The sequence below is a fragment of the Acanthopagrus latus genome, chromosome 4, assembly GCF_904848185.1.
Source record: "Acanthopagrus latus isolate v.2019 chromosome 4, fAcaLat1.1, whole genome shotgun sequence".
Taxonomy (NCBI): domain Eukaryota; kingdom Metazoa; phylum Chordata; class Actinopteri; order Spariformes; family Sparidae; genus Acanthopagrus; species Acanthopagrus latus.
The window spans coordinates 16,985,506-17,057,594 of NC_051042.1; the positions used below are offsets into that span (position 1 = coordinate 16,985,506).

Here is a 72,089-nt window from a genome sequence, read left to right on the forward strand (position 1 = left end):
TTTTTTGTCCTTCTTCATCTCCTGAGCCTGTGGTGCAGCAGAGCCAGTGTGTCTATAACGAGTAAGCGACTTTTGAGAGGAGGTCAACTACCACATCAAGCAGCATTGTGGCAGACTGTGGGGGCTAAGGTGGTTTACATAGTTTAGAATGTCATAATGTACCACTGTGCACTTGTGGTTCAAACTTGGTTAGAGGATTTGTCACCTGTACTTGACCTCCAGCAATGCCCGCCTTATTTCTACTGCTGCTCTCACACTGTGTGTCACTCCAAGACTTGTCCATCTCTGTGGGGCTGCTGAGAAGAAGAGTGTACAGTTTCTGTACATCACCAAAGAAGACGATGGCATCTGTCAACGCTTCTGATCAAGCAGGTCAGGGCATCTTTCCAGTGCCTTCTTCTCAGCCTCTAAAAGTGTCCTTTCAGCTATGTCTGAAGTCTGAAGTCCAGATTCACTTCAAAATCTGTCCAGGCTGACATGTGGGTTGTGTGCTCTAGACTGCTTTTGTGACTTTTCTGAATCATACCTATGTTTTGGCCAGTTTGGTAGTCCCTCTGTCATTAATTTGTACTCCTTTGAGAACATCTTGCAGCAAAAGTGGTAAGGGCAACGTTTTTTTGAGGAGCTAAGCCAGGTCTGCTTCATCTTTTCCTCATTCACTAATGTTCTGTAGAAATAATGTTGATGAAAGCTTCCACCAACTTCTCTTCTGGGAAATGTAAAATCTGGGCTAACCTGAAATGGCCCTCTACCTACTAAGTTTGTCCTGAGTGAATTGGATTGAAGTTGTACAAATGTAGGGCAGTTGTGGTTATTAGCAATACAATATCACAAGCACTGACCATCACAACCAGCCGTCACCTCCAAGCATATGTATGAATAATCACAGAATACGGCTCCATACAATATAACAGAATTTATGGAGGTGAGCAAATTGATCAATAATCAATATTACTTCAATCAACAAACATCTGTCTTTCAACTACAGCAGCTAAACTCTGAAACTAAAACACTAAGACATACTCAAGCAACAAACAAACAAGTAGTGTGTGTGCGTGTGTGTGCATGTGCGTGCGTGCATGTGTGGGTGTGTGTTTCAAAAAGCCGAAGAGGGAGAGACAGGGAGAGAGCACCAAGATAGTCGAAGTGGAGAGACACAGAGCCAAAATGGCCATCACAATCTCTTGGAAAATGACGTCACAGAGTTTTCGAGAGCCGCGTCGCACCAAGGGCTGGTCAACGGAGTGGTCAGAACAGTGTCTGTCGACCTAACATGTGCCTTTAGTGTGACAGCGTGTTAGACAAAACTAGACACAGATGTTCCAAATGTTGTGGTGCTATCGCAACACACATGTCCGATGTTACAGTGAGGTCATGAACGGTTACTTTTCAACAAGCCACTCTGAGACTTTGTGTGCTTGTGTGTATGGGTGGGTTAGTAGAGGCAGAGAAGTGGAGCTACAGTGCAGCAATGAGGGGAAGACAACCATGGAGAGACACAATACTCACCTTTCTATCACTCAGTGGATGGTGAATGATCTCAGGCCGGAATCACCTTCGGTTGATCCTTGCAAGAAAAGTGGCTTATTGTACGCTTACAAGGTGGCAAAGCTAACAGCTCCATAACATGGAGAGGCTCAAATCAGCTAGTGATGGGCACAAAGGCAAGCAAGCACAGTCTTTCACAGACAGCAGGAAGGTCTCTGCGGTCCACCAAGCTTGAAAGCATAACATACACGTTAATTTGTAGTATCTGCCCAGACACTGAATAAGCCTCTCTTGTGACCGTACTGCTGGCGGTTAGCATGTGTCCGTATTTTTAACCTTGTTAAAAATGTTTATCTCATTATTCTACCTGGCAACTCTGAGGTAATCAGTTCCCTGACTTTTATAAAGTAAAGTCAGCTTTTAAAATTAACAGTGTAGGTTATAGTCATTTTTGTTTGAAGTGTGATTTATGTGTGTTTATTGTTAAGATTTCCAACTTTGTTGTGCTTTAGACCCTGAGTCAGGGTGTTATTTTGTTATTTTGAACAGATGCACTATGCTGTGCTGCTGTCTGACTCCTGGGCTTCAGTCCGCTTCCACCAAAAACAGACTGGATGTGTTTTCTCCGCAAAGCAGAGCGGAGAGCTACTTCGGGGACCCTGCTCGAACACGCCATGGCACAGCTGATGGTATGACCACTGTCTATCTAGAATGGCCGCGACCGCACCTGGTGACTTTGTCTGATTGTAATGTGATGCTGATGGGCCCAACAGAATCTGGGGGAAGACGGACAAAGTGAAACCACAGTGATTGACATGGGAACGGGGGGGTAATTAAATTCTACGTAGAAGTTTTAGGGACTCATGAAACTATAGAAAAGTGCAAAAGAACCCTGAATCGCTTTATTGGGTCTCCTTTGCAGGAACATGACATTTTGAGCCTGGTTTCAGCTCAGACACTTTTTGATTTAGCAAACCACGAATCCTACACTGCAGCAGCAAGATTAGAGCAGAATGTCATCTGCTGCTGAGTTCTTATGTGAATGCCAAATTTTAAAATATCTACAATGGGGTTCATCATTATAAGATTGCCTGACAGCTCTTTGTGGCACTGTGTCCTCTGAGATTCCGCCGCTGACATGCTGGAAATATGTTCATGAAAGACCTGTTTTAAGTGCAGTGCTGTTTTATATTGCTCTGTCTGTCTACAAACATCCCCTCCGTCTGCTGAATTACAGGTGCAGCATGTGTTAAAGCAAAATAATGAACACATTGAGCCTCCCGCGACCCAATAAAAACACATAATGCGTTGTAAGGTCAATTACTGCATTAGCAAATAGATATTACCCCAGCAGCCCGATAGTTTGATATGGGTGAAGGTAAGGTTATATGACAGCAAATAAAACAGTGATTTGCAAAAGTGATTGCTTGCTTCGTAAACACTTTCGATGGCCAAAGCATGCAGAGACAAGTTCCCTGATTGCTTATTGATCATGAATGAGTACCTCAGTGAGACGAGATCAGCTCAAGGTTACAGAGGTCAGTCGAACAGCCTGCCAGGCCTGCCACAAATCTGTTATTAATGCTTCTACGCTGTTCATCAGTAACACATGCGTTATTGATTGTAAGGCAATTTTTTTTACCCTTTTTTTTCACTTATTGCCGTTGTTACGTAGCCACACTATTGCACCTAATGACAAAAGGTCAAAGGGGTTGCTTGTAATGATGAACCCACAGTGAGTCGCTTTGGACAAAAGTGTCTGTTAAATGCCCTAAATGTAAATGTAAGTCGTTGTAATTTGGTGTAAAATATTACAAAATTTCCCTCGCCAGGGGGGAATCCCTAACAATTTATGTTCTCCCAAAATGGATGTCTGCAAGAAGACAGCGGTCAGGATTGTCTTGTGCTCTGATTTGCAGTGACGTATAAAGTTCCAGCATCAGGTATCTTCTTCTTCCCAGCTTCCTTCCCCCAGCCTCTATTTGTTCTCTCACCAGCTGTGGCTCATTAGATAGCTCCCTGACAAGACCACATATTTAGCCTGCTTGATATTTTTCAAGCCTCTGTGAGGCATAGGTGATCACTCAGCATCACATCGAAGTGCATCCTTGAACAGTTCACGTATTGTGATCAGATGCCAGATTGTTTTTTTGTCACTGAGCTAATGCTGTTTCGCCTCTAATCTCTGGGCCTTTTGTTGGCGATCTCCAAAAACATTATGGAGTGGGAAATCGGGACTACACTCCTGTAGTGTGAAGGTGCAAGTTATTTTGCTCTGGAGTTGGTTAATTGCAGACCAGAGCCTGGAGATTCAATATTAGACTCACTGTTGTTAGATGGATACAAACTCTGGATTTCTCTGCATCTGGTTTGACGTTTGTACGGTCAACACTTTTTCCACAGTGTTTAGTTAACTTGAGTTGAGCAAACCTCTTTGCCTTTTGAGTTTTTGGGAGAGTGGTTACTTTTATTGGGTTAAAGGTTTAATACTTTGAACTTTTTTCAATGTCTTAGTGGGCTGATAGGCTGTTACCTTGGTATCCCTTCATGTCCAGTTGGTTGAGTAAATTGGTCTAATATTTATGAACAGATTATTTTGTTCTTTGGTTAAATAATGGTGCATTCCATTTACGTTGGAATTTTGAAGTCAGACATGGGAATGACATCATACCAGAGTCGACTCTGTCCAGTCTGTCTAGTAAGTTCTAGCCAGGTTAGAGATTGGTCGCTATTCTACACAATACCAGTTGATTAGAAATGCATTACTGTATTTTGCACATATAAACACCAAAGCAGCATGTCCACATTTAGAAAGTGGACCGGAATGATTTAGTAAGACACAAATAAGACAGATGTACTAATATAACAGTAGATTCTACTGCTTTTACAGCTGTTGATTCATGAAGCATGCCACCTTGGATTTTGAGGTTTGGGGTTGACAAGGTGCTGGTTGGAAATTAAACTTCAGGGTGTTAAAACTTGAAAATGCTGACTGGAAGCTCTGCCGCGTCTCCTCATAGCTGCCCGCTGTGTTTCTCACAGTGGTCATGACAGATTTTCGTCATTCAGTTATAGATTCATTTGTCAGAAAAAAAACTCACGAGGGAGAGTAATGTATGGGTGGGAATGTCTTTGTAATCTTTATTTTAAAGCTAAAGCTGTGCATGGCTGAGCTACTGATTTAATTAGAGTGATACATGCACACAGAGAGAGACCATGAAAGAGACAGCATGTCTGCTGAGTTTGGGTTCAGATAGACAGTCATGTGCATGTTGTGTGGCTTTTCATGAGAATTAGGGGAGACGTTTGGCAGTCCTGTGTTATAATCTATAGGTTCTTAGTGGAAAGGGGGATCAGCAGAGGATTGTAAACCATATTTCAAAGGAACTGAGCAAGATAAAAACTCCTCAACATTCCTTTGCTCTCTTCTGTTCCCCAGCTGTGAGTATCAATCATTCTCTAATATTCCCAGCATGTCTTCAGGGGCTCTCCGCTCAGGCCCTAGAGCCCAGCTTATGGCATCCTTTAGATCTTTCTCTCTTTCATGTGAATGCACACTCTGACTTCAACATTTCCGCACAGCATTAAGATTTAGGGGTGTCTAAGACATGCCGAAAAAGGGGGGCAGAGGTTTCTTTTGTGCGTGACAAAAATGGTCCACAAATTTGAGAGGTCGTTAGCCAGGATGACCTGGAGAGCAGGTAGTACGCGCCTGACCTTGCAGTGAGGAGAATTTAACACGCGCAGCTCACTCTGTTCGCGGAGAATAGAGACCCAGCGCCACATTTCTCAGAAAGGTACAATGTGATGAAATATTATAAAAGCTTAAGTGCTTTTAAAATGTCTGTCACGTCCTGATGTTTACTTTGTCTGTTTGAAAAAAAAAAAAAAAAAACGTGTTTACCAGACTGAGCCAGCGCTGGATGTGTTTTCTCCAATCATGAAGAGGTCACAGCAGGGTAGATGTCTTCAAAGACACAGCCTCTCCTTTTGAGATGTACTGTATATGTTGTACAGAGCAGCCAGAGAACTTCATGCTTTTCTTAGCAGCTTTCTTTAAGTAGCCAACCACTTGATTTGATTCAGTGTTTCATTCTTTATGCATCTGCAGTATGGCCTTTTTATGTTTCTCAACTTCAGGTTTCTTTATGAAGCCTTTCAGAGCAGCAGTAGTTTATTTTGCAGGTCTTCTTCAGTGCACCTGTGCACAATGTCTTGGGTTTTTTTTTTTTCCATTTAAAGGTCTGGTGTGGCGTTGATGGTAATTTAAGTCATTCTTGTTTGATGGTGATCGAGCTCAGCCATAGAAAAGTGATTTTGATGGATGGTAGGTTGCTTCTGGTGGTCCCAGGAGGACCTCAGTTTGCCTGAAGTCAATCCAGCTTCATGCCTAGGCAACATGAGCATTTTGGCGAAGGTCTAAGAGATTCAGTCGTTACAATTAAATATTAATAAAGTAAACACTTCCTGCCCCGCACTTAAAATCAATGTTGACATTTTAAATATTTAACCAAGAGCATGATCTTCTCCTAACCTTGAACATGTGGTTTGAGTGCCCAAACATCAACCAACAAATGAGATGTTTTACCACTGAGCTTTGCAGATATGTAGTATCAACAGCTGTGTCATCGCCTTAGGGGTGTCACATCTTTTATATGACTTTCTTGTACAATACATAAAAAAGAAATGTGGAAAAGTAAAGAGCTTCGAAGCTTGAAGAGAAAGGGCAGAAAAGAGCAACAAGCAGCTTCTCTGCATAACGAAGTAATGGCTGACTTTTTCAAAAGATCAAAAATGTAGCACATCTTCAGAGGACAGAACAAAGTGATGTCTGCGGAAGAAAAAAAAGTGCCTCAGTGAACCATCAGCGTTGTGTTCTCTGAAGATGTGCCACATTTTCTGATCTTCTGACAAAGTCTGCCAGCGCTTCATTAAAACTGTGTATTCTGTACGGGATAGCAAAGAAGCTACATTGCTGGCATGCAGTGGCAATTACTGGGAAGATTTCAATGAGCTTGAATCAATCAGTATTCACACTTATTTTCCTATTGAGACTCTAATGTGTCATTACGGCTGATTATTTTTTATGGGCCACTCCATGCAAGGGGTAGCCTTTAGATGCTCAGTGTGTGTGGGCGAAGCATTGACAGTATAAAGTATTGGACAGAGTTGCGGGGACTGAAAAGTGAAGCCGATGAGGAGGATTCTTAAACCTGCATTCTTTCAGATTCACTGGTATCAAACATCAAAGTTTAACTGTTTATTAACTGCTGAGAAAATGACCCTATATCTCAGTTAATATCTTACCTAAGTAAACTGTTTCATAATAGTCTAGACTCTATGGTCGCAATTGCTAGTTTGAAGTTTTCTTCAACATGGCATGATACTCATTTTGCATAAAATAATAATAATGGTGCCACTCAGAGTAAAATAGATGATAAAGCAGGTTAGTGGTGGAAAGAGTACTAGAAATCTGTATTCAAGAGTACAGTTACATCACTGAAATGTTACTCAATTACAAGTAAAATTACTGGTGTAAAATAATGCTTAAGTAGAATTCTTCTTGACCGCCACTCAGTGTATTAATTACTTTTTAACCGTTGATGTTTAATGTATTATCAATAGCATTAAATCATGGGGCTCTTTGTTTCTCCAAAATCCTCAGTCTATATTACTCCAGACTCCTGCATTGTTCCGCTCAGTGGTCATGGTCACCTCCCCAAACCTGCGCCTGCTGCAGAGGTTGTGGTTTTTTTGTCCATACGTCTGGGTTTTCATTGGCCCGTTTGCGATCGAATACCCTTACTGGCTACAAATATCAAAAGTTTAGATATTTATTCGCGTTGTACTTGGAACTCAGTTTTAAGTTTGATGCGGACTGAGTAGATTACATTGTGTCATTTATACTTACTTAAGTGCATGTCAGATTACAGGTTTGGAAAAAGTGCAAGTACAAGTACCCAAGAAGAGTTACCTAATTAATCTGAGTAGTTGTATTGAGTTTCTTCCTGCTTCAGGGCACGATTGACAAGTCACCGTCGCCGTCACAGAGAGTCCTCAGGTTCTCACCCTCAGGCTTCGCTCTCTTGCTCAAACATGGTCACTTCTGGCTCCAAACAACGAGGCTTCAAAACAGTCCGGAACCATTGGTGACATCACTGTGGGTTTACACCTGGGGCTGAGTAATCAATTCAAACCTTTTAATTGTTTTACCTTTGTAAACATTTGATGGAACACAAGAACAAACTCTTTCTGAAATCAGTATATATAATAGCACAATTAATAAATATATTAAAGAGCGTGGTCTGTACCTGCTCCAACTGAAAAGTGTCATGAGATGGCTTTTGCTGTCAATTGGTGATACATCAATAAAATTGACTTGATGCAGCAACAATAGCATGAACAAAATACAGTATTACAATAAAACACCATTGTTCACGCCAAGACTCCAATGTGAAGAGCTTAACAGTCCGCTGTTTATAAGTAGTCTTAAATGAAGGGAACTCTGAACATGAGGACATAAATCACCAACACCACAGGCTGGCAAGCATAACAAAGCTGAACAATCTGAAGATGTGAGAGAGTCATCTGCTGCATCAGCCTTTATCTCCCTGTTTGTTTGTTTGTTTGTTTGTTTGTTTGTTTAAATTTCAACTACCTTGCTCACTTTCATGTTGTGTTCACGCCCCTCGCTTTGTTGGAGCTGCGGCGCCACCAGAGGAGGTGCGAGTTGACAAATGAGCGAGGAAGACACAGCGTGAGGTCATGGCGAGGTAGCGAGCTACCTCTCGCTGGGTAAATAAATAAGCCATGGTGCTGTCAGCGGTGCCGAATATTCATCACAATAATGGCCACCTTGGGGTTGGTTAAATGTTCCAAGGAAACATCAAGGTCAGTCCGTGTGCCCTAATAACATAACAAACTTCAGGAAAAGTATGATTTGCGTCTGCGCGCACACCGGCGGCTCGGTGCGTAAACATGTTGGGGAAAAAATTAGATCGTTTAAATAATTAATACCCTATATCAGCAGCTTCTCCTTGAACTTTTAATCCCTGCATTAAGCAAATGTGTGCTCATCTCTGCACCAGACTCCACACAGCAGGTCAAAGCAATGAATCCGCAGCAAATGTATCGTTAGAGTTATTGATCCTATCCATACGACACATTTCCCCATGTTGCATCTTACATAATAACAACAAAAGAAGGACTCTCAAGAGAATCTTAAGTCGCCGTTCTGTCAGACATTCATATTGCTCTTGTCACACAACCTGCTATGATTCAAAGAAGCTTGAAAGACCATGCAAAATGTCTCCCTTGTGCCATGTTTTCTGTGTCCTTGACTGCCCCATTCGCTGAATAGCCTGCAGGGACTCAGGCACGGAGGTGGAACATTGTATTCATTTAGATTACTTAAGTTAATATGCACCTGAAGCACAGTTATGCTCTACTAAAGGGTTGTTACTCACCTGAAGCACTGTCTTGATAATGCTGTGTAACAACATGCACAATGGGCTTTTATGTAGTGTATGTGAATACATCCCTCTGCAGCGTATGTAGGGATAGCATAGATTGTTTGCATGCTAAATCTGACTTTAACCCTGTGTAAATAATTCAGAATGGAAATTTGGTGGAATTTGAATCTGGAATCTGTTATTTTACTAAGATATTCAGCCACAGAAACACAAACCACATATATGTTGGATTTGCATATTGTATTTTGTGTTCAGAATACATGTATGTGGGATCCTTGGTGGCATGACAACTTCACGAGGCACTGCCAAGTGAGAAGCTGCTGTTTGAAATTACTCTGTCAGGGAGCTTTGCAGTGTCTGTGGCACCACAACATGATACTTTTTGGAGAAACTGGGGTATTTTGCCATCATCGTGTGGCAATAAAAATGGATATTGTTAACGAGACATCTGGGGATTTGAGACAAAACCATGTACTTTAAGGCAAAACATGGTCTTTTGTGTTATTACAAGCCAACAAGGCTGTCAAAATGATACTGGGATATTTTTTAGGACACCAGGGGAAATTACCAGCCATTTTTGTGGCAAAAAATGGTGTATTTTCAGGAAAACCTAGAGTTATTTCCAGAAGTTTTTGTGGGGACCAATACCAACCAAACAGGTAGTTTATGCTAAACCATGATTTTTTTCCTAACCACAAACAAGTCGTTTTTGGGCATAAACCAGGACAGAATATAACAAAAAAAAAACAAAAAAAAAAAACAATAACAATAGCAAAAAATAAATAATATTATTAAAAAAGGTAAGAAATAGAATAGACTTGGATTAATAAATGTAAAGTTGTTACATAAAGAAGAGTTATGTTTTCAGTTATCTGTGGATTTACAGAATGGTGCATGTACTCTATATGTATGTTGCAGATACATATAGTGTCAGTATTTATTTTGGGTTGGAACATTTCCTATACAGTAAGTGCTTAGTTAAAAAAAAGGCATTATGTTCAGTCGAGCCGCTCCCTCACCTGCAATCAAATCAACATTCAAGTACGAAATACCATAATTCCCATCGAGGTGGTTTGCCCAGGTGGAAAAACAACTCAAATCATTCATCAGCTTTTTAATAAGTTGAGTTTTAAAGATGGAAATGCAATGGAGGCCCAGAGTAAAAGCAGCAAGGGCAGTTATTAATACATCAAGTAATTAGCATGGTCCCGTAGTGTTATGAATGAAAGTAATTGCATTGGACCCATTTCCCACCTTGCCTCTCTCTTAAATTTTATAGAAATGGAAATTCCACCGCGACCTTTTAACCTTGTGCATTATTCAGGTGAGCAGTATACCCACTATTTCTCTCACATTGTAGCCCAGGGCCCAGGTTTTTAGCATGTGTTGAAACCTCTGCAAGGCTCCGGAGAGTCGAGCTGGGGATTTATTACCCTTCACACACCCTTTTGGCTTCTTGAAAAATACCTCCCTTTGGATTAAATGTTAAAGACTAAGGCGCTCACATTTTGTAAGGAAACTAAATTAACCTACGTACCCTAAAGCTCTCTTCTTCTACCTCACACTAAAAGCCAAAAAGTGCATAAAGCATAATGTTAATGTCAGTGATACAGGCAGAGAGCAGAGGCTTTGAAAATCACCCACGCAAACACACCAACTGCTCTTTTACATGAGGCTATATAATGTAACTGTATGCATACAGTGTGCATAATAAATGTACTGTACATTTTATAGTAATCACTTCTAAGATTAAAGCCATATAACTTAAATTAGGGCCCACTTGGCTACGTACTGTTTGTAGCTGTACAGCAGTATGGCGCCAGTGCCCTTCTCGGAGTTTTCTTTTATTGATGTTATTACAAGAGAGTGAGTATCCATAACACAATGTCATTGTGATCCTATTAACCTTTTGCATCTGTGCACATGGTGAAACTCACATTATGCGATTGTTCCTGCTGATTTTAAAAGCAGTGCTCTTCAGTAAAGTACCATAGTGCCGCTCATCAGGCTTAAATTATGAATTATTTTCTGATCCTTAAGCATAATGTCAAGGGGCTGCCGTTCACTTCACTGCTACCGAGCTCAGTTTCATGTAATGTGTTTCACCAGGTTTGATGTATGGCCCCCTGTCACCATAAGACTCAATTAATAAGGCGCCCTGTGGAGATTGCTTTAACATAAAACATTTTTTTAGTTAACATTTAATGTGTCCCATCAAAGCACTTCAAGTGTAAGTCTCAGGCCTGAAAAACATGTTGAATGCATTCTATTTCTTTACACGTGGCTGATAACCAAAAGTCTCATCAGTGGAATAAAGCAAAACCACCAGCAGGAATGTGATTGTGCGTCACCAACCAGGATGCTAGAATGAATGTTAGCTTTGTATTCAGTCATCCAGGTCATGGTAATACTAAGTGTTATAATGGAGGCAAGAATCTGAAACAAGACCAGTTGCCAGTGCTTAGCTAAGACCTTCTCTGCAAGACCACAGATAAGTTAGAGCTTTATGTTTCTTTGTTACAAATGCAAGTTTGTTTTGGGTCAGTTTTTTCTATTTGTCTCACAATGCTGTGCTTATCTTTTCATTAGGTTTAGGCACGAAAACCTCTTGGCTGTGGTTAGGAAAAATACCGGTTTTGGTTTGCACAAACACAGTGTGAAATGTCCTGAGGTCTCCTTATAAACACCTAATTTTGTCACCACAAACACAGCTGGAGATGGCCCAACTTCTTGTAAAAAAAAGTATCCCAAAATCTGTCCCCAGTTCTCCTTGAAAATATCCAATGGTGTCACGCTACACGTTACAAATGCCGAAACACTGTGTGTGTGTGTGTGTGTGTGTGTGTGTGTGTGTGTGTGTGTGTGTGTGTGTGTGTGTGTGTGTGTGTGTGTGATGCAAACAAAACAAACACATAAAATCAATATTCCAGTGCACACATGGATATGACTGACACAGTTTTATTAACAATTCACATAAAAACAAAACATTAACATTGACATGAAAAATGCATTGTTTCGGACGCTGCTTCATCTGATTTGTAAGTAGTTCTGCTGTGCGTGGGCTGATTTTAGGTTTTTGGGTTTTTTTGTTTTGTTTTTTCTTTTCAAAATGAGGAGCTGATTTAAAAACATTGCTCCATAGTTGCTCCTAGTGGTCTCTTAATCAATTCCCCTGTATATAAAGCTAATCTAAACACCTTCAGCACAGTGGTTTGGAATCTGCTGTTATTTTTTGGCTTCAGCGCTGGCTTTTTTAACAAAGACGAAACAGTATAATTCAGACCGATGGCACCATCCTTCTGGTTACCTGTGTGTTAAAGGTTTGAGCACCTTGATGTGGTTACACAAATAGGGCATGTTATTCTTACTTTAGTATAAAGTGTGCAAATTTACTCAGTTTGCAGAATAACAGCCACAGAAAGGCATAAGAGGAAGATGTCCCTGTTGATGCAATGTTGTGGAGTTTTGCCACACCAACAGGCCTGTTTGTTCCAGCTTGTTAAGAGCAGTATTTCAGACTCTTAACAGTAACAGGAAACTTGTTTTTCCTGCACGGATCCCAGTTTCTTTTACTAATGACTGGTGATTTCTTAGGTTCCTGTTTAACTGGAGCCTAGAGGTATCTTTGTCTCTTTCTGCCCTTTCAATTGTCAGTCTTGTTGAACAGCATTTTGTTCTCCATGGACAAAACATTACTTTTGCAAACCCTTCGTACAGAATAATATCCATTTGCAAAGAGGGCCTGCTGCAACCTTTAGGCATGAAACTCAATTCAAGAATATTAAGTAGTCCTCTCAGTTATCTGACTGTACTGAGTCAAGCTTTTGTGGCAGGCAGTTCCAAACTTTTGAACAGAGCCTTGATGTAAATATTGCACTGATCTGAATAGGTCAGTGTAGGTGTGCCCTCTCTGGCACACTGTGTTAAACAATCAATAAGACAGTCTGACTGTCAGACTCTCATTTTTCAGGAATTTTAAGACGGTTTTGTTTGTGAGATTCACCTCGACAGCTTGACAGCAAAATGCCAGGGTTTTATTTTATTAATTACCTTCTGCACAAACATCATAGTGATAATTAGCCTGCCAGGATGTACAGTATGTGCAATGCTATATTGGTATTCATATGCAAGCATAAAGTGTTTCTCATTCAGGAGACAAATGCTGTTAATGTGAAACATCAAAGCAGAAGCAGCATGCAGTTGCAGAAGTCGGGGTGAGAAACCCGGTGTAATGTTTGCAGCCACAGTAGGGTGTGATTTCAACAACGCTCTGTTCACGGCTAGCGAGGCTCACGCCTGCAGTTCTGCCAGGGGTGACTGACGGCTTTAAGAGAAAAATAGAACGAAAAATATATCATTCACAGCACAGACTCAACAAGAATAACTTGATGGGCAGATACAACATTTGTGCAGTCTAAGAGGCCACCGCGAAATGCAACTTGTTTAGATTCTGTTTCATATATTGTGTGTTTGTATCCATCTTTGATGCCGTCTCGATCCTACATTCCTGATGGCTTTAATGAATGAATAAAACATCTCACGGCATGTTTGCCCCTGTGTTTTATTGTGGTTTTCCCTCTTTGGTTACTCAAAAAAAGGCAGTTTGGGGAGCAGCTATGTTTACCATATCTCTCATGTTTTGAAGTTATTGGTACACAAGCCCAGGGATAAACACAAAGCAATCCCATTTTTCATTCAGACAAGAACTCTTTGCTTGGCCTTGGCTTTATGAAATCCCCTCAGTGCTCCATTGCATTGAACATCTTCAACGTCTTAGTTTACAGAAAGCAGGCTGAACCTAATAATTGACTCTGATAACAAGCTTGAAGACGTGTTTTCATTTATTGGTGTTGAATATTGATGCGGCAGAAATATATGCTGCCCTGACAGGAACCCACATGCCTGTAAAAATATCGAGCAGAGTGCACAAAGACAGCTCCTTCCCAGATTGATGCCACTTGGCCTGGATTGTTGAATTCACTTTTAACAGGCTTACTCCAGTTTTCTCTATGCATTAACAGTTAATTGTTAAAGTAAGGGTGAAAGTTATATAATTGAAAGGCCAAGTGTGTAAGAATAGTAGCTGAAAACAACACAAATTATCTACATAATGTAAATACGTAGCAGTTTTGACATTATGATTGTGTTGTAGACATATCTACTGAAGTCTCAGTGTTAGCCAGCTAGCCCCAGCCCCGTTCCAGAGCTCTTGTGGTAACGTTGTAAACACTGAAACTCGCCCTGGTGCAACCCACTAGCTGTAAGGCTTAATTGAGCTATTTCGCCAAGGGCAGCTACAGTTAGCAGCAATTAGCGGTTACTCCGGTGATGTGCTGCCCCTGTATTAATTAAATAACATTTTATGTAACGAGAATCCAGCTTAGCTAGCTAGCAAAACCAGTTCTCGTGAAACAAGGATCTCTTAAGATTACTTTGGCTAACAATGGCTATCATGGTCTTTGGCATTTGCAAATACAGCTATAGCAATATGGCTACTGCTAGCAGTCTGGCTACTGTCAAAAAAAAGGTAAGAATTCTGATTTGAATTTGAATTAATAGCCCAATGTAAGTGCTACAAAAACATCCAGCTGTATTAATAACCAAGAAGATTGTGTTACTTACTGAGCTTGTAGAAAAAATGCCTTTTTTAAACCATCTTCTAGCATAGATGGTTTCAAGTTCCAGTGGTAAGGGAAACACATAGCACCACCGGAGCGGTCTCCATCGAGTTAATGCTCATCTTAACACACATTTTACTTTGGCTTCCATCACACGCCGTCTTCATCTTCTTTGTCTCTGGGAACAGCGGTGCAGAGCTTCCAGAGTTATCTGAGCTTTGTCACCATTACCTGGGGATAGAGATCAGTGTAAAACAGTGCTTCTTCCTTATTTTTTGTTGCTGACAAAAGTAGCACTTCCCATGTGCCATAACGCGACCTTCAAAACCCAGCCAGATGCCAGATGGCAGACATAAGGCATAGTGAAGCCTAACTGAAGCAAACATATTGTTGTCAGTATACAATATGCAAACATGACTTATGAATATGACTAAAGTTTTTATTCACAATTATTATTGTTTTTTGTATATCTTGAAAAAAAAACAACAACACAAACATCATGAATATTTATTTTGATGAATGGCTGTGTTCACCCTTCAGCATAAGCATGTCCAGCTGTTGAGCAGCAGTACTTCGACAAGAACACACCACTTGATTTCACATCCCCCCAAGGAAGTGAAGAGGCGAGGGGGATTTCTGGAGGGTGGCAGCCTTGTCTTGACGTATTCCATTGAGTGCAGCCATTTTTTATTTTATTTTTTTTTTTACTTTGCAGAGCAGATGTTGTTATTAGCACCCGTTCTGTGTTGCTCAGGTGTTAAATGTCAAACAAAACATTGTTCCATTTGTCTCATTGAGCATTTTGGCAGTAAAAATAGCACAAAAAAATGCACATCTATTTCAACATTTGGACTTTAAATTCACGTATAAGAAGGCAACAACAACTTAATGACGCGTGCAATTCTGAATTGTTTTTCAATGAGTGAACAGGCTTTAAGTGGGATTTTTAAGTAGGATCACTTACATTGGCAAACGCAAGTGGGGGCACCATGGAGCGCACAGACAAACCCTCTTATATACGATATTTATTTACATATTTTCAGCTCACATTTAACCCATTAATTAGTTGTTGTTTGATGTTGATGGGTGCTCTGAAAGGGGATTTAATCATGTTGGTCCATCTCCTCCTTCAGTGCTGTTTTACAATACCATAAATCTGTGCAACACATTTAACAATACCTGAGAATTAATAAAAAGCTCTGTATTTTCAGTACTGTAATCTCACATGCATCTTAAGTATATCCTGTGATGAGTGGCAGCTGAGTTTGTGAGCCACAAAAAAGAGTCTGCATGTGTGTGACAAGGAAACGGGAAGAGCTGAGGAACACTGGTCTAAGCCGCCATAATCTCAGGCTTCATTGCATCTTGTCAATTTTAGCAATTCTGTAAATCCAATTTGAATTAAAAATGTTGTAATACAGCTAATGCCAGCTGGTTACCTGACTTCTGTCTCTCAGGAACATTAGAGTGAGAGGAGAGGTGTGGGGGCGGTGTTGGTGCACTGACAGAATTGGATGAATTTTGCATATTGTAAGCAGGTAAAATCTGATCACCAGAGCACAGAGTGTGCTTTTATCTAAATCCCATACTGTAAAGCTGTTCCTTTGTTGGATGTGTGTGAGGATGCTTAACTATTGGATCTGGATTACCATACGTGATGTCTGATGAGATGTTTCCATCACAAGTGTGGGAGGGCACTCCTGGCAGAGATATATATTACCATCGCAGACAGAAGAGCTGTGGGTGGATGGGCCAGAGATGCAGAGATAACAGGAAAAGAGAGATGTGAGGTTTCTGCTTACCTGTTGAAACTCAGTGCACGGCATCTGATGAGATGATTTGGTCTCAAGTGGGCACACAGCTGCAATTTTCAGCTTTGAGGAAAGACTCGCGGCTCTTTGCCTTGAATCTAACGAAACAGACAACTGAATAATTATCGTATTCACAGGAGGTAGCGCATTCAACGGGAAAGGCCAAAAATAACTGCTTTTTAAGTATAAAAGGAAATAAAAGTCTATAGCCAGAAAGACAGCTCAAAGAGCTTTGAATGCTTGTTTACTTAATCAAAACAGATTTTTTGCAGCCCAACATAAAATGTTCATATTTAACATTTAATATTGCAAACCATGGTCATATTGAAATATCTATGTGTCATGTAAGCTAGACTAACATTTCTCAAATATGTTTCATATCATGATTAAATAATGTTAATAAGGAATATGAGCTCAGGACAGCATTTTCAACATTTGCAAGCATGGAAAGACTGGACATTTTTAACAAAATATCATTTTCCAGATGTTCTGGTGGAAACAAAAATGTGTTTTAGGCAAGACACTGGGACATTTTCCAAACAAAATTAGCGTTTTTAATTAAATTTAGGGACATTTCCAGCGTTTGTGCCAACAACACAAGGTATTTCATGTCAAAACAAAATCTTTTTTACCAACCTTGATCAAGTGTTTTTAACCTCAGCCTCATCAGAAAGTATGCAAGTTGAAAATCTAAGGGCGCATCAAGTTGCGTCGGAATAAGTCAAAGGTTGTTTGTCTTTCTTTTTTATTTGTCACCTTCAGAAACAATCAGGGTACTAATGTTGACGATCTGATCAAAGCCCAACTGAGGCTAACAGGCAAGGTAACAACTGCATCCCCATTTTTAGCATGTAGGTGTTCTACGTTACAATTAAAGACCTCCTTCATGAATCGTAAACATTGTAGTTCCTGATTTATTCTGTGACTTAAACAGCAGGAGGATTGAAATAACATTACATGAGCAAGTTTATATATCCACACTTGAAAGTTAGCATTTTGATTTATTCAGTGAATAAAACATGGTGTACAGGAGGGAGGAATAGCATAACATTAGCAAGTCCATGCACCCACGCTTGAAAGTTAGCAATTCGATGTTTATCAGGTAACATTTAGCATGTCAGCACATTATATGCTTTACATATACAGAAGCAACAAAGGCCAGGTTTTGTTTGTTTTATTTCTAAAACTAAAATGAGGTATTGTTTGTGAACAACAGGCACTGTCGACCAATTAATAACCCAAATAAGCGTCCAACAATACATTTCAACAGACAGTCAAAGAAAAAGAGAAACATTTTTTGCTTGGACTGAGGCCATCCAGCTACAAAGACCTGAGCCAAAACTCAAATGAACATCTACATTGCCTTTTTAAGATGAAAAACCACCCCACAATGAGTGACAGCTCAGAAGAGATGCAGATGCTCTTAGCTACTGTTTCGCCAGTGAAATCTAGGCAAAAAAAATCATCTGGTTTCCATCAAGCCTGTGATTGATAGATTAAAGTGAGCTACCTGTTTATTGGGTACACCTGTTTTGCTTGATGCAGTACAACAGCCCTTAAATCTGTCCTTGTAAAGCTCGTAGTTTTTCAGTTCGTATTGACCACACGTCTCACCAAAGGACAATGACATTTCAAGTCTAAATAAAACTGACAGTGCTATAAAAGGCACTGTAATTTTGCTCCATTAATATAAACGCTAGATGAAAAAGACAGAACGAGGAGGGGTATACTTGGAATAAATTAACCTTCATGTAACATTACCAAACTGTACAGTTATACTGCTGTCTCTAGTTTAAGGGCCATGTGCCTTTCTTCTGCACGTGGCTTTTTCTGATTGGTTTCTTGAGTTTGAGATTATTTTGTCCTTTGTTAAATCCATGGTTTGAACTTCTTAAAGATTTGTGTGCAGGTGTGCACACCTACCAAAGACCATAACGATACAAAACCTCTAATGAAAGCATACACCACCAAAACAAATCAGAAGTAATCCTATTTGAATCTGCCAGCGTGCGGCCGTTTGTCCACTAACTGAGAGACCTTCCAAAACATCACACCCAACTAAATAAACAAATGAACTAACAAATGAATGACCACAGGTCTTATTGAGTGTTAAATTGAGCAGCAATAACATCTCAATTTGTACTTGTACTTGCTTGTTCATGACAGACTGTGAGGGCATGCAGGTTTCAGTCAACAACTTCAATCAGCCAGACAACCAATGCGAGGACGGAAGGCAGACGACGCTAATTGCACAACAAGGAGCGGAAGGAACAATGAGGTTGTTGTTTTGTTTGTTTTGTTTTGTTTTTTTCCTCTGCGTGTGTCTGTGCAGGAAATTCTCTGTGTGCAACCAGTTAGGGCAAAGTTGATCAGACAGGTGACAAACAGCTTCAGAGAACAAAAGTAACACCCAGGTGTTTGCAGGATTCGTGTCAATTCACCTAAATACATTTCACAATATATCCCTCGTGGTGCTTCGCCTCTGCTTTGTGCCTTTGGTAGAAAACAGTACCTAACAATAACAATATTGACAAGCAAGGTGTGTGTGTGTGTGTGTGTGTGTGTGTGTGTGTGTGTGTGTGTGTCTTTTTTTTCAGATCTACCAGGACATTGTTTCTGCAAAGGCACATCACTGTCAAGGTTTACAAATGTCATGTTTTGATGCCTTTACTATCACAGACAAAATGTCACTCGCCCTCTTTGTACTCAGCTAAAGTTGCAGTGGTGGTTAGATGAAAACATCAGCATAGAAAACCATCTGTGTTAAAAATGATTATTAGGATTATTTTCTAATTTGGGGTGAACTTTTAATGTGTGGGCAACCACATCAAGACAAGGTAATATGTGTGGTCTGGGTATGTAATTATTCTAAACGATCCTAAAAGATAATATTCATTTGGCTTATTTATTAGACATGGTCAGTAACCCTAAGTATTCAGATCCTCTCCTTAAGTAAAAATGTTAATACCACACTTTAAAATACTCTGTGTTCATTTTATTAGCAAAGAGTATTTAAAGTATATAAGTTAAAGTACTCATTTATGTAGAAAAAACATCCCTGGCAGTGTTTTACTACTATATATGATGTTTTTAAATTAATGTTACTGCTGCATTAATGTTATATTTTACTGCTGATAAGAATAAGGATATTAAGGCCAAATTACCTTTAAATACTTTGGCTGCAGTGTAATCCTTTGGGGCAGCTGGACCAATTCCAAAACCTCTGGTAAATATAAACCATGTACACACCAAAGCATGTAAATACACGGCCCGGGTTTTAAAATACACATTTGGAGATGCATGGTTTTCCGGAGGAAAAAAACTTTATGTGAAGTGCAAGTAGTAACTAAAGCTGTCAGATAAATGCAGTACAATATTTGTTTCTGAGATATAATGGAGAAGAAGTACTACTTCGTACCTTGAAATACTTAACGGCAGGACTCTAGCAAATGTACCTAGTTATCCACCAGTGACTGTGTTTACTGCTTCACAGACAAATGCAACTGTTTCAGAGAGGAACTCAATCTTAGAGCATAAGTGCTGATAACACACTGATGTTTGACAGGAAGGTTAGAGTTATGAGAACTCTCTTGGCAGGGTTTTATCTCTCCTACTTATTGATATTCAACAAGAGTGCAGTTGTTTTTAGTATTGTTGTTTTCGTCCTGATCCACAGTTGACAGCACTTTAACTACAAACAAAAAACATTACAAAACGTCTTGCATATTAAATGAATCCAGAGATGGCAGGAGGAAAACAGCCCATCTTGTAAAGCCATATCAAATATCCGTTATCAGAATTCAGAACAAAAACTATCATCTAACTAATTGTGCCACAGTTTAAGAATCAATTATCCACAACGATGACAATCACATAATTTTAGTGTTTAAGACACAACCAAAGGATAGCGTGTTTAAAAAAAAATTAGCATGTCTCTGTTGTGAGGCAGTTGGGGGGTGGCGGGGAGGGGACATAATTTAGGGAGTTAGGGAGTTGAGTTGATTCATTTTTGAAAGATGACTCTCGGCCCCTCAAGAGGAATGCAGCCAGGGTGTATAAGTGATATCTGCTCCATGGTTAATTCAGTACGATTTTCCAAGCACAAGGTCACTCATTGTCAGTATCTGACAGAGGCCCATTCAGAAGAATGAGATGAGCTCAGAGAGCTTTCTCATTCTGGGGCCGCAGCTCTCGACTCATAATTATCTGGATGGCGCAGGCCTGCGTGACATTGTCAAGGAATACAAAGCTGTAATCTCTGCCTAGTTCTTCTGTAATGAATTAACGCCAATGGCAGTGAAACTGCAATGCATCACAGCCACAGATAGATTTCATTTTAGAGAGTTATCAGCAGTTCTATCATGGGAATGGCTCCAGCAACATTGACTATTTAGAGTGGAATGACCTTTTCACCAGTAAGGTCTATGCGTCTGGTGAGTAGTCAACCTTTCATTCAAGCCCACAGGAGCACTGTCAAATTCTCAGACATGTTTAAAGGTTTTACATCCATGGAATAATAATGAGTTTACTGCAGACAGCACATGCAGAGACAGTGAGCAAATAAGGCTTTCACCTGCAGATTGTTTGTTCATCTGTCTGTCTTTTCATTCATTTATTCATTCATTCATTGTCAAGTTATGTAAAGTTTACATTTACTTGTGGAATGATGGTGAAGTTATTATAACTGTCTTTTATTGTAGGCTAATAAAAGAAAGGTATAACAACTTCACCATCATTCCACAAGTATTCAAAATTAAATGACCAAATGTAATGCATGTCCTCTAGATTCATGTCTAGATGTGCTTCTGATATGACAAAACAACAGTTGTCTGTTTCTTCCAAAACTGTTAGAAAATATTTGATTTATATCACGTAACTTGATTTTAAAATTAATTTCAAAAAATGTAGGAATCACTGTTAGAGCACTACAAAGCCAGGCCAGGTGATTGTGGTCTCCAGCCGGCAAACTCTGTTCAGATGGGAATTTAGGTATTTGTGGTGTTTTATGTTCATAACTTGTACATTTTATCTTGTGTGTGTTCTGTTTTGTATGTTTTCTCGTTTACTTGTAAATTTGACTTTCTTATCTCATCTGGTGTTTTGTCTCTGTTTGATTCAGCTTGATTTTATGTTTGACTGTGAAGCACTTTGTGAGTGGTGTCTGTAAAAAGGTGCCACAAATATAAAATTTGCCTTCTTGTTTTATAATTCTAAACTAATGATATGATAATTAATAATTGATGATGTTTTCCTGCAGAAGCTGTTGCTGTGGGTAGACTGTCTCATATCTTTGGTAACTCTGTTTCTGAGCCCCTAACATGGTTATGATCATACGGTCATAGTTAAATCCACACATTGTTAATTAGGTTGTTGTACATCAGTAGTGTGGACATAATAAAGTGGGTAGGGGCAAATATCAGAACGAGTAGCTCCCTCTGGATGGTTCAGAAAACAACAAAACTTTACTCTAATCCAGTCTTTCAAACATGAAAATTCAACAGTGTTATATCATGATATCCAAAGTCTCAGATGGTGTACCAGTCCCATATTACAAGAACAATATATATTATAAATATTGCCCAGCCCTAACAGAGAAACTTTGTTTGCATTTTTCCTTCAAGTCAAGTCATTTTATATATATAGGTCATCTCGAAAAAAAACTTTCCAATTGGAGCAGATCTACACTGTATTCCTTTGTTAATTTATTTAAGAGGCCCAACATTTCCTCTCCTGTCCTGCAGTATGATAAAAATATTGAACCACTAATATACAAGATCCCCTAAAGATCCTGTTTTTTTAGCTGTGAAACCCTGACAGCAGGAGATGCCAGTCTCTGCTATAACATGCATGTCATAACCACACACTGATGGGAACTCAAGGCTGCACTGAACATGTTCTGAGTGTATATAGCACACAAGGAGACATACTGTGTTGTTTACTGTGAGTAGCCTCAGCTCCTTTTGCCAGAGCTTTATGACAGAGCTTTCTGCAGGAGATTGACTGTGTTTAGTTGCCGTATGTTGAGCAGGGCCGAAGAACTGACCGGCATATGTTTTAAGTCTTTTCCTGCACTGTCTCTCTGAGTTAAGTCCAGTTATGCTGCACAACAACAGCTTAAACAGGCGAGATACAAGAGATGTGGACATAGATGGGCCAGAAACCAGACAGTGGCCATGATGAGAGGTGTTGTGTAGGAGTTTTTGAACAAAGCAATGGGTGAAAAATGGTCAATATTCTTGCAGACTGCAGCTGTAGTCAAATCTAATGGAACAATAGCTGAAGTGTGTGTGTGTGTGTGTGTGTGTGTGTGTGTGTGTGTGTGTGTGTGTGTGTGTGTGTGTGTGTGTGTGTGTGTGTGTGTGTGTGTGCGTGTGTGTGTGTGAAGGAGGATGACAGTGGGCATCTCCAGAGCTCATCAGGAACCCTTGTGATTACTGAATAAAACACACAACCTTTTAATTCTTCCCAGGGATTACTGTTTTAGGTTAATCAGGTTATTTAATTATTCACATACAAGCATGAGACCTTGGGTTTCAGACAGTGACAGTCCTCCGTGGATATCAAATGTATTGTCCTCTGTCCTCAGCTGTTTTATTGATGGCTGACTATGATTGGACTGACTGACTGACTGACTGACTGACTGTGACAGCTAACTCTCGTATTGCAGGGTTCTTGATTTTGAGAGTCGCAGTTGACTTTGCTCATTGTGAATTTATGACAACAGCAACATAAATTACTGCAGTTGCAATGAAAGTCACACGTGGATTATAGTGTACACCACAAAAGTTCTTCATAGTGCTGCACTCAACGATGGAAGTTAGTTTTGTGAAGAATGAAAAAAGGAATGAAAGAAGTTAAAACCCTTCATGTTTTTTTCACTTTTACACACCTGGCCAGTGTTGTGTGAACTGGGCTTCAAATACAGATACTGTGCAAATACTTTACCAAATTATCTGCCAAGAAAACATATTAACGTGTGAAGTATTAAATCATCCCATCCACTCCACACAACAGTGAGTTGAACTTAAATAATTGATAATATGTTAGTCGGCCCCCTTACAAATGCAAACTCAAACAAATGTTAAACAACAAATCACCACAGTAACTGCTAATTGTTGCCAACTGTGCTCTGGGTCTTGCTGGATAGCATGCTAACTTCAGTAGATATTACTGCAACATTATAGGGAGACATCATCATGTCAAAACTGCTATTTATTTACATTTGATTGTTAATTTTAGATATCTTTTTAACTTTTCAACTGCAGTTTTTTTACATATTGCCCCTTGTTAACGTTTTTTGAGGAGTTGAAGTTTTTCCCCTTTGTGCAAATTTATACTAAGTATGTAACTTGCATGTTTTGTAAATTGTAGTAATAAGTACCTTTCATCTTTGTTTACCAAGCAGTTATTTAAAATAAATATTTGCCCAGCACCCTCCTAAACTGATTATTTATTTATTTGCTGACACGGTAGGCGAATTGAGACATAGAGCCGTCACATCTTTACAAAACCCCCCTCCAGTGCCTCATTTGGAGCCACCTTCCTGATGTATAATTCATATGGGAAGATGTTCAGGGGACCCAACTCTGGTAATTAAGTTGTGTAAATGACAAGGTCATTAACAAAGTTTATATGGTAATGCCGTGCCCCAAAAGGAGATGGGCAGCAGGACCTGTCGTGTTGTGGATGCTGACCTCAGCAGACTGCCCAACGGGGGCTGACGAGGCTTCCAGTGTTGCATTAGTAAGGGAAATGTTAAACAGCGGTACAGAGGTATTTACATAGACAACACCTAGTTCTGAGGACGTAGACTGTGATCTCAAATTTATTTATTTAACTTATCTTGTCTGTGATTACACAGCGGGTTTAATTATATTTCTCCCCATGTATTTCCTGTTTTTTAAGATGTTTGATGTTTTACTATCACACGGCACCCTTATATTTTTCATCCTGTTTGCTTTCCATTAAGTTAAACACATTCAACTAGGTGGTCACACAACATAATCCTTTCATCAGAAAGATTACAGGAAAGATGCTGCAAGTGCCCACTAATAAGAGTTTTCTTTGAACATGTGCCTTTTCATGTACCTTTTGGTCGGAACCACATGAACGCGGCGAACAATGGCTAAATGTGCAGCTTGGGGCGAGGCGGTGCTCCTGGATATTGATGATTACACCTTTAATTCACAGGTCTCGTTCCCTCATCCCTTTCCCTCTCCCTGGCACTGATGGCCTTGCTTTGACAAATCTAAAGCAACAGAGGGGCGACAGAAGAGCAGATACTGCAGTTAAGTGGATGTAAGTCAACCTGCCAATGAAAGGCGTTCCTTAATTGCAGCACTTGTGCGACAAATCAACATAAATGGCCCTGGAAGTGTGGCCTTGAAAATCAAAGTGGCGTTGTTGAATCGTTCGTCTAAACACAGGATTAACAAATGAGGGTTTTGGCTGTACATTTAGCTAAATGTAATTGTGCAGAAACACTGAAACACACACTAAATTTCATTTGATGCTTAAATATGATGACGGGGGTTGGGATGGAGCTCACGTTCTGCAATTCTATAAATCACCTTGCTAGCTCTCCCCTTTAGGCATTTTTTAAAATACTTTTCATTATTGCTCATTTCAGACAAATTAGCTCTTTTAACAAGCTCAGACTATTTTTCCTTTCCATCTGAAAACATGAGCGCATTCAGCGAGTTTGAAAATGCATGTGGGGCCTGATGAGCCTGCTTAAATTGAGTTCTATCCATTCCTGCAATTGTTTTCAGTTAATGTAACAAAATGAGACAATAATGAAGACAAATGGCTTACCTCATTTGGTTAAATATGAAATTCATTTTGATTACTCTCCTGCTTTGCAAGGATTTTATAATCTCTCTAAATTAGCCATCGCCCGCAATGTCCCTAATAATGAAAGTATCAGTCAAAGTCCACACCTTTGTTACGTAAATTAGGTTAATCATGAATTATACTGCTTCTTTAAATTGTTTCACGTTGTGAAAACAAAATCAGATGTAATCAAAAGGCCTGCATTTGCCACTCATCTTATTTGTGGCATCTTACATGACATCCCTCTCTTTAGATGTACTGTCATACTGAACACTTGATGGAACATGAGCCCTTTTTAAACTATACAAACTGCAGAAAAATTAAGAAAAGAGCACATTTTATATGCTGGCTCTCAAGTACATTCACCTGCATACAAATTCTCTAGCACAGTCTGTGATCGTGTACATCTTTTCAATCCCTTGTAGTGAATGCTAATTACCTGTATTACCTTTGTCAGATTTGATGCTGAAGCCTGCCTAATCCCAGTTTCCCCTCTGACAAGCTCTACACAGTTTACAGAGAGGGTGATACAGAGAGATAGAGTGAGATGTATGTAGAGGCTCGACAGAAACAAGATATTAAGTGTGTCCATCACACCCACACATGCATACGAGCACTTCATACGAACACCCTCACTGACGCAATGCATTGCCTGGCATCCTACCCCTAACCATCATAACTAAATGTCTAACCCTCGGTCTAACTTTAAACTGACTCATCATGAACTGAGATTTTGTGATGTGCAGTCAAAACATTTTAAGACATCTTCTCACCCATTTTCAAACAGCTAAAATGCAGGTCAAACATGAAAGAGTCACAAATCAAAGTTGTGTAATCATGTGGCGGCACTGGCAGTAAAATGTGTTGTGCCCGCCTCAGTCAGGAGCACAAAAAACGAAGGGAGGTCCACACAGTGACCGCTTGCAGTCTGGAGTTTTGAAAAATAGTGGACCAGAACATTTGAATGATACAGTTCCCAGGTCCTTCCTTCTTCCTCGCTGCCTTCAAAGCCCCTCCCACAGAGGAGCCTGCCGTGCATGAGCTGGCCTGTAACCATGGTAACAGAGGACGCCAGATAACCAAGATATTCAAGATAACAACAACAACATAAGCCCTGAACCCGAGTAACAAACAGTACTCTTCACATCGCTGTAGACGAAGTTACCAGCTAATCATTACCCAGCGCAAATTTTTTTGTAGCCAAGCAATTCAATCACTTCAGAGTGTGCTGAACACAAACTAATGTTATTATAACTGCCCAGTCTCTTGAAAGACACTTTTGCTAACCAGTAGCCATAAACACAAGGCTAAACACCGGCGTTAGCATACAAGCTAACAAGCTAGATTTAGCAACAAGCTATATAGATCGACTGCAACATCATACGGCCATATGCGCTATTGCGAGTATTACTGTAACCACCGCCACCATAACCTTGTGGTTGAAACATAGTATTAAACATTTATAAAGAAGGGGTCCTTACTTGTCCAGGAGAAAATCCGCTAACTCTGCGTTATTCTTGAGTCCTTACAAATCCTGCAGCTTTGAAATGACACTCAGATATTTATCTTTGTTTTCTCTCTGGCACAGTCCAATGCACAAGCCTGGTCCTGATGCAGGTAGCCTAGTTGAAGGGTGATTGTTGCCAGTCACTCAACTGGATTATTGAAAGCACACAAACACACACACACACACACACACACACACACACACACACCCTTTTCCCTCAATAAGAACAAACAGGGCAACAGGGCAGCAAAGAAACCTCAGTGGGACCTAAACTGACCCAAGATGCTTTCACTCATGTGTTAAGAGCCAGTGTCCGCACCCTGTGCACAGGTGATCTGAATCTACTACAATCAATCCAGAGGGATTTTCAAAATACAGCCAAAGTAAATTAAAAAAAGATAGCAGGTGCTACACAATGGGACTGCCACAGTTGTTTTGATGATTTGTTCATTTGTAGGTTGAAAGGGAGACAAAATGTATTAATGTGAAGGCAACTCTCTGAAGTCACTGGTAGATGATATGTGGTCCAGGTGAAGATATAACTTCAACATTTAATGTTTCACATGAAATTTCATCTGTGTGCTACCAACAACAAGCTTCCAGGACATACCAATGGCAGCAGTTTTATACATGAATGTAAAATAAAACATTGCACTGCTGCTTTAAAGTGTATGTATACAACTACTTTACAGGGCATTACAGCTTTGACCACAGCGAATCATACTGTAACTTGTCAAGCAAACAAATATGAAGCAACATCCTTTGGACACATAGTGGACATTGTGGCTGACAGGTAAAATGGCTGGACATTAGTCAGAAGATTGTCAGTCCCATCCTTGACCTCCTAGCTATATTTGTTATTGATTTATATCCCAGTGAAATATGATATAAATGTGAAATGTCAGCTTCTTCAAATAGTCAGTGAAAAAAAAACGTTCCATTTTGAGCCAGTTTTAAATGTCTGTTCTGTCTGTTCGCACTGGGAGCTCTTTAAACCAAGTCCTGACCTTCAGATAGTTCTTCGATGTCATGAGGACCAGCCCAAAATGTCCTCACCTCCAAAAAATTGTCCTCACCCTAGTTAAAAACCTGTTGTAGTCCTCGCTTTGTAGCAAGTACACACAAACACTAAATCAACACTGCACATGTGGTGAGCAACATGCTGAATGGGTCATCAACCTTTTATATCTGGTGAGCTGTTCAGAAACTACAAATGACGCAAAAAACCTCAAGAATCTTGAGACATTGTTGTTTGAATATTCCAAGACATGATATAGTGATGCTCTCTGATCATGAGTCACAGATTTCATGTCATCCAAGATGCTGTAGGAATTAGGTCATATTTGGACTACGTACATGCCAAAAATAAGATGTATCTGAAATGTAACAGAACAAAAAATGTCTTCATGAACTATGTTAAGTCCATATTTGATCTATGGCACATATCAACAAAATTCAAATACATTAGAAATGTCCCATATTTTCCAGAGAATCTTGAAGAAATTCAATCATGACGTTCTGGCCCTTTACCCCACATGTGAAAACTACGACTGTCACATAATGAAATAAAAAATACATATTAACCAATCATTTTCATAAGCCTACACCTGTATGAAGCTGTATAATGTTACAACTATCAAGTTACAACTATTTTTTATCAATTTTTTTTTCTATCTCAGGTAAGAATTTTCACTTCGAAGTGAATTCGTAAATGCAAAAGAACATTTCTGTTATTTCTTGCAAACGTTGGTGCTGAAACGCGGGATTTGAAGGATGTGAAGGATGTGAAGGATGAAAAGTCCAATAGTTTGTGGGACAAACACAAACACAGAAAAGGAAAACATTGAAATTGACTGTCATAGAAGAAAAAGGGGATTCTCAGTCCGCTCCTGGTGAACATAGTAAATCACAGAGGGATACTGACGTTCTTGAAGAGTTGATGGGACAACTATTGATAAAAGAGGAATGTTTGGAGAAAATAGATGAGAAAGAAACTGCAGCAGCCCATATCAAAATGCTCCTGATTAGAAAAACTATGCATTCCATGCATCAAATGTGTGTCCTCTTGTGCCTGTTGTCCTTCAGAGGGACCTTATACGGATGCGAAAATTGCATGAATGATGTGATAATCTTCGATTCCACGTTGCTCAAGGTAGCACAGTATTTCCTCCCTCAAGCTTGCACACTGTCATGATGACATGATGATGTTATATCATGCTGATGTTTATATTGAAAATGTCCTGTGAGTGTCCAATTTATCTCTTTGCAGAGAGATGCCAATATAAACACTTGTAGTTGTCCACTCGTAGATTTTGGACATGTCTGGACTACATGGTAGTCACATTGATACGGACTGCCAAACCAAGCCGTATATGTTTGCAGCATGTGCATTTGCATGTTTCAGGTTTGAATGCATTAAATATAGACACAGTTGTCTATTGATATGGAAATGTATGCAATATGTTTATGATATTACCATTATTTACTATCCTGTCAGCTGTTTCTGAGTAAAAAAGGCTTGAATGGAGACAGATAATCCATTGATAATTATGTTACCATCAGAATAACTTAATTCATACTTCTGTTATGAGCCACGGACTCATCAAATCAAGTATGTTTGAAAAACATCAGCTTAATTAATAAAATCAGTCATTACAATGAAGTGAATCCATGTCACAGTTGGGCTAACAAGACCCAAATATAGACACCTGGAAACAGACTGAGGACGAGCATGCAGACAAACTGCTTTACTCGGAAATTACTGTCAGGAACTCAAAGCAACAGAATATCCAAAACAACCACAGTGACAGCTAAGACAGGGCTTTAAATACCCAGTGGATAATGAGACGGCAGGCAACAGGTGAGGCAGGAGAACATGAGGCATGATGAAGGAATTAGCAGCAGGCTCGCAGTGCTGAGCGACACACTGATGTGTGCAGAGGACAGATGAGGAAGGGCTTGAACTGCATTACACACAAAACAATCAAAACCATTATGAAAGAGTTCACTGATTTACTTCACTAAAAGACTGTTTTTTTTTGTTTGTTTGTTTGTTTTGTTTTTTTGTTGTTTTTAAGAGATGTCTGCACGTATCCACCAAATAAAATCCTGAGAAATCCTCAACAGTTGGTCTGAGCAGGCAAAATTACCGCACAATTTAATGCACAAACTAGTACAAAACTGCACGGCACCTTCTGATGCATAAACACACCTTCAGCTGCTGATGCAAATGGGTGCTGCCACATGTTAATTAAATTTAACTTCATTGTTAACTGATTCTGAGCTGTTTGTCACACACATCACATCTCCCACAACCACCTTGACGCCTCCCACACCGCCTCGAGTGTTTTCTTAACTGGCAATCCTTTAGGCAGACTGACATTTTTAGTGCCTTTTCTTTTACAAACGACTACTGCAAAAGTTATTAGAATGCTGCTTTTTGATGTGCCTCCACTGTGGTTTACACAACTCAACCCACTTGGTTAGTGTTCAAAAAAAACCACACATCAGGGTTGAAATGAACCAAAACTGACCAGTGGTACAGCATTCTTTGGTGTCATCAAAACAGTGACTTGAGTCGACTCAAGTACAAGTCAAAATGACTTGAGTCCACATCTCTGCCTAAACCTAACAAACCTTTACTGTAGCAATGTCACTCGCTGATGAGTTCCCAATCTACAGTAAGCCACTATAAATACTTATTATACCTGCATTGGGAGAAGTGTGTGCTCACGGTTTGTAATGGTTGAACTAACCTCCAGTGTGAACCCAAACCAAAAGTCAGGTCATGTAATGCAAGTCAAGTATCTAATGTAACGTACGTCACTTAACATAATGTCAGGCACTTACTTAACTTTTGTTCTTATTTTACCAAGCCAAACCATGATCTTTTCCTAAACCTAACCAAACGGTCACTGCTTCACAACCACATGTTGCGTCTGCCAGAAAGGTTCTCTGGCATTTAGGAGCCGAGGGGAGTGACAAACTGCTGGTACTCAACAGCCTGGGAATGAAGACGGCTTTAGAGGCAGTGGGCATGGAGGAGGCTGAAATCAGCGACATTGTTTTTTACTCTTGTGTTTGGGACCCCATTAGCTGACACAAATTCATCACCAATGTGTTACTGACTCATATGAAGTCAGATATTGTATGCATGGGTAGATGCATCAAAATAAGAGGGAAATGTGTGCCTCACTGTTTCTCTGCCCAAATTATATATAGTGTCCTTTATTTTCCTGCAGCCATACCTTATAGCCCCCTAATGAGAGGAGAGCTGCCCATTAAATAAAAATCCTGTATGCAGTCAGAGTTAGCCCGGCGCCTGGAGATGGGATGGAGTCTTTCTCACTCTATTAGTGCTAGATAGGAAGTCATCATTAGGCGCAGAGAACAAAAACAGCATTATTTCTCATATTCTATGTCCTGACGTGAGATTTCGACTTGAATTTGAACTCAAGCATTGTAAAAGCAAATAGTTCTGGACGTGTAGAAAATGCAGTTATTTTCCATTGTGATGGATACATTTAACAAGAACAGCAAAAGCATTAATGAGCAGAAAGAAATAAAGAACCAATTGTGTTGGGTTTTGTTTCCTCTGGATTCAGACAAAGGGGACCTTTGCACTTAAGAAGCAATATAGTGGCTATAATTAAAAGTTGTTGTTCTCTTGTTAACCCAATCTCAGCCTGTATCGATTTGTAATACATTTCTAATGTGAATTTTCGAAGCAGCCAGTCCTTTTGGCTTTAAGGAATGTCCTTACTGTGAGAGGGTCACTGCAGAGAGTCCATGAGGGAGAGAAGGAGACTTGATGAGCTGCATCTCAGCACAGCAAACCTCTGCAGGACACATCCTGTCCCCTAGTGGACATCAGAGGTAACTATTCTCCTTCAGTCAGTCGAATGACTGCATGTTGAGGAGCAGGTCTGAGCCCTATCAACTCTGCACATACGCTGTACACGCTCTGCATAAAGACACATAATTTATTGCGGCTCGTTCACATTTACATCTAAGTGTTGTCTGTCTGTACAATCCGACATTTCACTTTGCAGCAGAATTTGTCATCCATTCAGTACTTGACATGTATTTATGGTACACCCTTCACTGTATAAATCAAAACTGAATGATGATGAGGGCAGGGATACTATCCTCTGTGAATTTAGAGGTTGAGGAGAGCTGACATAGCGTGTAATCAGACCGCAGTGGAAGGGGTGAGATCACGAAAAAGCAAAAATAATATTCTCATTTGGATCAAACTGTGGCCCATTCATTGACAACAATCAGTGGCAAACTGAGAAATTATGTAACTGAAGTGTTTGATGGCACACTCAACAACAGTTAGCAGAAACTCCTTTACTTTGCTGAGTGAGGTTTCTCTTATCCATGAGTACAAGATCTGATATTATTTTCAAGCAAGGTGTGACTGAACCAATCACAACCCCATAGGCAGGATTAAGAATGGAGATGATATCCTCTGCCAGAGAGCAAATCAATTCCAAAAGAAAAATAGCAACAAGTGTGGCTGACAGCAACGCAGATGTACAGTTTGCCTTAAGTTTACTTCTAAACACAACAACTTTTACCCCCGGTGTCTTCGGGATGCAGCTATGACGTGTTTCAGCTCCAGTGTGGCTGCCGGAGACGATCCTCCGCCAATCTAGTCAGCACGCCAATGTCCTCTGGAAACGTTATCAAAGCATCTAGCTCTCACAGGGCTCTTTCCTGTGCTGTGCTTTGTGGTTTCGCAGGACCAGCTTGCATCTCACAATAAGTGCAAAAACTGTTATCAAAACAATATTGGATATGTGGTTGGCTGCTCAAAGACTTCTGAAATGCTTCCAGTGGATTTGGAATCATGATGGAGATGCCACAGCCAGACGCAGCCAACCCCATCAGTCATCAAGGGTCAACGTGACATTTCCTTGCAACTAATTATTAAGGTGACTGTTACTACAGCAGATTATATGGCAACTAAAAATATGTTTAAATGTTAATGTAATTTAACGTAATTAAACAGTTATACCCTAATTTTAAACCATGCATCTATATCATGCTGGAATTAGAAGCCGTACTGAAGTTCTTATTGAACCTCAAATACATTTTAAATATACACTATGATACCAAACTATACTCTGGATGGAAATATAATAGAAGATCCAAAATGTATGTTATTAGATGCTATTTTTCTCTTACTACCAAATAACTGATCAATCCGAACTCCATTCAGGGAACAAGCTGTTAAAACGTTGTTTGCTTGTCATCTGGCTGACAGACCTGACAAAGCATGAATCCAGGCTTTTTACAAGGCAGTCAGATTTTTATGCACGTACGCAACGCAATGCAATGATTTTCTTTTTGTTTGGTCTGAAAGCGACATAATGCATATTAACAATGGTCAGACAAAACAAAGATGAGGATGCATTTGTTTACCTGCTCACAAAGGACAAGTATGTATTGTTGCATGTCGTAAGTGTAAAATAAAGTGTGGATGTTCTTTCCTTATCCAGCTGTCAGACATTCCTGACCCTTATCCTTGATACCTTCAATTTGAAATTAGTATGTACACTGATGTGAACTGGTTTCCTAGCTTCGCTTCTCATAATTATGATCTGAATGTAACATGAATGGTGCATAATAATGACAATATGTGTATTTCAGAAACAACGATGTTGGACAGTCTTTCCTTGAAGATCTACTGGTACCCAGTACCGACATCCTAGATCTCGAGGGCCTCTACATCTTATATAGATAAATTAATGAAGTAATAAATAATTAATTGCTTAAGATTGTTATGGTCCAGGAGACAGTTTGGTTATTGAAAGCTGAACAGCAAAAATACCTTTGAGGCCCCTTCACTCGCATTTTATGAATAAGTGGCTCCTGAGAATTTTTTTTCACACTAGATCTATCAGTATTCTGTGAAAAATGGTGCCAAAAAAAAAAAGAAAGAAAAACACTATTGGTAAGCTCTCAAATACTATCAATAAAGTCAAATCAAATGTTAATAAACTAGACTGTAAATGAATGGCATTGTTGCTTTGGGCAATTAGTTGATCTGTACACATCATCGCCTGCTGTATGAGAAGCTTTAACAGACACAAAGGTATACAGAGTATGGACATCCATGCTTAATGGAGAGCTTCAGTCACGCTATATCTGTCCCTTTTCTCCACTTCTGTTAAGATCTTATTTTACCCACAGTGCCTGTAAACACTGTGTCTCTGAATGAAAGGATATTCGGAGTGAAGCTCAACTAATTCTGTCTTCTCCTCAGTCTGAAACAACAGCACAAATCTCTGCGTGTCGGGCTGAAATCTCTCAGTGGATATCTGCACGCCAGCTGAAGCTCAACCTCGACGAGACTGAGCAGCTCTCCCTTCCAGGGACAGTATGTCCCATCCGTGACCTCTCCATTAACATTGAGAACACTGCGGTGTCTCTGGCATAGACTGTAAGAAACCTGGGCATGACACTGAATGACCAGCTGTCCTTCGCTGTCAACATCGCTGTGACAACCCGCTCCTGCAGATTCATCCTCAGCAACATCAGGAGTCTGTGCCACACCCAGGAGGTGGCGCAGTTCCTGGTCTAGGCACTTGTCATCTCATGCGTAGACTAGTACAACTCACACATCCTGTCTGGTGTGTCTGCACCTGCCCACGACCTCTGCAGGCTCATCCAGAAGCCCAGCTGGTCTTTGTCCTCACACACTACATCTATCCTCCACACTCTTCCCTGGCCACCAGTGGCTTCTCACAATCACATTTGTATGACTAATATTTGGTTACCATGCTGCCAATGGCTGAAGCCCAGCCTGTTTCCGCAACTTGGGTCAAACCTGTTTTACACCACCAGAAGAAGGGCTTTGCCTCTGCCCATCTGCTGGTCGACAACGTCGGGGCTGTTTGCTGTCCTATCTCCACACAACAAACCTTTTCTCTATTTCATTTTTTTTTTTTTCTTAATGTAGCAGCTGAAGAAGATCGTCACTTGCATGATTCTTGCGAACTTCGGGTTGTGTCAGAACTCAAACTATGCCCTTGACAAACCATTCATGCCTTTAAAATCTAACAGCATTGCAATCATTGCCAAATGTATTGTAATATCTATAAAGTAACATCATAAATGTTTAGTGTGCCAGCATTAAAAGCAATTTTCCCTAAACAGTCTTTCACCTTGGTCCTAAAATGGCCTTGTGTAATTAGATTCAGTGTATTATCATAAATAAAATACAACTCTGTGAGTGTGTGCACCAGTACAGCGACAAACAAACTGAGCTGCTTTCTCTTCCCTCTTCCCTCTTGCCTTGACAACATGAATGTACTCTTATCATGATGCTTCAGTATATTTAAATCACATGTGCAAGGCCTCTTATTGTCAAACTGAGAGCAACAAAGATGGACAGGTTAACAGAGCAGCACGAAAGGTAAAAAAACACAACAGAGAACGTGACAAACACTGAACTAAAGATCAAACTTGAATACAAACTGAGCTGATAAGATAAATGTGGAGACAGGTGAGGCGAATGAGTGGAGGAAATGAGAGCAGAGAAGGAGATGGTAAGATTTGAGAAACACTGGGAGAAGTGAATGGCTAATGAGGGAGGGCTAATGAGAGAAAAATCAGTGCAGGAAAACAGACAAAGACAGGAAGTGGAAGGTAAAACATGCCACACAAGGACAGAACATACAAAATAGAATAGACAACAACTCTAAAACCCAAACCTTTACATTTACTGAGAGCTTTTTGCATACCTTAATACAACTGCTACATTTTTTCCTCTCAATTTACAACATTTTTGATAAAAACACAAAGCATAATGTGTAAATAGGCAGTAAGTATTTGCTTAATTAAAATCATTTCAGCTTCCCTTACGGACTTGTAGAATTCCTTTTTTGAACTCCTATGATCATTTCCCCAGGGTTGCTAGTTAGCTAGCTGTTAACTTCATTGTTTGGCAGGTGGAGAGCATATTGTTATTCAGGAAAAATATGTGTACCCAACCAACAGAAAAAAAGATTCTCTTCAAAAGTTGTCCAAATGCATGTAATGTAAATCCCTTTGGAAATGTAATATATTATAATACAATCAAACACAAATTTAATTTGTTATGTGTTTGTTTTTAGCAGTATGTAGTATAATACAAGTCATTAAAGCAAGCATAAAGAATCATTACTGCAGCTACTGTAATGTAGATATTAGATAATGTATAGAGTCAGACTTTATGCTTATGATGATTATCCTGATGAATTTTTTGATCCAGCTGACGTTCTCATCTGAACTCTCCATCTAATTATTCTCCGTGTGAGAGCTGATGAAGCTCAGATGACTATTAATTCTGCGTAATCGCTCTCTCAGCTCTCATAACAAAGTCGTCAATCCAGTGAGGTCAAGTTGTATCCAGTACATTTTCCTCCACTCTGAGAGATATTGTCCTAAAAATAAGACTTCGATGACACAATATTTTTTTTTTCTCCTAAGTGCACAGTGGACCCCTGTAGACACCACTAAGCCGTAGTGCCGCTCTATGTTGGCCATCTGGACAGTCATTCATGTGTGGATAACATAGTGACTCATGTCATATGGAGTCAGAGGAAATAGAAGTTATCCAAAAACAACTTGTCCGATGTCCCATTTCCTGTGTCTCCTGTGTGGTATTTCAAGACCACGTTGTCACTGATGCAAGATAAATCTTTAAATACCAAACTGAAAGCAGATATTTTGGTTGGAGTTGGGTGATTTCTTTAGAAACAAAGAGCTGTGTTGGTTTGTGTTTTGTTTGATATCACTGTTGTTGTGTACAGTTTTTGCGTATGTGTTTTTTAATTGAGCAGTAAGTGCAATTGTACCCTGCAGAGGCCATCCATTACTGTTTGCTTGGAACCAAATATTTTCATCATTAACGACTCGCCCGGTCGTTGCATCATACTCTCAGCTAGAAACGTCATTCTTACGGTAAACAGATCACAGCCCTTTGTACTTGATCACTCTAATTTAGCTCTTTGATATCTCTTGCGGTTTTTCCACTGATCACAGTGTGAGTTTACAGTTTATTTCAGATGTTTTTCTCACTTCAAACTGGATGTGTATGTGATCTGTGAGTGTATGATGTAATCAACAGAATGAGGAGCCACAGTTAAAACGCGAAAAAAAAAAAAAAAAAACGTGAAATTGCTCTCAGCCCCAAAGGTCTAAATCTTCACACACTTATCATACATCAAGATGATCACACTCCTACTCTCGGCAATTGTAAAAGTCTAACACACAGGAGATGTACTCTTGCAACTCTGACCCATAATTGATCAGAAAAACACTTAGAATTTCCTATCCACTGCCTCTGTCAATATGCTTTTTTCTTTTTTTTTTTTTCTAAAGGTAAATGCTATTAGCACAGCCAACAATGCTATTTTCATCCAGACAATGATCATTTTTTATCAGCCCAGTTGCCAGGATATAATGTTAACATATCTGCAAACCACAGATGTGTGCCAAATGTTGACATTTGTATCAAACATGGCATATCAAGCTCACATTATACGTTATTAGTTACCTTTCACATCAGGGGGTGGTGGGGACGGTTTTTTTTACAAGACGTTGGACCATCTCCACTCTTGATGGTGGTGACCAAAACTGGTATTTTAAGCCAAACCATGATTCTTTCTAACCATGACCAAGTGGTTGTTGTGCCTAAACTTAAGCTGAGCATAAGCACAGAGTCTTGACAAAAGAGAATTAGAAAAATTCAACCTAGATAGACCTTAATAGACTGGGATTTTGCAGTTAATGTACTGAGCTAATATGTTTTCTGGCTGTTGGGTTGAACCTATCAAAGAAGTTGTGGTGCCTAACCCTAAACCATGTGCACCATCATGTGTACATATTAAAAGCTTAATCAAAAGTTTTGTTTTATTTTATCTTATGATATGGATGAACAGTGTGATTTATCCTTTTACAACCGGACTGATTTTTCATGAGTTAGTGGGAAACGGTGGTTGGTATTTGGTTTATAGTTTTTTTTTTCTCTCTCTCTCTGCTTGTGCAAAGCACTTTCCCTGGGAAATGCAGTCACTTGCTGCTACTGCCTCGCAGATAGACAGAGATCAAATCCTACAGGTGCATCATCTGCTCTTGCACTTACAGTCTAGGCCACTTCAAGCTTCCCATCAAGTCGGCAAAAGAGGGCTGTTATATACATATACAACAGCACTAGGAGCACAATTCGAGGACATCATTCACAGTGAGGACAAGATGCTAAGAAAGAAAGAAATGGTAAGATTTAACGTCATGAAGCCACTTACATTAACATTATCTTAAGCAAACTTACTGCTTCTCTATTTTAACAATTAAACATCTGGTCCCTGCTTTCATTCTTTACTTTCCATTTTCTACTAATCCCAGTATGCATGCTCTCGCATAATGCTCTTCTCCTAGAAGAATGTGTGTGTGTGTGTGTGTGTGTGTGTGTGTGTGTGTGTGTGTGTGTGTGTGTGTGTGTGTGTGTGTGTGTGTGTGTGTGTGTGTGTGTTGTGTATTTTCAATATATAAAATTAATTATAATTAGTATTTTTCTCTTCCCTTTGCTGCTTTCTGCTGCTTTGGAATGCATCTAATTTGTTACACAAAAATTGGACAAATAAGCATTAGGAAAAATGACATTGTGCCCCATCCGTTCCCCAAATTTAATTTTCTAAATAAATAGTGAGACTGAGAAATAAGAGGAAAGGGAAAACTGTGAGGACCATTATTTTCACATTTGCTATACAGACATTCCAACTAAAATAATGAAATGGAGTCTGAATTACACAAGGTGTCCTAGCTCAGGCTTTATACACACCAGACACCCCTCCTGAGTCAAACTGTAGGAGGGGGATTATAAACAATCAGTGGGGCAAGATATTAAGACAGTGGATTAAGGCCAAATGACTTCCTTAAACAAAATAGGTAGCTATAACAACAGCAGGTGGTCTGTCGCACACTGCAACACAGATACACTGCTCAAAAGCTCACACAATTACATAATAACCCTGCAAGTAATCAAGATTTGATTCCCGAAAATCAAACAATCCCTGAAAACACTTTTCCTGCTGTGAATAATTACACAAAGAGCTGTCAGGCACACAGTGGACTTACACATTTTACATATCGCACTCATGCAGGGTGCAGAAAATGTCTTAATTTATATGTAGCACAATACATTACAAAGGAAGGGGTTTGTGCTATTGCTACTGTGCACTACAAGAGTAGAGTAAAGTATATGGAACACCAAAGGAAATGATCAGTCTGCTATTATTATGTTCATCGACTGAGGCCTCTTTTTCGAACACACAAGCTTAAGAAGCAAAGAGAACATGACCCACACTTCCCTCCATCTGAACATAAACACTCCTGACTCACTTAGGCATAAGGGGCTCTCACCAATACCTCACAGCCCACTCATAGATGCACAGCCTGCCCGCTGATTGCAAAGCCAGCTCAAGTAAAAGCAATACTTCAGTGAAACTTAATAAATCAATAATGGGATGAAGCTTTCCAGCGTGAAAAAGTTATTTTTGTGCGTTATCGAGCAGCACTCTTACATGTAAAAGGATAGAAAATAACACACAAAACCACATGGAAAGAATCTACCTCATTTCATTTGTTCTGTTTTATTTTGTATCATGTTTCACATAAAACTCACTTCAATATTTCTGTCTGCAGGAACTTATCATTTCTGTAAGTGTTAGCTAGTGCTTTTCATGGTGAGGTAAATCAGTGCATGTGCTTGTTTTCTTTAACTTTTTCTTGACTTTAAACCTTCATATTTTGCGGTTTATACACTTTGGGGGTCAACAAATATGGCTTTTTCTGGGCCGATACTGATTAATAGAAATCAAGGAGACTGATGACTGATACAAGTGTCAAAACCTTGTATGGAATGTAGCCACGTACAATTTACTCAAGAACTGTTCTTAAGGAGAATTTTTTGAGGTGCTATACTTGGGTATTTGTGTTTCCTTTTTTTAACTGCTTTAAGTTTCCTCACCACTAAATGTATTTGATCAATTAAGTTACTGGTTACTTATTGTCTGTACTAGTTTATTTTCCCGGCAAACTGACAGAGAAATCACAAATTCTAATAGTCAGAAAACTGATGAATATATCAGTCTGATAATTGGATAATCAGTCTATCTCTACACGCCATGCAAGTCTGTCAGTCAGTCAACCACAGTGGTACAGACTGAAATATCATGTCAACTATCTGATGCATTTCAAGGAAATTGATGACTTTGGTGATCCTCTGACTGATTTATGCACTCAACCATGAAGGCACATTTTTTGTGTGACTTCATGGTTGTGTCAACAGTTGTGTCAACAACTGCTATAGATTGCCATGAACTTTGGTACCAACACTGATGTGCCTCAGAAGCTGAGTGAAAACCACTTTGGTGTTCCCCTGTTCGTTTGTCTGGCACCATCATCAGAATCCATCAAAACCATCAAAATGAATGACGTTCCCCTCAGCCCTTGCTGTTCTTTGTCTTGCTAAGTCGCAGTCTGTTCAAAGCAAACACATTAATCCGAGATGATGAACATGATGTAAACTTTAAACGTGCTAAACGTCCTAATTTTATCATTATTTCTTCAAGAGTGCCGCTGTGCACAACTGCAGCCTCAAAGCAACTAGCATGGGATTAGCTAAAATAAGTTTTGCTTTTTATCATCTTTTCTCTTTACATATTACCTCATTCTCTTTTTATGCACTTGTAAAACACTTTGTAACCTCTGTTTTGAAATGTCTCTTTTAAATAGATGGCAAATCTTTCATAAGAGTAAAACAAGCAATCCAGGCCTCAGTTGCCTCATTATTTAAAATAATCCCACTGCAATATGCACCCATTTCAGTTCTTAGGCTATAGAATGCAATGGGACATTAAAACTGTCAATTGAAATAAAATCAACTAAAAATGTAAAAGTTTTTTATCACCTTCATTTTATATGAAACACAGCACCTAAACCACAAATCCTCGTTAAGTCATATTCATTTAGAAATTTGGGTACTTCAGTTGGTACTGCCATTTAAACATTTTTTCATCCTGGACTTTCTGGATTTCTTAACTGCAATGTCAATTTGTTTTTGTTTTTTTTGTCTTGAACATCTTGACAAATAATCTCATCCACTGTCGATACAACACAATAATAAGAACGCATTTTTTCCTGGATAACCCACGTGGAATAAAAATACTACAGCTATATTTGGTTACTAAAAAAAAGCAAACTGTAGAGCTACAACTTCTTACCCCATTGACTGACATCAGTGATTTAGTATGTCATAATGTTTGTGCGTCTGGTTGCGCGCTGCGGCACTGGAGAGGAGAGGAACGAGTGTCTGGTGTTCACATTTAAATGTGACAGCTGAAAACATACATCCAACAAGCCTTGGAGGAAGCAGCTGCTTTCATCCAAACATCCAAGATGTTCTGTATTCTCTCCAGAATTTCTCTCCCATTTAGATTGCCTACAACCCTATCAAATAATATAAATAATATATGAGTAGTAAACTCCATCAATTTGTTATTGTCATGGAAATCTAGAGAGCAGACTGTTTCTGTTTTGTTTCTCTGTTGCCGCTGGCTATGGTAAGCACACTTGTCAGTGTTCCCTGGGATCTCCTAACGTTTGTGTGTTTGCTTGTGTGTGCGCGCAGACGCAGAGGATTTATTTTCTATTTTACTTTTCTATGCAAATGGGTTAAGCAAGGGCGTGGTGGGCTTACACTATATACATTATGTATGCATGGTGATATCTTTTGAATATACACGTAGCATAAAAACTGCATGTAAGACTCCCACACTTGTACATTTTCCGGAAAAATGCGCAGAAAGCAAATCATTGTAACAACATAAAATTTGCATCAGAGGCAACATGGCTGAAGGATGATGGGGGAGCGTCTTTGTATACATTAGTGCAACATTCATTGGCAGTGGTTGCATTCAATAGGAAGGAGTTATTGTGGTTTATTCTGGCTATTTACCACACGTGCAGTGCGGAAAGAGATAAACAGCGCCACTAAAATAGCAATGGGGATTCTTTTGCCAGAGTTTTTATTCTTGGCAAGTGCTCTAACACACTGGCTCAGCCACACATTGCAAAATCTTTCCTTATTTGCAAGAAGATAGTGAAGGATGTGCAGAGATGTGAAAATAAGCCCAGACATACCGATGAGTATTCCACTCACAGCTCCCTGACCTTGAGGTGAGCTTATCCCTGACCAGTGTGCAAAGCTGCATGAATTATAATATCCACCTATAGGCCCAGCCCTCGCCTCTGCCCTGACCAAACAGCAGTGTGCCCCACGCAGCTTCTCCTCATATGAGACCGGCAGGAGATTTTCACTACAACTCTGCTTACCGAACGATGACGTCCCAGCGACCGCAAGGATCATAGAAGAGCTGGTGTTAATTTTTCCAACATATTCTCGTTGCAAATATTATTTATTTTGAGTAAGTCCGCTGCCAGGAAGAACTGGGGATGTTAATTTTATTGCTGTTGAACAGATTGCTGCTGAATCTCTACTCAGAGGTTAAAGGATCTCTTAACATTTGGTTGCGGGGGTGATGTGTGGTGGTGTTTCAGACATTATTATTATGTCTGCTTTCCTCACCTTGTCAAAAAACACATTAGATATCATGATTATGCTGAATATATATATATATATATATATGTATATATATATATATATATATATATATATATATTGTGTGTGTGCGTGTTTCTATGTGTATGTGTGTGTATACATATACATACATACATACATATATACGTGTGTGTGTGTGTGTGTGTGTGTGCATGTGTGTGTGTGTGTATGTATATGTCTGTTGTATTTTGTTTCATTTATATTTCATTTAGGGGAACGTGAAGGAATAGGTGTCATTCAACCACCATCAGTGGCGTTATAGACTTTTCTATTTGCAATGCTTTCAGTTCTCGTAACGTCTGGTGTCATGTAAGCATACCACAGACCACAACTTCTAGAGAAAACAGATTCTGACATTGTGTCACGCGCCTCATTGTCTCATACAGGCACACAAGTTACCCTGTAGCTATTGTATGAGATGCACCGGGCTTTCAACTAACTAATATAAACCCATCCGTATCAGTATGTGACAAAAACCGAGAAGCTTTTGTGCCTAAACCTAACCAAAGGACAGCACAGAACGGCCTTTGTCAAGAGGAAGGCACACACTGACACTTAAGCCTGTGTGTGACGTCGAGAAGTGTTATGAGATAACATGTTTAAGTTCTGAGTCATCTCACCACATGCCTGCACTTCATGTTGCATGTCAGATGCTGCTACAAATGTGGTTGCTTGTTTTGTTTGAATGGCTTTTCTGCCTTTTATTGGGTCTATTTATTTCATTTAATGGCTGTTTAATGGACCTTTTTGGTTACCACTTTCATGCTTTGTATTATGCAGATAATTTACTACGACACTTTTTCTTTTAAGTGTTCCTGAAATGAATTTGATTTTTTCTTTTTTTTGGGGGGGCGGGGGGTGGGGGGGTGCAAAAAAGGAAGCGCATACAGGGAAGGGGAGAAATGAAATGAAATTGGGAGATTGCAGTCGGAAAAACGTGATGGGCGCCATACAAATTATGCTGCAGTGGGCAATCATGGCCATTTCTGTTCTGTTATGCAATCTCTTTCTCTCTCTCTCTCTCTCTTGCTCTCTCCCTCCCCATCTGCCTCTTATTCTCCTCTATGTCCATCTGTCTTTTCCGCCTCGCCTTCCTGCCTGTTCCCCTGTAACCCCTCCTTGTGCCCTGACACACACACACACACACACGCACACACACACGCACACACACACACACACACACACACACACACACACACACACACACACTTGCTCTGCCTTATCTGTACTCCCAGACAAGGCTCCCTGTTTGAGCTGTCATTATAACCACTTTGAATAGCCTAGCTTCATGGCGAACTAGGAGAGACACGCTGTGCCCAATCACACAACACTTTCTTCCCGTCCAACAGATGCATGTCATATTCCATTCTGGGCAAGGTAATGTGTATTGAAGGATTTGACTCCAAAATCCTGGAGTGACTGAACATAGCCCAGAGAAGGGCTTTTTATGATAAACGCTCCCAGACAGGGCTGGTGTTCAACTTTTTTGGAGCTTTCAGCGAGAAGCATTCCTCCACCCAAAAGGCTCAATTATTTCTGTGCCTGCTAAGAGGGCGATCAGGCCCGCAGCTTAGTTTGGTACTTCAGAAAGTGTGGGTTGTTACAGGATACCTCACAGTAATTTATATGAAGAGGTGTTTCATGAATCACGGACCACATGGCGAACACTCGCTGCCACTTCAACCAGTAACAGAAATACACATGAACGCTCATTTAATGCTGAGAAAGGATACATTTTCTGCGGTTATGTAGTCATGATCCAGCATTAAGGAAGACTTAAAGAAAATAACAGAAGCAAATTTAAACACTGTGAAAAGTTATCCTTCAAATGCTATGACGAACTGAAAAAGTGTTAAATTCAGTGTATTCAGTAGTGCTCGAACAGTGTTGTATAATCGCTGAAATATCTCTGTTTTTGACGGTGCCAGTGCGTAACCATGGTTAACTGGTGTAGCACAGAGACCTTCAGAGACCTGAAGGGACCACCGTTCAATGAAAAGTGACGACTGGAGCTCAAAATATGCTTTTTCTTCGTAATTTCCCGAGCCATGAAAATGAGCCTGAGAGAAGAGCACTGTCTCCAAAGGTTTAGTCTAAAAATGAAATGAAATCTGCTCTGCCCATTTCACAACATGAAATGGTCGCCATTGTTTGCGATTAATTTAACTAAACATCACTCAGCGATCTGACGGCGCTATCCTTCCGTCCGCAAAGTTTAAACTTTTGTTCGCAGCGCTCTGCAGCGATAGTTTGGAGCTCAAAAAGGTGATCAGATGACATAACGACATTAAGTATGTAACAGAAAAAGAGACAATTAACAACTCCATGTCTTCTTCACACGCTCCCAAACGTACCTCCTGTCGTGTTTGCACCTCTAAGCGTAAACAGCCATCACTTTAGGTAGAGGAGCAAATGAGCGAATTAACAAACCATCATGTTGCAGGCATGGGCCGGAAGTGTCAAGTCAAAGTCTCATCGAGTTTGTACATTATAAAAGCTGTCTTTCTCTGTAAGTACTTTGATGAGTCATAGGCATTCATATTTGAAATGCCAATGTCTGTGAGGGATACTTATGACCAACCTTATTCTGCATTTATTGTTTATTCTTAAGAGCAAAAGAAATTGTCTCAAAGTCTAAAATTCAAAATAATACAGCTTCGACATTTGAGAGATTTCTAGATGCTATCCAGCGTTGCCAGATGCACAATTATCATATGTGTATGATGATTTTGTACAATCGATGATTCATAATGCCAAAATTGCCTTAATGTATGATATTTTGACAATTTTATGATGCTTACATTTACAGTTGGTTTTAGTCGACGCTGTCTCAGTCAGCTTTCAATTAATTTCCTGACCCGTCAGAAAATGTGTCCTACATCTCAGGTGACATCTCTCACACCAGTCACACTCAATCTAGCTCTGATGATGAATGTGATTCACGAGCACGGCTGTTGTTCTCTCTCTGTCCCGGTCTCTCTGCTCGACACTCATTTACATCGACCTGTAGGTGGATCGTGAACTTTCTCACTAAGGTATGCCGTGTTCAATTTAAGTTGTTTAAAATGCACCAGTAAGTCCAGTTATATATTCTGCAATTATCTCGTGGACTTAACTGCATTGTTCTAACAGGGAGCACTGTTTTGCTGTCTTGTAATTTAACTTTGTATGTGTAGGCTATTATAAAACCTGTCAGAAATATGGACTTATTGACCCGCCTTCCACGCATCAGAGCTACATTAGCATGCTTTAAAAAGAGAAAAAAAAACGCGTGGGTGAATTTGTATGAATGCCAAACATTTGTTGAAATACATGTCCTGTGAAATTACACATCATGTCTCACAATAATTTTCTCCAAATTATAATAATTTGAAAGCTCTGGTACAATAGTTTAACATCTGTCAGCGCTGATGCAACCCAACTATAGCTTGACACAAAATAAAAGCAAATAGCTTAAAGAATTTCTACCTTATGGAATGCAATGTAAAGTCAGAGGAGCGATTCTTGTATCTCACACCTGTGACAAAATAATATGCAGTTAACGTCTTCAGCACACCTGTTGCAGCAATATGAATGTTTCTTTGGCAGTACTGGAATTGTGTCAATGGCAACACATGTTTCCTGCCTGCCAGACCTTTTTTTAACGGGAGACTCCTGACTTGTTAAAGCAGGAAAAACACTGGTGTAACACATTTTACTAACAATGGCTCTGTGCCATCACGTTTCCCAGGAAGTTATGAAGGTGAACCAGCACGCACAGAACCAAGACTCTGGCTTATTTCAATGTAAAAGAATCATTTTTAAAGCCATCAAAAGTGTGTTTCCTGCTATGAAGTTCTAACATGTCCATGGTGAAAAAAGGTTTATAGAAGAAACCTGCAAAATAAAAGCAATAGAAGACAATGACAAGAAATGAAATAATCTAATGTAAATACTAATGTACTAATAACCACATCTGAATATTGAAATATTCAGATCGGATACCAGCGCCGATAAAATATCATTGGTCAGCAGCACGCGTGTCACATGCTGGAAGAGTTGATTTAACCGTTAAGCAATATTAAGCGAGCCAACGAGTCGGCTGCTGTGTGGAGATATTTCACGCTTGCCACGCCAACTAGTTTGACGGCTGTTTGCGATGTCTGCAAAGTAAATGTTTCGAGGGGTGGTAGTGGTGGTAGTACTGCAAAGTACAATACTAACGATTTAATCAAGCATATCCAGAAGCACCATGCTTACGAGTACGTCAAATTCCTGCAGCCCAACAAAACCAAAGGAGTAGGAGACAGCACAGCCCAGCAACTAACTTTGGCAGATGCACCTCAACGTTTCTGATGGAAAGCTTGAAAAAAATGGCAGTAACACAGAATTCATTGTTTTAGATGCTCAACCAATGTCAGTGGTTGAAGATAAGGGCTTCCGTCGCCTACTGGAATACTTCAAGCCAAGGCACTCTCTTCCATCACGCAAGTATTTTTCCAAGACCGGTATACAGTTTATTATTAATTCAACAACAGTATCAGATCTGTGTCTTGTATCAACAGATACACAAAGCCCAGGCATCGGTGTCAAACTGAAAAAGTCGGACTGGTGCATCCCTAGTGATGACTTCAGTAAAACGTGAGCTGTAAATTCAAGCTAGACTTGAATAATGATTAAATGTGCAAAAGTGACTAAAGAAACGAAAGTGGTAAAGAACCTTGGCTGTTAATGTAAAAAAGAAAACTGCTACACTGATTTACTTCCCTGTGGTGTTGCAGATTTGTAAGCTGTGGTTACTCACACATTCAGGGCACTGGGCGGGTGCGGTCAATACTCATCTAATCGCATGTTTGAATGCAAATGAGGGCTGGTGCTTGTTCAGAGGTGTACTTGCCTGTAAATGAGTTTGCTCAGCAGTGGCAGCACCTTATCTAATTGCAAGTGTTAATGCTAATTAAGTTCAAATGAAGTTCACTCCTGATGGTGTGTATTTTAAGTTAAGTGGCCGGGACACGCCTCCATTCGGCGTGTTGGCGCGGAGCGACTGCGCTTGTGAGAGTGCGTCACGACAAATGAGTTGAGTTCAGTTACAACCAACTTTGACCGTAACCCTGAAAGCAAAAACGGACACGCCAGAGTATTTTGTGGTTCTAAATGTGCCATTAGCATGGCTTTGAAAGCTAGGCTAATGATACATTTAAATGTGGCCATCTGATAGACATTTTGGTCGAAAAGCAAGGTACAAAAGGAGGTGGAGCCGCAGCTGAAAAGAAGTCTTTCAGAATAAGTGCTTTACTTCCACCACACAAATGCCACCAGGCTTGCAGGTGCATATAAGTGCATTGCAAGTGTCTTTTTTTTTCTTTGAAAGAACTGATAGAAAGAGAATGATAGAGAGACAAAGAGAATATATCAGGTGGGAAAGTACTCTCAGAAGAGGAAGGTCTTGAATTCTGGTGACCGAATATCGTTTGGTAACTCCAGCGAGGGACCACACAGAGGAAGAGTTTGGACTGAGATTTTGTGCCAAGCTGTGACAGAGGGACTAGTTCATTTGTAGTGAACGAGGGGGCTCATAAATCTGAATGAGGGAATTCAGGTAGGTGGTAGCTGTGCTAGCGGCTGCTCTGTAGGCGAGCATTAGTGACTTGAACTTAATATGAGCAGCAGCAGGGAGCCAGTGGAGAGGAATAAAAAGTGGAGAGGTGTCCTTGGCTGGTTGAAGACCAGACCAGCTGCTGCATCCTGCACAAACTGCATACATCTGAGAAATCCACCTGCTATATCAAAACCAATATGTAAGCAATGCATATGTTAATGTAATTTGGTAACCACGGTGACATGTGTGCATTTCAGCATGTGAGATAAAGTGGTAAAAAGTGGGAAGAAGATCCATCCCATCTCTATTCATAACATGCAGTCAATTTGTGACCTAAAATACTACAACACCAGAGAACAGATGGGTCCTGATGATGCAGGGTGACATCATCAAAACACTCACTGACGTCAGTGAGTCTGTTTAACTTCAAGTTTTTTCTTGATTTGTAAAAAGCAGGCACTTGAAACATACTAGAGCTACTACTCGAGCTATTATTTGTAATTTCTTTTTCTTTTGGTCTGAAAAAGAAAATGTTACCACCTGTATGGCAGGGTTTTGCTGTGTTGTTTTTTTGTTTTGTTTTTTTCTCCTTGTGTTTTTTTTTTTTTTCATTTAAGATAAATCATTTCCTGAAAGATATAGTTGACTAAAATATCACATGTGGAATCGGAATCTACCAATCATATGGAACTTTATCTGGGAGACTACCAAGTCACACATTCTACACTCATTTGTTAAGTTATTCCTCTTCTGGAAGTCTAGCCCATTGCTTAATTCAGTTGCCAGAATAAAGTGTGTTGTGTGTTGTTCCAGTTTGTAGGTGTCATACTTACTGTTCTGACATTGAGGTGAAGGAGATGGTGGTGACTTTACCAGCCTGTCGTTATCAAACAAACAGTGGTATAGATCGACTGCAACTGCAGCTTTTTACAACTCACGTCATGTTTCTTATAATTGTTAGTTAATTATTACAGCAGCAAAGACAGAAGCCAGCATTAGTAGTATAAAAAGTGTTAAAATTCCCATAGGAAAAAGGTTGAGGATTGGGATAAACAAGCACCGGACATTCATTCAGGATACCACTGCTTGTGTCCTGTGAGAAAGCAAGTTGACTTGTGGTTGACAGCACATACATAATTAACTTAAGCACTGAATGAATGAACGAATCCTTTATTTATTCAGGGAAGGTCAGGGTGTATGCCCTGAGTACAAAATACATGAAAACACATACACAATATGATCATAAATTACAGTTACAATCAGACTGCAGAACATTGAACAACGGGCACTTGAAACTATCTAAAGAAATGAGGTGATTTAGCTCAGGAGCACGCTGTAAACATTTAACATAAGTAATGTGGTCATTTTAATCCAAACCTAACAAACATTTTTGAACCTAACAAAGCATTTTTCTTGCCTAAACCCACCAAAATTATAACAAAGCACTGGTCGCTGGTGCGCTGCAACATCAGCATCATGTCATTTCCTGGATGCTGATGTATGTCATTTTGGGAGTCACTGCAAATCAGCCTGTTCAGTCATTTATACGGTGTGAGGATGTGTTGCGCATTTCAGGCGTGAAGGCTGCCAAGCCAGTGATTGCTGTTTGAGACATATGTTTCAGCATATGTAAGCATGAAAAAACTGAAAGAAATCTTTTTTTTCGAGATTTCCAGCTGTGTTTGTGAATACAAAACAACCAATCTGAAGCCAAAACGTGATCCTTTTCTAACTCTAACTGAGTAGTTTTTGTGCCTGAACCTAACTAGAACGCAAGCTCAGTGATGTCACAACGTGAAGTTGACAGTTGTTCCGAATGAAACATAAAGTTGCAACACCAAGCAAAGTTTCACCATGGTTTTTAGAAATGTGGCGATTGGGTTGGGAAGGCAGCAAGGTACATAACACACATTCGCTGGGTTTCTTCCTCTCCCATCTTTTGAGAGAAGTATGTGTCAGCGCGGCTCAAGCTGTGCTAATGTCACTTCTTTGGTATTTTAAGAGTGATAATGATCAGCGTTAAGAGTGATAAAAATTAGTGATACATAATCTCTCACACATCTCCGTTCATGATCTTCACGGCCAAAGTCACTAAGCCACTACACCTCCACTGCAGTCACGCTGCTTTTCACCGTGATTGCCAGCTGATGAATCAACATTAAAGCCTGGTTCCTGTCGACAACATCAATCCAGCACCCCTCTTTCCTGTATCCACTCACCCAGTTTTACAGAACAGACAGTCTGGAGAGGGGTGCCTGTAAAGCAGATGAACGCACAGACGGCCCAAACAGCCAGACATTCATAATTAACTATGGGTGGCTATGCCGCTGTGATTAAGGGGAAAAAGCGAAGAGGCGTTTCACGGTAACAGACAACAAACTAATAAACTGAGCAAGATTGTTGATTGTTAACTACACCAGATGAGGTAAGTCTTACATCGTCTTTGGCAACTAACAACCTTTTTCAGCCTGACGGGCCTTCATTACACCAGTGTAGATTTACAAATCTGTTGATTTTCATCCAGATCAAAAACAACTTGCAGCTTGACTGAATACCAATACCTCCCCAGGAACAAAAAATGAATGTTATGCTTGCTGTGGATATTTTCTTGTCCTACAGTTCAATTTGTTGTTCTAAATTTTAAGTGATATGACATGAATTCTGTTCTGTGAACCCGCCCTCTTTGACCTGATTTGACCTACAGGGGATGATACAGTCTGTGATACTGAGAAGACTGATAGTTGAAGTGTCTTTTTTTTTTGGTAAGGAAGGGCTAAGTGACTTTGTTAACGTGAATCAATAATCCGATGTGCCTTAAGATTTAGGGTGGTTGCTGATGAGGTTTTCGCAGAGGGGAAATCGGAATTTATTTGTCTTGACCGATCTGTTCATCTGAGTCGAGGGACACTGAATGTACAAAAACAACTTCTCCATACATGCCAGGTTTTGTAGAAGTGTCGCATTAAATATTGTAAAAACACTGATTTGTACCAACTTGAAGACCGATTGTAAAGATTAAAGACAACAAACGGAAACCATACTTTGTAAATAAGACTTATTACTCTTACAGTGTGTGTGTGTGTAAGGCTGATGGCAGTCAATGCAGAACGCTCCAGTGGGTGTTACAACAGGAAAATTCATAGAAGCACACAGACGGAGTCGGTGCTCGGAGCGTACAGGTCCTACAGTCTGCGCAGGTATCAGAGCCAGGCGGCGGGTGGTGGTGATTGACAGCTTGTGTTCTAGCTGAGATTGTTTGGCCGTTTTGTTTTCTGTATATTAAGCAGGTGAACTAAAACAAGGCTGTAAAGACCAAGCACATTTTGAAAACAAGCCCAGAAAAACAAACCCTGTGACTGCCAATATTTCCAAGCAACATTCATGTTTAAAAACAAGCCGAAATGCCTCTGAACAAAAGTGGCACCGGCAGTGATGCTGTGAACACAGCGGGTGTAGTTCAGACAGATATAACGTCTATTATATTAGGTAATTTCCGGCTTTGTCTGCTGAATATAATATAATGTAAGATGGATATGTCTGTGCCAATGATGCATGAAGAATGTAACATATAGGCATTTTAATTGGATTCGTCATGCAGTCACACTCAAGGTGGGGAGGATGGTAATTTACTAGGCTCTAGTAAATCTGTAAGTGACAGAGAAGAAAAAAAGAGTCGTCTTTTCTTCGAGGCCTTATTCCCTGATGCAGCTGCTCCTAAAATGATCATAAGTAGCTATAAGACTGTGGCGAGAAGGGATACAGGTGATTCCATGAGTGTCTAATCAAAATACAACTGTGTCGTTTTATCTGCGGGGCCTGAAACAAAATGTCCTCCTAATGGAGAGAGTGAGCCTCAAAGCTGGTCTCATCTCTTCCACTATTAACTTCTGTGAATTCAACATTTGAATTAATTTGGTGAATTTAGCTATGTTTTGTTAAACAGGTCTGTATTTTCACGATGTTTTTCTGAGACATTTTCAAAAAAAAGAATTATGTAATTTAGTCAATGCACAGAGGGTTAGTGCCCAGTGTGTCAACATGTGCAGTAAATGAATAAAGCTTATTTACACCAGCTCAAAAGGACTTATTTGTAAGAAAAGTTAAGAAATTAAGTGTTATTCCCAACTGCTCAAGTAATTACACCCCGGGTTTCCCAATTCGTCAAAAACTGACGTTTTGGGATGGAAGGCGACCCATCCAACATCTTAAGTTTTTGCTCTTTATAGTACTTCCCCTCACTTCCTCCTTTAGAGGTGTAATGATTATTACAGCCACTAGATGTCACCAGTTAACAACTCATGTATGTATGAGTCACTATCGACCTATAAGGTTGGTTTTCTGATTATGACAGGCTGATAAACAAAAAAGTAAAATGCAGTTATATTTATGTAATATTTGCATTGATAGGACAAGGTAGTTAGTTAATCGTTAACTATTGACAAATATTTGGATAAAAACATTATATTTCGTACAAGTAAGTTGTAACAAAATGAAATTAATTAATTATTTACAATCCTTTCAGAATTATTACAAAATCAAAAATGTTGATATGGCAGCACCTTCTTTACACATACACAGAATGCAGTCAAATGCAGCGGCGTGACATCACCAGTAATGTTGCTGTTTTAAAGTGTCAGATAGAAGGTCAGCTCAGTGACTGACCACATCACCAGGACATGAGCATGCACAGTAACCCATGATCATTGCCCTGGATGCTTGATTTTCCCTAATGAGTCATTTATCAGTTTTAATTTGCTAAGTTAATCTACCCATTTAGTTCTGTGAGGGGAAAAATGAACCAAGCCAATTCACACTGATGAATGAACCCATTACGGACGTAATGTGTAAATTGAGAGGTCAAATTAAGGTGGCAGCTCAGGGAACCAGCACCCTTCCATAAAGGAAACGTGTCATCACTTAGACCACGATCTCTCACCTCAATCAGCAGGTATTAATAAGACCAAAATGTATTAATAAAGGTCGAGTCGAGCATTGTTTCACAGAGGAGCACAAGTGTTTCATATCCAAGCCTCTGTTGGATTAATATTCCAGGTGGTGAGAGAGAAAGTATTTGCAGTGTTACTCAGCAGTAGCCTGATGGCATTTTAGCTACTCGGAGATGAGTTTGTATTCCACAAGGATATTCAACACAACAACTCGGAGATATATCAAGGTGCTGAACCTACAATTACGGAAGAACCAGCAGAGACTGCAGGAAAAAACTAGAGGTATTTCTGATGGGGGAAAAAAATCCCAGACGGTGTGTTGAGATTAAACACCCTGCAGACCCCACACAGGTGTTTCTCCAGACATTCTGGCTAATTACAATTCTGTTCTGGTTAAAGTTGGCTGACCTACAGCACTCTGCAATTATATTTGATGACCAAAGCTGATGAACTAATAAGTACCTAGCTTACATAAGAAAGTGGAACATGAAATGCATTTTGTGGAAGAACAAGAGGAAGAACAAGACGAAGAGGAAAAAAACAGTGATTACAAAATTCTTTGAAAGGGAAAAAAAAGACAGTTACAACATTTAAAATATACATTGACAAATACACACACTACACTACAACTGTACATTTTATAATGTTTTTTACCTTCTGACCAGAGCTCCAGTAATCCCTAGGGCCTCCAGGAGCAGCAGGAAGATAACAAGTGGCCAGAACTGCTGCAGTTTTGGTAGTCACTGCAGCAAAAAATTAGTTCAGGGAGGCTATGGAGAAGGACTTTTAGCTGGCCTTAAGGAAGTTCGGGTGAACCAGCTGGACACTCAAGAAGGGAAAGCTTTGCCCAGGCTGTGTTCAGCTGGGGAGGAGATGTTGGGATATTGTCAGGCACTGTAAAGATCACCTCAAGGAGCTCAGTGTCCCTGTCAGAGGTTGCTGAGGTGCCAAAGTCTCTGGACATTGTCGGCCTTAAAGTCACTGATCAGCACGTGTGATATTAAAAATCAGTCCCTGAATGGAAATAATAGGCTTTTTCTTACAGTGGTTACCTTGCTTACTATGACACATACATGGAACAGTGTTACGTCAATGTATTCATATTGTGAGCAACGTCTGCTTTATCATTCTGCCATCGAGAACTTCAGTCCTGTCGTGATGGATGCTTGTGAATTCTTTTAGCATGTAATACAATCAGTTCAAACCGGTGTGTGGCTTCAGAGGATTCATTTGTTTTTGTGATTATGTTTTTAAGGAGCATAATGTGACAGGAAGACCAGGTGCATCATGTTACACAATCAGATTCAGCCTGTCAGGATTTATTCTGCAGTAAGAGTGGCTTGCTGTACATTATGTCGTGACCATGCTCCTGGCTTGCCATCACAGTTTGCGGTGCAGGTTATTTGTTTCGTGGAATGAGCTCCTGTATTCATGCAGAGTTTGTGATCGCTACTAAATGCAATGTCCTGCCATATGACAGCAGAGATGAAAGCATGACCATATCAACTGGTTTAAACAGACCGTACAAGATCAGGACTTTGGTTATTCATACAAAGACATTTTACTGTGAAAAAAAAAAGATACAATTTCGTCAACAATGTCTATTTTAAAAACCACATCTGTGCATTAAATTAGTTTGTTTGTTTGTATGTTTTAGCATCCCTGGATAAAAGGAACATTTTTCTCGCTTGCTGTAAAGAAAATACTATATATGGACTGCATAGGAAACTGAATTGTTTGTAATAATTTTGCACTTGAGCCGTAAGCTTAAGAACATCTTAAAACTGCATAAGCAGTGTACAGAGTAAGCCCAGTCTCATCCCAGCTAAAGCCAGTGACTGACAGTAGATAAGCAGTAAAATTGAACATATCCTCTGCCACATGCACTGTGGAAAATAGGCTATAGGCGTCACGCATCATGAACCTCAGCTTATACATCATTTCTGTGTGATCACGTGGCAGTCTAGTGTCTGGCCGATATGTTATTTTAACAGGTCCCAGGTACAAATTCCATTAAAAGAAGCTTACAGAGCGGCTGAATTCTTCATCGATCGACTTAAAGTTTTGTTAGAACAAAGCTATTTATGTGTTGTGGAATGTCTGACTGAAAAGCTGCCACACATCAGGCCTTCTTACAAGTAAGTAATTGCACAACTATGGGTTTGAAAATGTTAAAAATAAATAAATAAATAAGAGTCGTGTCTTCAGCAGTGTCCTATGATCTTCCCACCAGAGCTGCCATGCTCAGCACCTCACAAGAGTAAACACCAATAAACCATGAGCCTTCGTCATTGACCTGAATCCGCCCCGGCATAACGAAAGCGACTTCCATCGCCTGCTTGCTCAGACCGGGCTATTGATCCTGACAAACAACCCGTCCAGGGTGTGCTGCAGTCACTCAACACAACTCTCCTCTTGTCTCAGCTCTAAGTTACCTCTATCAACAGATCCCTCCTTTGCGATGCAATGCAAACACTCCGCAGAGTTTACCTTCAATGAGCGGAGCTATAACAACTCACTAAGTGTTTGTTCAAGCAGAAGGTGGGGAGAAGTGCAAGAGGGAGAGCGGGAGGGTGGGAGGCAGTGATGATAAATCACCAGCGAGGGCTATGTGAAGCTGACAGTATTACATCCTTGGACTGTTCCTCAGTAGGCAAGGTTAGGCTGTCTATTGGTGGGCTGCAGCTCCCTCTGAGCCTGCAGGAAAGGCAAAATTAGGCAATTACAGGCAAATAAATCTTGTATCCCTTGACAGCAGCTTTCAGAGCCTGAGTGTAAAATGGTGTTAGGATTCAGATGGAGTGCCTCTGTGCACCAGGACTAAGGCTTGCGTGATGTACTCTGCACACTATGAAGAAATGTATGAAGAAAGCTGGTGCTGCTGATACTCCATGCCACAGACCAATAAAAACAGAAACTTTGTTTGAATTTGGAAAAACATATGGCAGCCTAATATAATTCATAGCCACGGATAGTTCATTCTGTGTTGTGATGTTGTTCTTTTTCGTGTTGTGACTGCTGGGTGTACATGTAGTGATAAATAATGCGATGTCTGTTTTCACCTGGCACAACAGATTGTAGCTGTGAGGCTGGCGTGCATGTGATTATCCAGCCCATAAAGCAAAAATAAGTGGCCAAACAAGTCTCTCAATATCGGCTATATCAATCAGATCCTAATAAAGCAAAATTGTTTAACTGAATAAACTGGCTCGGAGACACTCAACAAACGTGTGAGGCAAGGGCTTCATGGCCGACGGAGCGGCAAGTCCTCATCAGAAAAATGGCCATATGTGTCATCTGTGCAAGCAGCTTATCGCAGTCCATCTTCGTCTTTATTGTTTGACGGCATTAATGACAGGAGCAAGTAGATGCGTGGAGACGGTCCGATTGGCTGGACCCAGGAGGCCGCTGTCTATATCCCATGTGAAATATAACATGGATACGCGATCAAACACACATCATTTTGAAATTATGTTGGGGTTCTGGTCTGGTTCGGTCTTGTCATAGATTTTTTTTTATTATACATATCTTTGTGCATACAGCAATGCCTTTTGGCTGTAATTAACACTTTAAATAACCCATCATCACTGTGCTTATTCATTTTCAAGACATAAATTACATTTAGCTATAAAAAAAAAAAAAAAAGAAAGAATTACTGGGACAGGGCCTTAGCTTCGTAGGGCTCAAGTTGTGTTCTCACAGGATATATACACACCTGAACATATTATCTCGTAAGTCCACTTACTACTCTCAGACACACTGACACTAATCTGACCCACTTGGAATATGCAACAGAACTTTAGTCACACAACAAAGCACTTATACTAACCCAAACAGCAATCTCGTCCCAAACCTATCCAAATAGTTTTGGTGCCCTCACCGGGACCATTTCAGAACGTTAACCACATGACTGACGAAGGTCTGGTGCTACAAAGTTTTATTATCAGTCTGTTGCTGGTACACTCTAAAGGTTGTATTGTTTTGGGAGCAGTCATAGTGTAAACTGTATGTCATTTTGGTAATGACTTATAATCATGGCTGGTTATCATTGGTACGGAGCCTCAGACATGACATGCTCAAAAAGAAATTAAATTATGGCCACCATATAGCTATAACGTGCACACAAAATATTAATTTGTTGCCACAAAATACTAAATTGTGGCTACCAAATATTCATTTTAAATACTAATTAATAACATTAATACCATTCTCGGACAGCTGGGTAAGCGAATCGAGCATCTTCTTTAGGAACTGCAAGAGTCTACGTGATGTCCTCAATGTGAGTATCTTTTCTTATTCTGTTCTCATCAATATCTTGTTATCCTGCATTTAGACAGTTATTTAAGAGAGGCAGAACTTTTAATCTCCTGTGGTTTTATTGAAGGACAAATGTCCAGAGAACACCACAGACACCTTCAGTAGCCCAGTTAGAGCAACAACAACCTGCAAATCAATACAAACTAGATTCTGATCACTGATAGGCTATAGGTTCTGCGTTCAGTGGCATCATTAAATGCTGTGATTCATATAGCCTATGTATTCCCTCAGCTGAGAGTCTGACACGCATGTTGCTACTACAAAGGAGATGATCAGTGGAAGGCACTGCCTAAATGCAGGACAACAAGATATTGATTAGAACAGAATAAGAAAAAACACTCACCTTAAGGACATCACGTAGGCTATTGCAGTTTCTAGAGAAGGTGCACTCGATTTGTTTACCAAGCTGTCCAGGAATGATAATATTAATATTATCAATTAGTATTTCACGCGCACATTACACCTACTTTATGGCCACGAATTAGTATTTTGTGTGCAATGTTGTGGCCACAATTTCATTTCTTTTGACCACGTCATGTCTGGGGCTCCGTACATTGGTAACTGAACTTTTCAGTTGTTTAAATATGAGGATTGCCTTGGACGAAGACAGCTTAAGGCATGTGTAGGCTAGTTTTTGGTAGCAATGCCAACTTGTCTGCTTGACCTGTGAAGGAGAGATAACAGCTAAAAGAAAAAGAAAAGAAAAACATTCACTTTCATTTGTTTTGTTTTTTTTACAACTTGTGACTTCTGTCTGCAATAAGTTATTATATCCATAATTTATATTAATGCAAAATTTATGCATCACAGCTGAATCTGCTGAGACTGTTCAGAGAATTATCAGATAATAAAGAGGGCACAGCACTATACCATTTTAATCATTAAGCAACAAGCATTTTTTTTCAAACGATTCATCTCATTCCTACATTCCTACAACTTGCCCAAAATATGGGCACAGCTTCCAGTAGATCCACAGTTACTTAGCATCTAAGAAATTAATTCTGCATCACTATCATTATTGCTTTGCCAACTCAGTTAATGCTTCTAAAGCCCTGAAAGTGCTGTTGGTGTGTCAGTTATTATGATACTTGTTTCTCACTCTAGTTCTGCTGAGCACCAATATTATCAACCATAATCGTTTCCTCAACGACCTCCCCAGGATACCAGTGGATCGAAGAGTGTCCATTGTAATCTTTCTCTCACTTAAAAAAACATTGTCACACCTGCCAGCCAGTGTGAAAGTTCAGTGGTCAACCAGTAGTAAAGATGTTAGCAGATTAGCTTGCTAGCCTTATTGGCAATCCTCGCCTTGAAGGATGTAGCTGTGCGACAACTTTAAAAAAAATCTTCTGATGTTTTGTAATGCGCCCCTGTGTATTTTTTGCACTTTCGCTGCTGACAGCTCAGCCTCACTGAGTCCCTGTTTATCTCATCTGCTTGTATTGCATTCACCACAGTAACAGAGGAAGACATGCATGCTTTCAGCCAATATGCCTGTGTAGACCGTGAATCAGTTGATATTCACTGCATGAAGTCAGACCTCGGTGCTCCTGAATTTACCAGCAGACGAGGTGAGGCTGGAAATAGTAAAGATACATTTAATGATAGCGAAACAGAGGTATAGTTAGTATTCATGAGGAGACACGCCACTCCGACGCCCGCTCTGCCGCTGAGGGACATGGCTGGCCAAACACAGCAGCTTGAGGTAAATGCACAGAGGTAGTTTATAATGTTTGGGAGCCATAAACATTCTGCCCTTGGCTCTTCCCTAGCAGACGGACCATGGAGAATTTTACTACTGCCATAAAGCATGTTCATCTTCTGCCTTTCCTCTTGCTTCCCCTCAGTTATAACACACACAGAGACAAGCACATACACAAACACACTCACACACGCCCATCCCTGTCATATTTCACAAACACCTTATGCATTAAAATGAAGGAAGTGAACAAGAATGCCTTCTGTAAACAGAACAGTCGTCTGTTTCTCCTCACTGATGCACCGCTTGTCTACTCAGTACCACAACAGAACATCTAAGAGAGGGTTTACGCTTATATTAGGTCTGAAATATGAATGTCAATTTTTATCACATGAGGGAATTAAAGGGTGTACACAATTAATCCTGTACTGGTATTTTATACAATGGCTTAGCGTTACGTCTTTGTTTTCTAATAAGAAATCATAAGAACATTTTGATCAAACTGGAATGCTTTGACAGTTTAAACTGTTTAAACCTCAAATGGCTACTTCACACTGAAATGGAAGTTTGAGGATCTTGTGTTCCCAAGTGCAACAAAGAATAATTTGGAGAGGGATTTGAGCTGGGTTATTTAGCACCTTGACTTGATCAGTCAAAATTTGGCTTGATTTAGTGAGCATGGAAAATGATCTTAGAGTTTATTCTTAACACTTAGCAAAACGAGAATGTGGAAAATGAATGGTTAAAAAATATTCACAAATTCACATTACATGGAGCATATATTTCATGCATGTAGACAGAATTATGTACAAGAGTTAAGTGTATAAAGAATCTCGTGATAAACTAAAAGCAATAAGTATCTGGCAGGTCGTTTCAGAGTTTACAGCTGTGGAGGACCAGGCACCTAAACCCAGACAGAGGCCGAGGGGAAAATTAAAAGTAATACTGCTATTATGCTCTTTGTAATGTAAATAATGCTTTTGCCACCTGATTCCCAGACATGCCTATGACCAATGAGAAATCTAGCTACAATGACCTATGAACTAACGAGTTCAAGTGTGGTTTTATATGATGGGAGCAGTTTGCAGCTCACCCCAAGTCACATTCAATTTGATAAATATATGTTCACACCGCAAGTGCAAGAAGAGACATTAAAAAAAATATCTAAGAAAGCCATACTGCAGCGGCAATATAAAATGCTTCCTTATATATGTTTTGACCATCTTCTTAACTATACTTGATTTTTTTTACCAGAGTTATTAATTTCACATTTTTCAATAGTTTTTATTTAGTTTTAGTTTTGTTTTTCATTCAGTTTAGTTTCAGTTAGTCTCCAGGGTGACGCTGCTCATTTCAGTAGTGTTTTTTTTTAAAAAGGCAGCCTTGGAGTGGTGGTTGGAAAAAGTTCCTACCCCCCTTAATGTCACAAGCTGTTTTGTCATCGTCTCTTACAGGTGAGGTGGAGTGGTAACTATGGTGATTTTGCACCTATGACATAACATGCTAAAATGATATTCCTCCTGATAAAAACCTGCAGTAAAGACCCAGTTGCTTTTATAAAATACAGCATATTAGTTTACTCACGCCAGAACCAGTATTTTTTAAATCGCAATCACTAATTTGTTAGAGAAGTAGATGGGTTTCTTCTCTCTTCTGCTTACAGGTTCAGTGCACATATTGCAAGTCAATTTGGACCAAGCTGTCTGCTAAATGAATGCAGTGTACGTATTGAAGGATGTGTATGGTTAAGCTTTAATGATAGACTTAATTACTTAGACTTTCTAACAGCGGATATGGGCATCTTTGACAAGTTATAATGGATCCTATTGGTTTTCTGACAAAACATGCCCTACTACAGTAATCGCTGATTACCTTTTCGAAACTTGACTCAAATTGTTAACTCATATTGGGGCTCTGGTCTGAATTTCTTGTGCTTCCAATATGGAAGCTTATAACATGTAATTTCCCAGGTAAACACACCGACCTCTTCGGCCTCCTTCCGGTCTGTTGCTGACCTGCTAATGGTGTTATGACTCGTTCCAGGTCTTCTCCCTGTCTTTTATTTTGTATTTACCTCTCCTCTCTTTTCAGATTCCCTTCCCACTCCGCTTGCGTGGTTACGTCCTCCTCCCTGATTGTCTTCCCCACCCTGATAACCTTCACCTGTTTTGTGTGTGTGTGTGTAAATAGTCCTTGTGTTTCCCCTGTCCGTTGCCAGTTCGTCTTTTGTCTTCATACATTAAGTCCCAGCTTTGGTCCTATTGTCTTCCAAGTACTCCTGGATTTCAACTACAGCTGTGTTCTTCATCAACCTCATTTCTGCCCAGTCCCTACCCGGTTTGATTGCTCCCACTGCTGGACCCCCATGTACCGAGGCGGTGTACACTGCACTCAGGGCTCAAGGTGGCAACATTCAGGGCAATGAGGAGCAACTTAATACTCTCATACTGAAGGTCCAGGGGATGGCTAACCAGCAACACACCTTCTAGGCCCTTGCTAGGGACCAGCTCCATGTCCTGGGTGAGCAATGGAAGCAGTTGTCCAGTCGAGTGGTGGACCTGTGTGCAGGTTCTCTGGGGACTCGGAGAACTGTCACTCTTTACTGGTTCTGTGTGGACTACACTGCTGCCACTTTCCCAATGGACCGTGTCAAGGAAGTGTACATAATATCTCATCTCACTGGCAGGGCCGAGGCATGGGCCACAGCTGAGTGGACCAGAGACTCTCCGGTATATAACTTGTTGTTGAATGAAAGATACTCTTTCCAAGATCTTTAATCAGACCACTCCCGGCTGGGAGGTGGCCAGAGCACTCATGGGGCTCCAACAGGGCAAACAACGGGTCGCAGATTATGCCATTGAATTTTGCACCCTGGAGGTGGACAGTGGCTGGAACTCTTTCTCCCTGTGTGACACCTTCTTCCATAGCCTGGTAGATCGACTCAAAGACCAGTTGACACCACTAAAACTCCATGAGGATCTTGACTCTTTAATCTCCCTTTCTGTCAAGACAGATAACCAGCTCTTCAAGAGGGAAAGAGAGAGGCCGAAATCCTCAGCTTCCTCGTCCGTCCCAAGGGGGCAGTCTGCTGCAGCTTCTTCATGGCATTCCCCTTCATGTTACCTCCAGAGCACCAGCTTTATCTTACCTTCTTCCTGCATGGTGCAGACAGTCACCTGGGAGATTGAAGAGAGGGTCAGACAGGCCAATACCAACACAGTGATACCCAATGTTTGCCTCCACAACCGGTTGTTTGTGCCTGTCTCTCTCTGCTCACAGGTGATTCACTGGGTTCACACCTCACTGCCCCATCTGGGCATCAGAAGAACCTGCTTCATGATAAAACAGCAATTCTGGTGGCCCGAGAAGGAGGTGGGCGAGTATGTAGCAGCCTGTGTTTGCCCGCAAAAAGACCTCTCAATGCCCCCCATCCAGACTCGTATGCCCTCTACACCATGGCCCCTGGTCTGACATCTCTTTGGACTCTGTCACGGGGTTGCCCCCCTCAGAAGGTAACATCACTATCTTAACAGTTGTTAACAGATTTTCTAAGATGGTTCACTTTGTTCCTCTTTGCGTTGCATCATGTATTCCGTCTACATGGGTTTCCGAAGGACATGGTGTCAGACCGGGGGCCGCAGTTTGCTTCCCGATTCTGGATGGCTTTCTGCTGTCTCCTGGGGGCTACAGTCAGCCTCACTTGCGGGTTTTATTATGAGTCCAACAGCCAAACTGAGTTGCTGAACCAAGAGCTGGAGACCGGATTACGTTGCTTGGTTTCCTAAAACCTGGCTACATGGAGCAGACGCCTCATCTGGGTCAAATACATCTGCAGCACCCGGCTCTGTTCTTCCTCTGGTCTCCCTCCCTTCCAGTGCGCCTACAGTTACCAGCCACTGCTGTTCCCAGTCCTGGAGCAGGAGGTCAGTGTCACTTCTGCCCAGGCCTTTGTGCCACCGGATCTGGGCCGGAGCTCATCAGGTGCTGCTTCAGAGCTCTGCCTGCTCCAAGAGAGCAACTGATCGCCAAAAGATTCCAGCTCCAGTCTATAGACCCAGACAGGGTGTAGTTGTCCCCTAAAGACCTCCCCTTGCAAGTTGAATCTAAGTTGCCAGTTCGTCTTTTGTCTTCATACATTACGTCCCAGCCTTTGTTCCTAGAGTCTTCCAAGTATTCCTGGTTTTCAACTGCTGCCTGTGTTCTCCATCGACCTTGTCTCTGCCTGATCCTTTCCTGGTATGTTTGCTCTTACTGCTGGACCACCCCTGTACCGAACCTCTTCCTAGTTAAAGACCGTTACCCTGCCTAACTCTGTGTCAAGTCGTGCTTATAGTACACACCATTGTTGTTACGCAAGACGTGATAAATGGTAGGTTCAATCTCCTTCTTACTTCTTGTCCAGCAGACTACCAGTGCCACAAAAGAAAGTTAATATGAAATGTTTTTTCAATCAGTTGAAGTCTACTGTTTTTCTTGCCCTCTCCACAAATAACTAGTTTGGTGTTTTTAGCATGGAGCACTAGGACCACAAAGCTGTCAAGGCTTATGTCATATGAAAACAATAAACAGCAAAAAAAAAAAATGACACATTATTGTCAGTGAAGCAGGACTTCTTGTGATTAGGATTTAACAATACTAACAGTTATGCTCGCAACAGTTTTGTGCTAAATGCTGAACTAGTTCAACTACTTGAACTAAATGCTATTGTCTCCAAGCTTTCATGCTCACAGTGACAATCTTACATGCTGATATTAACCAGGTATAATGTTTCTACAATGTTCACTATCTTAGTTTAGCCTGTTTGCAGGTTGACATTTGCTAATCAGCAATATACTCGAAGTACACCTTAGGCTGATGGGAATGTCATTAGTTTCATTCGTATCAGGTCATAAACTAAAGTGTTTGACAAATTGGAATTTTTACCTGATGTTGGCTCTGGATTAAAAGTCAAGGGATCACCAAAGTGAGTGCAATTATCCTAAATGTAGCTTGGATTTGTGTAGCAAATGTCATGGCAATACAACTAATAGTTGTTGAGACGTTCCACTCAAAACCACTGACTTTTATTATGTCAACATCATGGTAGCGCTCAAGGAAGAGTCAGACAGTTACCAAAGTCAGTAAAATGCATCTTGCAGGTGATCATGATTATCAGTATAAAATTATCCAGTACTAGCCGTTGAGATATTTCAGTCAAGAACAAAGTGGTGGACCAACAGACCTGGCCAGTAGATAGGTACTTGCTGCCAGAAAATTAGGTATCCATCAGCAGGAGTGTTACGGTTGAGGTTAGACTTAAGGACCCAAATGCAGAGCATACACAGGAGGCAGGATAGAGGGAAACAAAAGGCGAGCTTTAATATACAAAAGCAGAACAAGTACAAAAAACAAAGGGAGCTAGACACAAAAGCTAGTCAAAACGACAAAAAAGCAAAGTAGCAACAAGTAGTACAACAAGTACAAATCAACAGAGAAAAACCAGATGCCAAAATAATAAATATACCACCCGGGAGACACGAGGAGAAAGTGAAGGGTACAACACAGATTTAGGAAATGTTACTTTTTGTGTCACATAAACAGTAAAAAAGCTGATGTGGTATACTCTTAGGATCACAAATTATACCCAACATTCAAAATAGTGCTGCCATCAAACTTAATTGTAGCAGTCAAACATTGTTTGTCAGTCTGAGCTGCATTAAAAAGCATGAAGAGGTTAAGATCAATATTGAAACCGTGAACAAGAACGTGGCTAGAATCAGAAACAGAGGCAGTTCAAGTACAGATCCCTGTGGGACGCTACATTTAACCGTAGGACTCTCCAATAAAGATGTTTTCTGCACATCATGCTGAGTTTTGTCCAAAAGAACAAGTACCAGTCCCCCGAGAGCAACAGAGTTCTCAAGACAGTTGAAGAAGACCTTGTGGTCCTCAGTGTCAAATACCACGCAGATGTTAGATGAGGATCCACAGCAATTCACAAATCATTTACTACCCTTGTGAGTGCAATTTTAGTAGAGTGTTTACATCTGAACTGACACTGAAATTCCTCAAACGGAGTGGACAGATGGGCTGTGAGTTTGCCAGCAGACACTTTTTCCAACAGTTTAGATGTAAAAGGGCGATTATAAATTGGTCTATAATTGCTAACTGTAGGTGGATCCAAGGTTTGGACTTCAGAGTACAGCTGTGACTACATCTGTTTTGTGAGATGTGGGAACAACAATAGGATTTAATGATTTGTGATGTTAAGAAGCGGACCTTACTATGCATCTGACAACCCTTTATAGCTAAAATGGGGTCTAAGAGACATTGTTTGAGTCAGCATCACCATCATTATCATTAACAGACATCATGTTTGTGTTTCTGTGATCTACTATGACAAAAAAGAAAAAAGATTAGCATTTTCCCGCATGTTAGGAGCAGAGCAACACGGCAGATTCTCCTTTGTTGTGTAATGGCGATGGGCAAACTGCTTTGAGGAGCACAAATACATTCTAGATCAATGGGAGTTCAAAAGTATGCAACATTATGTCACATAAATGTCTAAAACCGTCCACTGGCCACTTGACAAGCTGAGTCAAAGGCGACACTGTCAGTCAGTTTGAGTCAAGCTGAGACGGTGCATTTCACACCAATGTAAATATGTACATTTTCCCCACAACCTTCTAAAGGTGTTTTGTCTCGTCTTGAACCTTTGGTCTGAACTGGGCTAAGTCACCAATTTTTGATGTGATTCTGACCTAGATTGATCCCTCAAAATCTGCCCTTTCTGAAGCGAATGTACTAATATACTGCGATAGAAGGAATAGAGAAGGTGTCTGACAATTACAAAATGTCTGACAACGTCTGACAGGGAGATAATGATGATAGCCTGCTAGAATGTCATCATAAAGTGTGTCTCTAAGGATTTCACAGAAAGCCTGTGTACATCTAATTAATCAGCCATCAATCAAAGAAAAAATGAAAAATCACTACTTTCCTGACTAAGTTTTCTCCTGCAGTGGTGGCACAGCAGACAAATGGCTCCATAACAAGGTCGATGTAGGACACAAGATGAAGATATTTAACTTCCTACTACGTGTAAAATACTTTTGGATATTTTGTGCAAGAATCAAAGCAAGAAATACAGTTATAATATTTATTGTTTTTATGGAAAACAAGACAAGCATCCATATCAAGAATCCATTTCAAAGACCAAGTCATTAATTTCTTTTTAGAAAAAAATTATCTAACAATGATTTGAATAAATAAATAGCACCACGCTTTTTATACATTTTTCCAGGATCATTTTGCCAGGATTACAATGGCAATCAAACACACAGTGTGTCACCAACTGCTTTTGGTGACATGCTATAAATATTAAGAGGACAAAGCAATGCTTAAATTTAAATGGAGGAAAGTACTTCAATAGATCCATTTGTAACAAAAAGCCTGCCGTGAGTGTGATGCGAAGAGTGCTTGCAAGCGGATAACGTTTTACATTTTCGTATGTTTTACCAGATGAAGTAACATGTGTGCAGCAGCATGTGGCAGAATTGCTCACGGATTTCAAACGGCAGAAGGATGTGTGTTGCCTGATTGTTCATTAAAAAAAAGGTGTTTTTGACTCATCCTGTTCAACACAGTTAGCAAGAAAATATTTAATAGCTGCCTTGTCATGTCTTTAGGAGAATGTGTGTTCACTAAAATCACATCGTCTTAAATGAGTGTCAACTCTATTGTCATGGTTAAAGAATATCTCGTCTTTTTGTTGGATGTAAGCGCTTACGTGGAGTTTAAAGTGATACATCAGTCGGGTCACAGATGTAGGCGGCAATTTAATGCAGATTTCCTGACCTTGATCTGTAACCTTTTACAATAAGGTTCACGAACTTGTGAGTGTTATGAATCATGAATTAGTAATTCCTCAATAACGGTCATTCCAGGACTTGTAAATGATAGTGAGTTATGAGTTAAGATACTGGGAGGTGCTACATTAATGAATCATTTGGTAATGATTAGTTAATTAATGTCTGTGGGTCGAGATACTGACCACCTTCTTAAAAAAAAAAATAAATACTGACAACTCATTAATTACTTAATCATTAGTTACTCTTCTAAGTGAAGTGGAGAGAGAGGGAGGGAGGGAGTTGTGTGCAGAGTAATAGGAGAGTAGAGTTTGCTACCTCTGTTCTCTACTTTATAGTCCAGGTATCACAGTTATTCAAGAATTACTCATTAACAATACATTAATTAATTCGCTCTTGATTCACTACTTACTTGCACCTTAACTACTCCCAGTTTTGCGTACAATAATCAAATGAATTACCCCTGAAGCACGTATTAGTTGTCGGAACTTCAAAAGTTTTATCACTGAGTAGGATCTAGGATTTTGCAGAATTGTCCGATATCAGTGTTGTTTTCTGTTGATAGCATCTAATTTCAGAGGACAGCAAAATATTGCCTTTCAGCCTGGGGTTACTTTTTTACGGTTCAGTGTTGCCTTGGGTCAAACTAATTCACTCTGTTTCCACTCAGTTTTATCTAAATATCCCCATGAAGTTCAGCGTCTGTATTCTTCACCAAATGATGTGATTTATGGTAATGTGATGTTGTGGTTTGTGTTCTCAGGTGAACCCATTTTTTGTGATCTGATTTTTAAGAGTGCACCAACATACAACCCTCAGTCTACTCAGAGTGACTATCTTATCACACATTTACATCACGTCGAGAGGCACACCGTGGCTGGTGGCCATGAGTGTCTCTGTTTGTAGCTGCTTCTGAAGCTCGAGTTGTTGCTTTGTAGAGACGTCCCACTCTTTGAAGCCATCTCAATCAGCCAATGTTTTGTCCATGATGGTGAGCTGGGGCTGGCGCAGTTAGGCTCGAGGAGAAAGGTTCATCCCAGTTCAAATGGCCACCCAAACTTACCTTCAGTGCCTTTAAAGTTCTGCAAAAGTGATTGGCATGCATCAAAAGGGGAATAGCTGCAGTTACAGAAGTTGCTGCTCTAAAACATGGGAATCAACTTTCTCCAAGTGAGGTGCGTTAAAACTAGAAAGAAAGACTTTTTCAAAAATCTTTCCTATCAATACATTTCAAACTAGCATTTCATGTAAACATCACAACTGCAACAAACACATCTTTACTGTGGGCAAATCTTTTCTACCAGCATGAAAGAGCGACCAAACCTGTTATGATTAGATGTGTGGCATTTAGCATGTGTGGGAAGGCCCACAGTATTTGGGCTGTAAAAAGCACCGGCATCAGTTGGAGAGCTGAAAGAAGCAGCAGGTGTGTGCCTGTTGCTAAGCAGCACCAGAACATTTCAAAGGCGCAGCTGAAAACAAGGCCCGGATAGCATTTGAAAATAACCCTTAAAGACTGATCACTTTTGTGTAACATTTTAAAAAGGGGGAACACAGATGCAAACGGAGCCAACAAATGCAAGGCAGTTAAAACAGGGCAGCTGCAGCTCCAGTGGTAAAGCAGCCGGGCCAGTAATCCCAGCGTAGTGATGAGTTGCAGTTACATGATGTGCAACGTGAACATATTAAAGTTTGACCTTTTTAAGATTGATTCTGTATTGAATTTGAACTCTTAACTTAAATGAATAATAATAATAACAATAATTAAAAAGTATATCCAAAGTATTTTTCATACATCTGAAGGGAAATTTATACCAACATAAAATGTGTCTGAAATGGTCTTTTTTTGACCTTTTTATACCTTAGTTCACACAGTGGGATATTTTGTATGGATTACATCAATTGAGTTATTTGCTATCATTCATTTATATGTAATATAATATGTAATATATGTTTTTATGTAATCCGAGAAAACATTAAATCATTTTTAGGTTCCTGCTTTTATTTTTGGTGTCTGCTAGAAAATGTTTACATGCTTTAATGTTCAAAAAACACATTAGGGCTTGCTCCACGTCTTTGCAGGCAGAGAGGCGCTGGCTTTAAACTCTGGAATGCAGGGATGTGGCGCTTGTGCACCAACAGAAAAAAACACTGCACTTTTTTGTGTTACACTGGTGGGCCGACCACATAACTAATAACAAGCTCACAATGTGATAAAAAGGTGATAACAAGGTGATAATACACTCACCAGCAACATTCAGTGTACAGACAATCTGCCCCCACAAATGGATTTCTCTGACAATTTTACGATCCGATGAAGGATCTCAGGATGGACAGACACAGCCAGTAAAAGGTTGTACTCAATTTTCTGGATTTCCAGGGCAACGGGTGATGAGTCCTCACCGATCGAATGTATGATTAGTTGGCAAAAAAAAAAAAAATATATATATATATATATATATATATATATATATATATATATATATATATATATATATATATATATATATAAACTGTCCATCGCTGCAGCATCTCTATTCGCCATCATTTCAGACCCTCTGTTGTAGTGCCTGTTTCTTTAAAACACCCCTCAGTATTTCCAGTCTGCACTGATTGGTCAGCTCTTACAGTCCTGAGCAGGCTCCACCCAATCCACATCAGCTCTGCTGGTGTTTTTGCAACCACGGCTGTGGCTCTGGGGTTTTCAGGGCCTTTTACTTTTAATTGCGGGTTTGTTTGTTTTTTTTGTTTGTTTTTTTTCTGTAATTTAGTTATTTCTGTTGCAATCGTCCCTCGGTTAAAACAATGAAGACAAAAGCAGTAGTTTGATGACATTGTAAAGGAGCATAGATCATGAAAATATATGTTTGCGATGCATTTAGTCATATTTGCAAATCTTTTGTCACTCTCTGTATTATCTAATGTTTTGAGTAAACACGCCGTTATCTGCAATTACTACCAGTTTCTGCAGGTTCTTTTTCTGTTTTATGGCAGGTGGCAAGGTGCGCAACTGCCACCTACTATGACAAACTGAAAAGCGGAAAGAAACTGAAATGATTTAAGACCCGCTGGATGATTTACACATTTGCAACATCTCTATTGAAAACCAGTAAGTACAGAACTTAAGAGTATAAGAAAGGTCATGTCATTTTAGACATTTTAATGCAGAATTGTCACACTTTATATCACACAGTGTCGTGTCGGATTACATTCTCTGTTTTCGCCTGTCAGGTGGCTGATCTGTATTATCAGTGCGAGTGCTAAAAGCAGCTCAGCCTGCAGCTGAAAAGTTTGAAATCCTGTGCAGTAATGTGGGTTTATTTTCAATGCAATCTTTCATTACTCTGGCAAAATTTTAGAAAAAGAAAAAAGAAAAAAAAATAGACAGGCTGGAAATAACTGCAATCATCCTTTAGGTGATGAATATAACCACCAGTTACGTTCAGAAAATAATACAGCAGAAAATATACTGTATACTTAACAAACTATCAGCGCAGCCTTCAGTGAATTACTGGATGCTTAGCCAGCACTCAGGGGCACAACAACTTGATTGACATCTCTGAGCAAGCAACGAAGAGATGCTCTGGGGTCTTGATTCCAAGATAAAGAGCAGTCTTGGAAGTTGTGTCGGTTCACCCTCGCAAAAGATTAACATGTTATCTTTCTTCAAAAATGTCACAGCGATCGCTGCGAGTCACAACATGCACGGTGAAGACATCTGACTGCAATTATTTTTAATCACCTCTTGTTGCAATTCTTCTCCTCAAACATCTGATATTCGTTTTCGTACGTGAAGTATAGGCAACACACAAAATACACACACGCAGTCCAAACACTCACTGCATACAACTCAAACTCAATTTCATGAATTCAGCCTTGATTTGCATTCCATGTCATGTTTCTTTTAACTGAGAGTATCGATCCAGTATCCATAGAAATGATGATAATACTGGACATCTCTGCCACACACCATTTACATCCAACACTCAGTGTGCCCTTTTCTGTAGAAAAGCAGATCTGAATTTTGTATGGGAGCGAAAACAGCCACGTCAGTGGTACCATGTGAGTCCCTATCCCTCACTTCTCTGTGACACTTTTTAAAATATGCTGGCAGTGGCATTGTTACAAAACAGATCCCCTGTGGCGTTTCGAGGGGGGGGTCACAGATACCGTATTACCGGATGCTGTCAGGTTCAGACAGAAAAATGCAGCCTGAGCCTCGCTCTAACTCACACATTCCTCTCTGGTCACGGAGCTGTTAGATCAAGATCAGGAGGAGGGAGAAATGAATTTCCCAACAACTTCTTCGAAAATGTCATCCCAGTTTCTTGCACTGCTCACTCTTTGCAGATTCACGAGTTTCCGTCTCAGAAGAGTCATCGGCCACCAGCACCCATGTCTGGACTCCATGTTGGGATTCTTCTTGCTGCTGATCAGGCAGGCACTCATCAATCACAAAAACTCCTAGCAGAGTTGAAGTGCCAAAGACTTTTTCACCAGACTCATTATCAGTTATCATCTGCTGCATTCACTATACTCTCCTGACTGAACTGAAATCCAAATACACACCTCCTACAATGTACCACTGCTTTATAGCTACAACACCGCTATCTTACAATCAAAAGCAAATTCATATGATGGGTGGGGTCAGCTGATCACCCAAATTCTTTCATGCTTAAAACATTTTATATATGCCCCCACGCTCCAGATGAGTCATCAATAATATTTAAACATCTTACACAAAGTAAGAAAAGGGGAGATTTTAACATAAAAATGCTACAAAATACATTTTTGTCACAAATGGACACAAGAACTTTCATGTCGCTGTGTCTGTGTCTCTGTGCACACCACAGGGACCAAGTGCAGACCTGAAAATGTACATTATCAACAATGTTCAGCTCACATATGATAGTGTTGGATTTCAAATATTAGAATTAAAATTTAAGTTGACACATTTACATATTGCATGAGAAAATGGAGATTTTAGAAAGCAAAGAGGCAAATCTCACACGCTTTCATGTGCCATGTGTTGTTTCCAGAATTCTACTCCACGTGTAAATAAAAAAGCCAACTGGATATGAATTTATGATGAGTGTATTTCAGGCATTAGAATGTCAGTTTGGCAGGCACAATTATCCTGTTCAGATGTGACATTATTTTCTTTTCACTTGTAAAAATTTGAGTTCCCATAAGAAAATTGTTGCAACATATCAGTTAGGGTGGTGAAAGGGTTTGATTTGTAGATACTGTAATAATACTAATAATAAAGTCTGTCTGTAATCTATGCCAATCAGAGGA

The 72,089-nt window shown here is 40.0% G+C and overlaps 2 long non-coding RNA genes across 3 annotated transcripts; one reads left to right on the forward strand and one right to left on the reverse strand.

Moving 5' to 3' along the window:
* Positions 1–13,161: 13,161 nt before the first annotated feature.
* Positions 13,162–26,839, reverse strand: LOC119018251. 2 transcript variants are annotated; one of them, XR_005074694.1, is made up of 4 exons: positions 26,703–26,839; positions 16,381–16,487; positions 14,583–14,809; positions 13,162–13,284 (listed from the first exon to the last, which is right to left on the reverse strand). It is a non-coding gene; the product is annotated as an uncharacterized LOC119018251 (long non-coding RNA). The 2 variants fall into 2 exon arrangements; XR_005074695.1 differs by lacking the exon at positions 26,703–26,839 and adding an exon at positions 24,478–24,586.
* LOC119018252 lies at positions 13,278–19,105 on the forward strand. The gene is made up of 3 exons (XR_005074696.1): positions 13,278–14,487; positions 18,556–18,667; positions 18,987–19,105. It is a non-coding gene; the product is annotated as an uncharacterized LOC119018252 (long non-coding RNA).
* Positions 26,840–72,089: the final 45,250 nt, after the last annotated feature.